At 33.5% G+C, this 56,899-nt stretch overlaps 5 protein-coding genes across 6 annotated transcripts; 3 read left to right on the forward strand and 2 right to left on the reverse strand.

The window, feature by feature from the left end:
• The first annotated feature begins 1,349 nt into the window (after positions 1 to 1,349).
• LOC132037513 (proton pump-interactor 1-like) lies at positions 1,350 to 6,548 on the forward strand. The gene is made up of 8 exons (XM_059428044.1): positions 1,350 to 1,532; positions 2,738 to 3,139; positions 3,322 to 3,516; positions 3,617 to 3,796; positions 3,924 to 4,118; positions 4,892 to 4,990; positions 5,075 to 5,584; positions 5,990 to 6,548. Exons 2-8 carry the CDS (start codon positions 2,774 to 2,776, stop codon positions 6,290 to 6,292), a joined length of 1,848 nt encoding a protein of 615 aa, XP_059284027.1. The 5' UTR covers positions 1,350 to 1,532; positions 2,738 to 2,773; the 3' UTR covers positions 6,293 to 6,548.
• A 15,811-nt stretch (positions 6,549 to 22,359) lies between these two features.
• LOC132037444 (protein GRIM REAPER) lies at positions 22,360 to 23,106 on the reverse strand. The gene has a single exon (XM_059427968.1). The coding sequence runs from the start codon at positions 23,051 to 23,053 to the stop codon at positions 22,577 to 22,579; it is 477 nt and encodes a 158-aa protein (XP_059283951.1). The 5' UTR covers positions 23,054 to 23,106; the 3' UTR covers positions 22,360 to 22,576.
• Positions 23,107 to 27,951: 4,845 nt separating this feature from the next.
• LOC132037036 (dynamin-related protein 5A) lies at positions 27,952 to 33,815 on the forward strand. 2 transcript variants are annotated; one of them, XR_009409737.1, is made up of 9 exons: positions 27,952 to 28,350; positions 29,556 to 29,747; positions 29,827 to 30,033; positions 30,634 to 31,062; positions 31,253 to 31,480; positions 31,554 to 31,749; positions 32,124 to 32,802; positions 33,248 to 33,515; positions 33,617 to 33,815. XR_009409737.1 is itself a non-coding variant. In XM_059427474.1 (8 exons), the coding sequence occupies exons 1-8, from the start codon at positions 28,012 to 28,014 to the stop codon at positions 33,432 to 33,434; spliced, it is 2,457 nt and encodes an 818-aa protein (XP_059283457.1). In that variant the 5' UTR covers positions 27,952 to 28,011; the 3' UTR covers positions 33,435 to 33,585. The 2 variants fall into 2 exon arrangements, 1 of the variants encoding a protein (XP_059283457.1); XM_059427474.1 differs by lacking the exon at positions 33,617 to 33,815 and having other exon boundaries at positions 33,248 to 33,585.
• A 7,497-nt stretch (positions 33,816 to 41,312) lies between these two features.
• LOC132036637 (VQ motif-containing protein 4) lies at positions 41,313 to 42,500 on the forward strand. Its single transcript, XM_059427019.1, has one exon. The coding sequence runs from the start codon at positions 41,427 to 41,429 to the stop codon at positions 42,261 to 42,263; it is 837 nt and encodes a 278-aa protein (XP_059283002.1). The 5' UTR covers positions 41,313 to 41,426; the 3' UTR covers positions 42,264 to 42,500.
• Positions 42,501 to 46,205: 3,705 nt separating this feature from the next.
• Positions 46,206 to 54,531, reverse strand: LOC132036086 (probable bifunctional methylthioribulose-1-phosphate dehydratase/enolase-phosphatase E1 1). Its single transcript, XM_059426319.1, has 12 exons — positions 54,219 to 54,531; positions 53,524 to 53,660; positions 52,949 to 53,044; positions 52,284 to 52,403; positions 49,766 to 49,855; positions 49,029 to 49,175; positions 48,748 to 48,903; positions 47,625 to 47,774; positions 47,418 to 47,519; positions 47,105 to 47,214; positions 46,902 to 47,020; positions 46,206 to 46,517 (listed from the first exon to the last, which is right to left on the reverse strand). The coding sequence occupies exons 1-12, from the start codon at positions 54,442 to 54,444 to the stop codon at positions 46,426 to 46,428; spliced, it is 1,545 nt and encodes a 514-aa protein (XP_059282302.1). The 5' UTR covers positions 54,445 to 54,531; the 3' UTR covers positions 46,206 to 46,425.
• Positions 54,532 to 56,899: the final 2,368 nt, after the last annotated feature.

The following is a 56,899-nucleotide window of genomic DNA, read 5'->3' on the forward strand; positions in this document are numbered from 1 at the left end:
TTTTTGTTTGACCATCTTTTTGTTCCTAATAATCTTGAAGTACCTTTTTAAACATAACTTTTGCTTAGCTCTCTATCCCATTTTCGTTATCCATTCATTTTGATGTAACATACTTTATAGATATAGTTTTTGTAAATACTTTTAAGGATTTTTGTTATTTTAATTGTAAAAATGATAATCAATATCTTCTTACCTGGCATATTAATTATTTATTATCAATTTTAATACTTCTACCTAGACATAATTGTTTATTATAAAATCTAATTTAGTAGCAAAAAGTATTTTTCAGCACTTGAGATTTATTAACTACTTCTAATCAGCTAATTCAAATGGACTCTTAACACGAAATCCTTCGGTCCATTTTAAGTTTCTTTTAGTACATAATAATAAGCACTTCCTCCGGCTCAAATTATCTATCACTTTTTTGTTTTAAACACCATTTAAGAAATATTAACAATATTTGATTACTTTATCTTTATTTTTATCTAAGTTATTATCTCTCTCCAGTAAATGTTTACTCTATTTATGTATCATCTTCATTAATGGCAAAATTCTACTAAGAAAAAATGAGAAAAAAATAATTAATTGAGTCTTAAACTTCTAAAATAATAAATAATTTGACACAACAATTTTTAATAATCACGACAAATAATTTAAGACTAACGGAGCGTGGAATTAAGATAGCATTAATTATTTATAGTAAGTTGCACACGATTTTTATTTTTTATTTTTATTTTTTTATTAAATAGGGGTAGGGGAAGGGGAAATGAGAGGGAATTACAACGTGGGGATTCAAACCCTCACAAATAAGATGAAAGTTTAGGTAGCTAACTAATTGAACTACTAGATCCCTACACGCTACACATGAATTAGAGCCCATTTGAATGGAATTATGGCTTTTGAATTATAAGCCAAAAGTCATAATTTAGGAATTGTAGCTTATAACTTTTGGCTTATTTTTGTTATTTTGGCTTAAAAACAAGTACTTAAAAATACTTTTTTATTTTATCTAAATACTATAAAAGTGCTTAAAAGCTATTTTGGCTTAAAAACACGTAAAATAAGTCAATCCAAACAGGGTCTTAATGTATTTACCGTCTGTAAAAAGAAAAGAATAAGCTAAAAATGGACAAAAATATCACACATCCCTTTCTTTACTGCTTCTTCAAAAACGGCTAATATTTAAAGACTTATCGTAACAGTTAAAGTGACCATAATCTCCTCACTCCCCCACCTATCCCCCACTCTCTCTTTAAAAAAAGAAAAAAAAAATCAATCTTTCTTCTCTCTCCAATTTTTAGCATTTATAGCAAAAATATGTATTGCTAATTTATCTCTCAATACTATTCTCAAGAGAATTAATATAGAGAGAGAGAGAGAGAGAAAAAAAGAGAAGAGATCTGAAGGGGGTCTGACTCTTTTCTCTCAAAAAAAAAAAAAAAAAAAAAACTAAATTTTGTCAAAAAGGGTACAAGGGAGGGATAGCAGTCTTTTTTTTCTCTAAATCTCTGCCTTAGTTTTTCCTATACTCTGTAAGTCTTCACTATTTCTGTGTCATTTTGTCAATTCAGTTGATTCTTTTCTTCATTACTTCTTCTGAGTTTACCTGTTTTTTTTTTTTTCTATTTCTTTCGATCTGTACTGATCTTGATCCTTTTAAGGTAGTTTTTGTTCCATTGTCTTTAATTTTAGTATTTATGATGTGGGGTTTGTTTTTTGAGAGGAGGGTTGCTAAATTTATCAGTTCTTGATGTAAAAAATCTGATCTTTTTTGTGCTCTTGCTATATGTATACTGATTGTTCTCTTTAATCTTTAGTATTAATGAGGTTGTTTAAATTTAGCAGTTCTTGATGCAAAAATCTGATCTTTTTTGTGCTCTTGCTATATGCTACTGATTGATTTTTTTAATTTTTAGTATTAATGATGTGGGTTTTGTTTTCTAAGAGGAATGATACTGAATTTATCAGTTCTTGATGCAAAAAATCTGATCTTTTTTGTGCTCTTGCTATATGTCTACTGATTGATCTTTTAATTTTTAGTATTAATGATGTGGGTTTTGGTTTCTGTGAGTAGGGTTGCTAAATTAGCTGTTCTTCATGCAAAAATCTGATCTTTTTTGTGCTCTTGCTATATGTTTACTGATTGTACTTGGCGATTTCGACTGATTTTTCGTTTTGTTTTTGCTTTGGGTTGCATTAATGCACAGATGATCTTTGATTTCTATCGGATTCAATTTTTTTTTTTTTGTTAAAGATCTAATCTTTACTTTTGATTTCGAACATGGAATAGTTTGTATGCTGTTTTCTCTTTCGCTTTAAGATTTATGGGGTTTTTCTTATTCGATTTCCCTGTTTGATTGCTGTTTATGTATATGAGATTGTCTTTCTTTGTGCGCAGCTTCTGAGAAGATGATGTCTTTTTCTGATTCGATTTCCCTTGTTGATTGCTGTTTATGTATATGAGATTGTCTTTTTCTGTGCCCAGCTTCTGAGATGATGTTGTGTTTAATCAAAGATCTAATTTTTAATGCTTAATAGCTTTTGATCATGGATTATTATGATCCCGTGGGCTGAATCTGCATCAATGGTTTAAAAGTTTAGTCCACCTTGCTCTCAATTTTGCGTAGCAGTAAACAGATGGCTTTTCAATTATTATGGTGTATCGTCGTGATGAATCTTTCTCACTTTGTAGTAGTTTGTACATAAATTTGCTAATGTGTGTTCATGGTTGTTTCAGGATCAGGCACATTTTGATTTGTATTTCATTGAAATAATGGGGATAGATGTGGAAGCTAAGTTAGTTCATGTTCCAGTTGAAGCTGGAAGTGAACAGATCAATCTTCTGAAAGAAAATGGAAAGACGAATCATGGTTCGGGGATTACCGAGCCAATTAAATTTGGCTCTCATGGTACTGAAGAACCTAAGAAGGAGGAAGTAAGCAAAATTCCTGTGAGCAATGTTCCGAAGGATGCAGTTGAGGACTGGCCTGAACCTAAGCAGATTCATTCGTTCTATACTGTTAAATTCCGGAGATTTGAAGACCCGAAACTGAAGGCCAAAATTGAACTGGCTGAAAAAGAGCTACAGAAAAAGAACCAAGCGAGATCTCAGATCATTGAAAAATTAAAGGCCAGAAGGGTAAGTCAAATATGAAAGACCTTGTTATCCCGCACTTTTAACTACTTTTCTCAAATTCAGCAAGCTTTGGTAATTTGATATTGCTAATTGCGTGGTCCATTTTGCTAGTTGCCAAATTTGTCCTATTTCTAGTCTTGCAGGAGTATGCCTGCTGTAACTAAATAGTCTTTGAGTATTTTCAGGCTGAACGATCAAAGGTAATTGAACAAAGGAAAGCCCTTGGTGCTGAGAATAAGGAATTTTGGAGTGCTATTGATGATAAAAAAAAGGAAATGGAACCTCTGCGAGAGGCCCTGGGAAAGCTCGGCGTTTCTAGGAATGCTGGCCGAGAGAGGGGTCCTGTGGTGTGTTCATCTGAGCAGGAGCTGAATAATCTTGTAAGCACTCGTTTATAACTTTATTTCATAGGTTTGTTTTGTCTTCATTTGCATTCATCTACAATTATAATATGACATTTTCATTCTGGCAATTTTGTAGATCAAGAGTCTGCAGTATCGCATTCAGCATGAAAGCATTCCTCTAACCGAAGAGAAGCAAATTCTCCGGGAAATCAAACAACTTGAAGGAACAAGGAAAGATGTTAAAAATGTTGCTGCTACAAGGGCACAGATTCATGAGGCGATGGGTGAAAAAGAATCAATCCAGAACCAGGTCAAAGTAAGGCCTTTAGGTTATGTTTCTCTTATAAAGATGCAAAATAACTAGCGTTCATGCCTGAATCTTATCATGTTATCTGTCTGTAATGTGGCTGAGGTAACTTGCTAACCCTCTTCTGTTGTTGTAGCTTATGAGTGTTGGTTTGGATGGAGTTCGGAAGGGGCAACAGGAGGTTAAGGCCAAGCTTAAGCAAATAGATGATCAGATTGATGGCATAAGCAAACAGATCAGCTTATTGGATGAGGAATTGAAGGAAGTTGTGGAGAAGAGGGACAAAACTTATGAACATATTCTGGAATTGAGGAAACAGCGTGAAGAAGGGGTATGTATGCTGCAGTGATTCCTAGTTGACTGAAAAATCTTAATACTATTTTGCTAAAAAAGGGTTTGCAGTATATGTTATGCTCAGATTCAATCCCATTGTTTGCGTTTGGTGAATGGTCAACAATCAATTACTTATGAGACACTTCGATTACTGTGCTTCTACTTGTGGGCTTAAATGTAATATGTTCCATCTATGGTGTATTTGAGTAATTCTTTTCCATGTTCGATCCCGTGTTTTTGTTTTGTTATCCTGTGTTTACTCCCTATATTCTTGTATTTTCCTTTTAAGGTGTAGGAATTTGATGTCAGAATTTTATCCGTCCTCGACTCTATTTTGTTAGGAAATCATAGCAATTAGAAATATTACATTAATGGTCTAGATACACTCTTCATGGGTGTACTGGTAAGTGACACAACCGTTGCCTGGAATTTTATAGAGATGATGCCTAAAGATTAATCATATATGGGAATTACTAGCGTTATCCATGTTTATTTGACTAACTACCGTCCCCAAAAAAAAAAAGAAAAAAAAGAATAAGGAATGCAACTGGGAGATAAGGTCGCACTTCCTGAAAAGGAACAGAAAAGAGGAGGAAATTTTACATCTCAAGGGAGATGGCAGTTGATTTGTTTATATCAACTATCCGAAATCTTTCGAGGGCGTTTGCTGTCTTTAAAAATTGAAATGTTTTTTGATTACTGCAAGTGTGAAGAGAAATAGGTCTCTAGACTGATGTTACTTTTATCACCAATTGCCTCCCAATTTTTCAGAATTCTTCTTTCTACCAAAACTCCAACGTGTTGCACAAAGTGAAGCAACTCGCAGATCAAAAGGATGTTGGAGCCCTTAAAGAGCTCTCTGTTACAGAGGTATGCTGTATTTTTCACCACTAGTTGCAAAATTTACATGTTTTGCATGTTGCCTTGACAGTCAAACCTTTTTTCTTTCACTAGGTCGACAAATTCATGTCTCTTTGGAGTGGTAGTAAGCCTTTTAGAGATGACTATGAGAGAAGACTCTTGCAGTCGCTCGATATTAGGCAGTTGAGCAGGGACGGGAGGATGAGGAATCCTGATGAAAAGCCTCTTGTGTTACCAGAACCACCTACCGTCTCCCGTGCCGAGGTTCCAGCAAAAACTAATGCAAAACCCGTAAAGGAAGATCCTGCACCTGTTGATGCTGCTCCTGTTCAGAAAGAACAGAAAGAGAAGATTAGCAAGCACAACACAAAAAGCACTGAGAAAAAAGATGTCGTTGATGAAGAGGAAGTCTATGGTTTGGACATACCCAAGGATATTAAGCCCAAGAAAAACGAAGTTGATGAGGCAACACTGAAGGAGATGAAGAAAGAGGAGGAGATAGCAAAAAATAAACAGGCTATGGAAAGGAAGCGAAAGTTGGCCGAGAAAGCCGCTGCAAAAGCTGCAAAGAAAGCTCAGCTAGAAGCTGAAAAGAAACTCAAAGTAATTATCCTTCCTCTGATTCTTATGATCTACCATTTTTTTTTTTTTGGTAGTTTTAAAGCCTGTTTAGCCAAGCTTCCGAGGCCAAAAGTGCTTTTTTCAAAGTTGAGGTGTTTGGCCAAGCTTTTAGGAGAAGTAAAAGTGCTTTTGAGTAGAAGCAGAAGCTATTTTTGAGAAGTGGAAAAAATAGTTTCTTGCTGAAGTACTTTTTTGAAAAGCACTTTTGAGAAAATACACATAGATCTTTTAAAAAGCTTGACATCTGCTTCTCACCAAAAGATACTTTTTTGAAGAGTACTTCAAAAAATTAGCTTATTTTAGAAGTTTGGTCAAACAGGAGGCTATTAGGTTTTTAAACGTTCTGATTAGACGTGGACTTATCTCATTACTTTCAACTTTTTTCAGGAACGTGAGAAGAGAGCGAGGAAGAAGGGCGGATCTTCTGTTCCGGAACCAACCGAGGAACCTACTGAGGTTGCTGAGGAGGAAAACGTGGAGGAAACTGTTGAAACAACCATTGCACCCAAGTTGAAGGCGCGGAAAGAGAATACCGTCAGGCATAGAGCAACACGTGCAAGAGGTTCGGAGCTTCCCAAAACTATACTAAAGCGCAAGAAAGCAACAAACTATTGGCTATGGGCGGCTGCTCCTGCTGCGCTCGCGATTCTGGTACTTCTAGTCTTCGGATACATGTACCTTCAAAAGTAGAAAGAGGTGGGGAGAGTGAAAACAAAAAAAAAAAACAAAAAAACTTTTCGCTTTTAGTGTTTCTACAATACTGCAATAGCAATTTTCTGTTTAGTTATCATAACGTTATTTCTTTTTCTTGCATCCTATAGTTTAGGATGGAAAACCCATAACGTGTTGCTGGTAGATGCGGCCTATCTTGAGATAACTTACTGAGAAGGGTCTACATGTTTTTATTTTGGTTGGTGTAGTTGCAATTATTGACATTTTGCTTAGACACTGTCATGTTGGACTTTTTCCTTTGTAGAAATATGATTTTTGCTTTTTAAATTTCTTGCCTACTTATATTCAAGTTGGTGACATTTTGGTAGGATACTCTTCTGTACCACTTATTACATGCCGGAAAATTGACTCATTTTGGTGTGTGAGATGGGCTAGTGGTAAGTTCTATTTGACAATTTCCTTTGTGGTGAACAGCAAAGTTGGTCCCAATGTTGGCATTGAGTGGGATTTGATAGAAACATTTTCCATTTGATTTGGGACTCATTTTACTTTTGTTGTTTGTGTAATGAAATAGGCCTTGAACTTTTGTTATGTGGTATCTTACTAGCATTTAATTCTTTAATTATTTATTAAAAGTCATCCTAAGCCTTAAGCTGGGATATGTATATATAGATATATATATACTAGTCTCTACGAATGTGCGTTGCACATTATTTTCTATCAATTATCACCAAAAAGAAATGTTAGGTGATATTACTTGTAATTACATTATAGTTGTTTTATGAGGTATAAAAATGTTATTAGATAATAATTTTAATAGTGAGGTAAAAGATGTTATTAGAAAATTAACATTCTCAAATTTATATATTTTTTTGGTAAAAGGATTACCAATTTACATATTTTCTTCATCCAATTAAATATAAATATATATCTTACAATAGAAAGACTATCAAATATTTGATCAGAGGGAATAATAAAGTCTTTTTCCATCTAGTAGCATTTATGGAAATATGCTCTATAGTAAGACGTTTTGGACCTTAATTAGGTATTGTCTATCTTAATTGTAATAGGATTAAGTCTAATAAAAATATTCGTAACGTTCTTATTGGTATTAGATTAAAGAAGTATGTTCAAAATAAGATTAGAACTTATTAAGGATATAAAAGTCGTTCAATATTTTAAGGATATTTTGATCAATTAATATTTATATTCATGCTTTTAAAATAATATTTCTAGCTTCTATGAACGTGCCCTGCACGTTATTCCCTATCAATCATAAATGTTAAGTAATGTTAGTTGAATTATATAATTTATTTTATGAGGTATAAAAATATTATTTTATCATATCTATTTAATACTTTCCAATAAAATGTTGTTTTTGGTATATATAATTTATGTATTTGCCTATGTGAAAAATATGTTAGGATTAAAATAATTCATTATTAGGAATTAAGCTAGTGACCAGATATTGTATTTTTTTTCATTATATACTAAAAATCATTATTATATTACTCAATATTAAATTTCTTATATCAATTCAAATAACTATCTAAATTTGGCGGTAGGTAATGCTTTGCCTTAAAATCCAAAAAAGTTGTTTAAAATTGGGGACATACTGCTTACGTTCGACTGTCTATCCTCTACAACCATTGATCAACTTATTTCGATTAGAAGTTGTCATTAAATCTAATTAATCTCTCACTGCATGCATGAACTTAGAAAATTAAACACATTACAATTATATTTTTCTTTTGCATGCATTGTGTCTAGGACATGTAATAAGTCTCACTACCAAAAACTTGTACGCATGAGTTGATTTTTACCCTACGAAATAATAAAATATCAAAATTCTAAGCTAAAGCACAACAACACGGTTGATTATAAGTTGTAACAGTGATCTCTAAACACAAATAATAAAGTTGAAAATAAAAATTATAATAATGAAAAGAAATAATACCTTTCGAGAAGTTTGCCAAATTTTGTTATCTTCTTTCTGAAGCAATATAAAGTTTAAACTTAATACTTCTTAAAAAGTTTACGATGAAGAATGTGGAACGATGACTTGCTTATATAAAAGTGTTTAGCTTCCATATCAAATTAAGTTGGGAATACAATTCAAGTAAAAAAGAAAAAGGAGATCAATTTACTAAAATCTAAAACGCGAGGTAAGTTCGTAATGGAGTTTTTTTAACCTTTAAAAATATATTTTATATTAGATGAAATCGTTTTTTTTTTTTTTTATTTTTTATAAATATTTTGGATTTCAAAATCAACTAAAATTTTGATTATTATCTTTCCTTATTCGAACTATGTATAGGAAAACCTAATATTTAGTATTATAAAATCAATTATAATTTTACCTTACATAAAATTTTCAATATTGATTTTTTTAAATATTTACGGTTTAAATCAAATAATTTTTATATTAAACACATCTTTTTGGCTTTTACCATTTTTAATTTTACCATCTATGTTCGACGGGAACACTAAGCTACATCTTAATACTTTGTTCATTGTTATTCAAAGTAGCATATTTAATTTTCTCTCCATTTTTTTCTTCTTAGGATAACATTCCTAATCTTCATTGACTAACGCAGTAATAGGACTAATAGCCCATCTCATAAAAGTCGTTCAATATTTAAAGGTTATTTTGGTCAATCAACATTTATATTAATGCTTTTAAAATAATATAGAAGATATTTCTTTTCTATTATATATAAGTGTCCAAGAGGATTAACATAGCAATGAATACTTGTACCAAAAGCTATATAACTTGTACACTTTAACCAACTACTTTTTAATCCCACGCGGACATATGTCATAGTACTGAATATTTATTCTCTTCTCATGTATACACCTATGCACTTCAATTGTAATTATCCGACACATTTATTTCCTCTGTGCACTTTTACTTGTTCACTTTTGACTTTTCAAGTTCTTTAAGAATTAATAAATGAAGTTCTCCCTCCGTCTCATATTACTGCCACATTACTAAACTACTTTTTTTATCCCATGCGGATGTTGACACCCAATTTTGTCCCTCCTTTATTCTAATTTATTTCCTGGAACTGCTAAATTTATTAATGAGCTAAATATTTTATTTTCGCCACTATTTTTATTTTTTACTACTATTTACTTTCATTACTTGATCACAATTTTAAATGGTTCGTCATCATTTCATTTTAGAATTTGTACTCGTTAAATTAATTTTTACTTTATTAAATCTTTTACATACTAATTATTATTTGTCTTCGCGTAATATATATTGTATTAGTTACTAGTCATTAAATTAGAAGCCCGGGGTAATTAAAACGAGAGAGGAAGAGATTCATGATTTGCAACCCAATTCGTCGAAATTGAGCCCAAACGGACCAGCCCACATTTTCGGACCAACACAGACCAGCCCATTTAATCACCCGACCCGGCCCAATCCTTATCCTAAAAAAAACCTAATGAACAATAATCTCTCTCTCTTTCTCCTCTCAGCCGTCTCTCCCTCTCGTTCTTTCTCTGTCCCCTGCTCTCCCTTTCTGTCGTCTCCCTCAGTTCCCCTCTCCATTTCCAGCAAAGAAACAAATCCCTTTCCACCATCACAGACTTTTGCTTACCCCATTTTCGTGCAATATCCCCCTCGTTCTCTTCAACGATGTGGTCAACATAAAGGACCAAAAATACTTCTGAAATTTCTGAAAAGAAGATCAACTTTAAAGATTTGATTCGGGTTTTCAAACGGTTATTTTCACTTCAAATCCCGCTCAAAATTTCAGATCCAAAACCCTAATTTTGACATCTATATATACAGCCCTAAACACTCAGCCGAAGGCAGAGAGTTTTACTTTAGGTTGGATACCATTCGATAATTTTTTATCTGTCCCAAAACATTCCTCACACGAAAATTTTCGATCTGTTTCGATCTGGAGTTTAAATCTATTCGGGTGAGATTCGAGACCCTCGACGCCCCGTTCACTGTACCGCAAAAGGTAATTTCTTCTTCGTCTTAGTTTATTTTCACTTTAGTAGTTTAGTTTGTTCATGAGTTTTGTGTAAATTGATTTAGCAGTAATTTCATTAATTTAGGCAGTATACAAAGCTAGTGTAATTGAAGGGGTTTCGCGGGTAGTTAAGTAGTGATTATGCATGTTCTTTATGTCATTTGGTCGGACAAGTCGACTAGGGTAATGTTCATAATAAGATTTGAATGTTGTTAGCATCTATGAATTTGTACGAGTGCTCTGCTAAAGTCTTATAAAAGTGTTTGAAGTTTTGTTGATGAAATCTGTAAGTTGTGTGCCGCATTACCTTGTATATGATTCCGTATGCTTGCCTTCGTTAAGTGTATGTTTGTCTGCTTCTGCTCGTGCCTGTTATGTTAGTTGGTGTGTCCTGACTGGTATAAGTTTTTCTTTAGACTAAAATGACTTCTGAAGCCTATTGACACTTGATTTTGCTCAGTGTTGGCCTTTGCTCAGTTTTAGTTGGCTTTGATCATCTATGACTTGATTAAAGTGAAGTTATTGATTCCTTACTAGTCTTCTATTAGGCTTAGAATAATGGAAATTATCGATCCCTTATCAGCCCATAAAGTTATTAGTCTGTCGATTGATAAATTTACTTGAAGCACAAGAATGTTTTCTCGCATAAGGTCAAGTTTGTTTTGTTTGCTTGGAGATTCAGTTGGTTATAAATTAATAGGGATTACTCGATGCTTTCAGTTTGTTTGCTTTGTCATGTCTACCTGCTGGTTCTGTTTTAGCTTGTGTTAGGTCGAGAAGTAGCTGGTCGATTTCATGGGTAGTTTAATTCTACCTTGGTTATTGTAAGAGTTTAGCGTATAAATCAATCTTGTGTTTCATTAGTTCGGTGTTTTCGCGAGCGGTTGTTACTTAAATCCTAGGTGTCGAATAACCTTGACATGCAGTTATTGAAGTTCAAGTCTGTTAGGCGTGATCCTGCGATTGATCCTTGTCACTGTTTTGGATAGCTGTTTACTGCTCCGTCATGTGCTCAGATTCCTAAATTTGCCATGCCAAGTGTGTGTTTTAATTGTCGATACAAAGTTTGCAATCCATCTTTTCCTTTTCTCTCAAATTTTGATCCATGATTCAATGCCTTTCCCTTTTTTATATATTTTCAGTTTCTGTTTTAATGTGGTCTTCAGCGTTTTCATTTTCGGTTGTGGTTCTAGCGCTATTTCATACTTTCGGTCAGTTTCTTAGCTCAGTTTTATATATATTTAAGTTCGAGCACAAATTAGCTAATCAAATTTAGGAGTGCTTTAGTCTGCTGGGCTGTTATGTCGGTTGTTAGGAAACGTGGTCATGCTCGTAGGATTCCCTATGCTGTTGCTTTAATGCCCATTGTCATGTCTGCCTTTACGAATTGTCGGTTGCTATACTTAGCCGTTGGCTGTGGCACTTTTATGTTGCACCTTGTGGTGAGTTGTTGTATTACTTGCAAGCTGCTCACTTTTGCTAATATTATCACTGCATTGTAAGCCTATGGCTGCTCACATTTGAGTTGAAGTGCTGTGGCATTTTAAAGTAAATGGCTGTCACATTTGTTTTCTTTTTCTTGGAGTGTTGCTGAATTAAAAAAGACAGGTGCTGAATTTGGTAAGCTTGCTGCATCTGTATCTGAAACTGTCGCTAGGGACTGTTGATTTTTTTTTTTTTTTGAGTAAACTGCTATGAACATTGAGATGCCATCTGGGCTGTATCTGGGACTTCAAAACTGCTGTTATGTTTGATCTGCCACTGGATGTTCGGCTGCATTTTTAAGCCTTATGACTGCCATATAGGGTTCTTAGAAGGGCTGCACCTTGGTTGTTGTATTATCCGATATTTGTTGTAGTTTTGAGCCCAATTTAGGTAGCTTTGAAGCTCTTTAGCTGCTGCCGTTTGAGGTTGCCTGAACGTTGTATTTTGTTGGTTTATATCACGTTATTTGAGCTATTTTCGGTCCACTTTTGAACTGAAAAACATGCTGTTTGAAATCATTGTTATGCTCGTAAGGATCTCCTATGCTTGCTGCTTTCTTCTTTTGCTTTTCCTTTTTTTCTAAATTCTTTCTTTCATTCCACTGCTTTTGTGTTCTGTGACCTGGATATAAAGCCTAATGTTGACACTTCCCCTTTCTGCCTAATTGCTAAATGTTGACACTGTTTAGATAACGAATCTATTTGAATATACATGGTACACGCCCAGTTCACTGGTCTATTTTTTACATTATATACATTTAGTCTTATTATCGATTATATACTAATCCTTTTCCTTTTATTTTATGCATGATCTCCGCATACGAGTCCGAGGGACTCGCTTTTCCCATATTCGGTGTTGGGCTAAAAGCCCAACGCAATCTGTCTTCTCGAATCAATCCTGCCCGCAGCCAAATAGAAGAGAAAAATCTGGGCTAAGCCCAATAGGCAGCAGCTGCAGTCCCAAATGGGCCAAGCCCATTTACATTATATCTATCCCTCTACTTTTATTTTTATGTGTATTAACATATATTGTGTGACTAATATTTTTGCTTGTTAATTTGGATGAACTTTAGCAAATTAGTGGGATTTAGTTTAATAATGGGTAGTTAACTTAAGGAAACTAATAATTAATTCCATAAATCTCATCTTTCTTCTTTTATGTCAAGTTATTTATAATACTCACAATATTTATCTATGTTAGAATAATGGATTTTCAAAGTAGCATGATTACCTATTTGGAACCAAATTATCTTAAAAACTTTCAAGACGTCACTAACATATAAATACTAATCCGAGTATACTTTATATTATTTTAAGATTTATTCCACTATGCATACTTTTAGTCTAATATAATCAAATAAAGTCAACAAAAGGGAAACTCATGTCCTTTGAATCATATTTAAATTAAAACTGGATTTTGGTTGGCGTTGTCATAGTAATATAATTTTATCTAAAGTTTCAAATTCGCTAAACTTATTGCCTACATGAAAACCATTACATCTTCAAGTTCACCTTCAATAATACTTGAAGTCTTTTTCATACAAATTATTATATTGTGCGAGTCTTATTTTTTTTTATAACATTATTACATCACTATATTTTACTTTAAAACTTTAGCAATATTTATAAGTTATTTTCCAAACACTTAGAATACTATATTTACACTTAGCCTAATTAAATTTGAGTCCGGTCGGATTAACCATTATTAATGGAACTTAGAGGGTGCCTAATACCTTCCCTCTAGGTTAGTTGAACCCTTACTCAGATCTTTTGGTTTCGTAGACTTTAAAATAAAATCAACTTTAGATAATTATTTTAATTATCTTAGGTGCCCTAATTCACCATAAATAATTAGGTGGCGACTCTTAACTTTAAATAACCCCGAAATTACTCGGATGTTGTAAACTATTTTGACCCCGGTTAAAATAGGGTATGACAGCGGACATGTGTCATAGTACTGAATATTTATTTATAGTACTGAATATTTATTTTTTCTCATGTATACACGTATGCACTTCACTTTTAATTCTCCGACGCATATTTATTTCCTCTGTGCACTTTTACTTATTTACTTTTGACTTTTCATGTTCTTTAAAAATTAATAAATGAAGTACTCCCTCCATCCCATATTATTTGGCCACATTACTAAAAATATGTGTCCAAATTACTTGTTCATTTACGAAACCAAAATAAAATTAATTAAATCTTTCCCATCTTACCCTCTCTGTCCCATATTACTTGACCACATTACTAAAAATATATGTCCAAATTACTTGTTCATTTACAAAATTAAGATAAAATTAATTAAATATTTCCTATCTTACCCTTAGTAATAAATGTTCTTAAAAATAGTCAATTTTGATTAGAATGTATTTATTGGAAAGAGATAGGGGTAAGATAGTAAAATATATCTTTTAGTTATGATTTCTTAAGGGACTTGCAAAGGGAAAGTGACAAGTAATATGGGACGGAGGGAGTATATATTTTACCATAATGTTCATATTTATTGGTGTAAGTCTCAATAGCCTTGAAAAATGATTTGAAAATGAGTAATTAATGTGAGGGTAAAATTAATAATAAGAACAAAAATTAAATTAATAATAAGAACAAAAATTTCTTTCTCTCGAGATGTTAACATGGACAAGTAAAAGTGAACGGAGGGAGTGACTTTTACCCCCGTTTTCCTTCTTTGTCAATACTTTAAACGTGAAGAGATGACGAACAATAGCAATGCAAATTTATACCAAAAGTTATATACATTGTACACTTTAACCAACTACTTTTTTATCCCACTTGGACATATGTCATAGTACTGAGTATTTATTCTTTTCTCATTTATACACATATACACTTCAATTTTAATTCTCCTACACATATTTATTCCCTCCGTGCACTTTTACTTGTCTACTTTTGACTTTTCACGTTCTTTAAGAATTAATAAATGAAGTATATATTTTATCATAATATCCATATTTATTGGTGTATAGTCTCAATAGCCTTAGAAAATGATTTGAAAATGAGTAATTAATGTGAAGGGTAAAATTAGAAGAAGAAAAATTTCTTTCTCCTGATTTGTCAACATGGACAAGTAAAAGTGAAGGAAGAGAGTGACTTTTATCCCCGTTTTCCTTCTTTGTCAATACTTTGCTTATTTTACTCTCCTTTGCATTCTCTGATTATTGTTTCTTTACATTTATAAAATGTATTACTTTATATTTTCATTTCGGAATTAAAATTTGGTGATTTACGATATAACATATATCTTTCAAATTTTGATTTCTTTGTAACAATTCTTTTTATCTATAATTGTTAATATTAAAAATTATAATATGTTTTTTAATTAATTTAATAAAAATATTTTATTAAATTTGCTTTAAAAAAATCCAATATATACAACAATGGTTCTTATGTTTGGATCTGAACAATTAGTTAATTGAGACGGATATCAACCTGTCGGTATACGTATAAGATATTAAAGAATTTAAAAGAAAAAATCTAAAATCTAAATATTAATTTTCCCTCATATTCTTACTAATTTTCTTTTTTACATCGATGAACAACTTTCATTGCCATGACAATGAGAAAAAAGTCGGACTCTTTGCATCTCAAAGACTTAATTCCGTTGTATGGTTTTAATTTTTAAACTCCATTTTCTATAACTAAAGTGATGGTACATAAAATATATTTTGTATATGTTGCTATATGTAATAACAATTAGAATATTTTTTTAAAAGTTATTTTCAAAATACAAACCATAAAGACTGGCTAATTAAAATGAATAAACATGCTCGGCCCGTGCATCGCACAGGCATATATTGCTAGTATTATATATAAGTGTCCAAGAGGGACTAACACAACAATGAATGCTTGTACCAAAAGCTATATAAATTGTACACTTTAACCAACTACTTTTTTATCCCACGTGGACATAAATATTTATTCTCTTCTCATGTATATATACGCATATGCACTTCAATTTTAATTCTCCAACACATTTATTTCCTCTGTGCACTTTTACTTGTTCATTTTTGGTTTGTTCTTGCTGAATACTTTTCTTTTCTAATATCCAAGAGTGACGAACACAAAGAATAACAAATTGTACAAAAAGTTGTCTGAGTTGTACACTAAATTTGGACTTATATCAATTGTACTTGGTTTCTTTCCTCTTTTTTTTTTTCCAGTTGTGGGTCCACTTCATTTAACAAGTACTACTACTCCCTCCGTCCCAAAAAGATTGTCTTCCTTTCCTTTGCAATCTGTCCCAAAATGATTGGCACCTTTCTATATTTAGAAACAATTTAACTTTATGAGATGATTTACAGTCACACAAATATCTAAGGCTTGTTTTCGATCACACATTTCAAAAGTCATCCTTTATTTCTTAAACTCTGTGCCAAGTCAAGTTAATAAAATCTTTTTGGGATGGAGGGGTACTTGGTTTGCCACCTATTCTCTGTACACGCGTATTCCACTTTTACGTTATCATATTTCTTTACTTTTACACTTCATTTTATTACTCTATTATAGAAAGCATATGAAATTGTACTCTAAGCAGGAACTAACATGTGTACATTTCAGAAGTTTAACATTAATTCTACCTCTTGTGTGTTTACCTTTTAAGTTCCCAACTGTCCGCGGTATCTCAATTGTTCTTTCATTTCCTTCATTTGGCATATAGTCCCTTTGTCTCAATTTAAGTGTCTGAGTTTAACTAGACACGGAGTTTAAGAAATAAAGGTAGACTTTTGAATCTTGTGGTCCTAAATTAAAAATGTGTATAATATAATAAAATATTCTTTGAATCTTGTGATTATAAACTTGACATGTAGGATATTTGAATTGTCAACTTATTAAATATAAAAAGAGGCGGACATAACCAAAATAAGATAAATTTTAACAACAATTGAGAAATTAAGGGGAAAAATAAGAGGAAAAGAAACAAAATATGGAGATTCACTAAGGAGAATCGCAGTATCCTTTGCAAAATATACAAATTATAAAGACTAACTAAAGTGAGGAATGCCTTTCTTCTTCTCTATTCCGGTGGTCTCTCAGCCTTTATTCTACGTCTCCGGTCTTCACTCGCTCGATCTGATTTTTCTTCGGGCTGCTTGGTGGTTCATATAGTTGGTACTCTGAATTTGAGATTTTCTTTTAATTTTTTCTGTTTAAGTTAGAGTTTTATTATTAATTTTGGTGAGTTTATTCTGCAAATTTCTTTGTTAATTAGATCTAACGCAGTATCTCAATTGTCCTTTCGTTTCCTTCATTTGGCATATACTCCCTCTGTCTCAATTTAAGTGTCTAAGTTTGACTAGACACGAAATTTTAAGAAATAAAGATAGACTTTGAATCTTATGGTTCTAAATTAAAAGTGTGTATAATATAATAAAATATCCTTTGGATCTTGTGATTATAAACTTGACATGTAGGATATTTGAATTGTCAACTTACTAAATATAAAAAGAGGCGGACATAACTAAAATAAGATAAACTTTAACAACAATTGAGAAATTAAGGGGGAAAATAAGAGGAAAAGAAACAAAATATGGAGACTCACTAAGGAAAATTGCGGCATACTTTGCAAAATATACAAACAATAAAGACTAACTAAAGTGAGCAACCAAATTAATCATGTTGGTCCCCCGTGCATCGCACGGGCATAGTTTGCTAGTATATATACACACACACACACACACTAGTGTCAATTGGCCCGGGCTGACGTTAAAATTTTAATTTGTAGATATCTTTTAAATTTTTTTCTCCTTTTGCTACTTTGTTTTTGTAACATCAATCTGATACTTTAAAAGACTTCTAAAATATTAAAGTACAAAAATGTACCTGAAAAATAAAGGGAAGTATTTTTCTTAGTTTATATATTAGATTTAAAGGAAAAAATCAAACATTTGAAAGCACTTCTAATTTTCAATTTACTTAAACTTTTTGAGATCAACGTCTTTGGTGATCCAAATTGAGTTTGCATATGTTAAATTAATTTCATTTGTTTCTTTGAATTGAATTCATATTGGCTAACTTATTTTTTTATCAAAGATATTACAGTAGCATGATGAAATCAATAAAGTTAACTTACAAATAAATATAAATAATTAAAAGCCTTGATATTCTTTCAAATTAAATCACAAAAAAATACTGACAAGTCAATAGAATTAATTGTTCTGACTTTAAGCTTTCTTTTACCTTCCAAAAGATGCATATTAAAAAATGACATTTTTTTTTACCTTTTCTTAATTTAATAAACCATTTTATGAAATGTACATTGTAATAACTTTTTCATGTTAAACGTAACTATTTTATCCTGAACTATATAAAATATTGATTATCCGATATTTTGTAAAATATTTTAATATTTAAGAAAAAAGTAAAAAATATAATTTTTGCAATTGTCTAGTATTATTACTGTTTGAAAACCAATTGTATTTTATTTGACTACATTATTTTTACAAACATTTTCAAAATATATAAAAATAATATTTTTATAGTTACTCTTTTAATATAGTAAATAAATTTTATATAAATAGTGTGCACAATTTTATGTAAATAGTGTGCGCACGTAAAATTTATTAATTAACTACCGTACTTCAGAATTCAATTTTAGGATTGAGACGGAGGGATTGTAATTTACATTTTTGAAGTATTTAACAATGATATAAGTTATTTATATTTATTTTCTTAATTTAAAACTTAATCCAAACTTAAGTAAAATCCTTATAAATTACTTATGTTCGTCAGCGTGTACGGCATAAGATTGTAGGAGAAAATTAAAAAGAAATTACTAAATGGATGAATAAAAAATTAAAATAGCAAATGATAAATAACATTAATAAATATAGTAATAAATAGTATTATAAGAATAATATTTTAATTCAATAATTAAGCCTATATTAAGATAGAATTGAAGACATGAAAACTCTTTATGTGTCTATAATAACTCTTAAGGAAAAACATAATTTGAAACAAGTTTAATAATATTTTTACATAAAAGATTTAATATGTATGAGTATGCTTTGTGGGGCCTCTATAACCTTTTTCATAATATCGTCATTTTTAGGAGGCATGAAAAAAGTCCTTAAAGTTCTAAAAATTTACCAAAATGTGTGAAGATTCACAAAAGCCATTAAAATTTTAATTAGGGGTAAAAAGAGTCAAATTTTTTTACGTGAAGACTACAGAAAATGGGTATTCTCCCTTATATATAGTAGTAAAGTAATGAAAAGTAGACAATAAAATTAAAAATTAAATTTGACTTTAAAAATTAAATTGGGGACCTAAGTAATTATTTGAAAAGTTTGACATTAAGTCGGAAACTTTTATGAGGACTACAAATACCCCTTGTTGTCCCTTATGTATAGTATATATATATATATATATATATATATATATATATATATATATATATATATATATATATATATATATATTCTTGAATTCCTTTAAATAGTGGAGAAAAAAAAGAAGAATGAAAATGACTATGAAAGGACAAAGGAAAAAAGTATGATGTATATGATTGCTGTAAGTTCGCTTCCTTCTCTTCTCTACTATAAAGGGAAACTTCTGATAGTGATCTCCTAATAAAAAAAGTTTCTTGACACTTTGAATTTGCTGATTAGGTTATTGTTTCTCCTCAAAAGTTCTTTTTAAAAGGAGAAAATCAAATATTCTTAAAGATGTTTAAATACTTCCATCTCAGCCGTAAAATATGTAAAATTCCATGAAAGATATGCAACGCAGCTTAGCATTTAGTGAAGCCTATAGGTATAAGGTTGGTTATCTCTACACTTTAACACTAATAAGAGGGATAACTTGCTGGCTTAATCAAAATTTAAGAGCTATCGTTATAAGTAATTCTTTATTTTCTAAGTATTCTTTTTGGTGGATCGGTTGTTTGGACTTTTCGGGAATTTGTTTCGGTTGTAATGTAAGTGTTCAGGTCAATTTAACCGCACTTTATCAACTCTTTAAACTTCTTATGAATAAATTTAAGTTATATGCACCTTCGGGTGTGGCTGAGTTGGTTTGAGAGGAGGCTTCCCTAAGGGAGGTCGCGGGTTCGAACCCCCCCCCCCCCCCCCCCCCCCCCCCCCAATGCCTTCTCGGGCCGAGCTCGCATCGCATGCTTGGCACCTTTAAGTGCGGTTTACATTCCCCGTGGGATTTGTGTGCTATTCCACACGGGGGTTTACCCGCAGCGCACCCAACGGGTAGCGGCTGCGGGTTTTCCTGGAGTTTCCAAAAAAAAAAAAAAAATTTAAGTTATATACACCTTCAATATAACATATTTTTTACGCTCTCAAGTTATTCAAAGGATAATTACAAGTAAGCTTCCTTAAAATATGAATCTGTAATCTTGAAAATAAGTTAAGTTACCAATTGTAACTCTTAAAGGTAACTTCATGATGTAATAATTTCTTAAACTTAGGATATATATTAATTATTAACTTAAACTGTTAATGAATAGTGCCGTATTGTTCCAGGAGCTTGATACCAAAGCAAAAAGTAGATTGTGTGAATCGAAAATTGAGAATAAACGTCGAGTGATTAGATAATTGAAAAGGAAGGCATTTGCTGAAGCTTGATTTTATTTATATAAAATTGAATAGATCTAAAACGGTGCCAATAATAGGAAGACCGCCTTGGCTTAAATGTGTAATCAATTGTTTGGCAAATTTCCGGGAACTCACAAAGAAAGAAAAGGATAATGCAAAGAAACACGAAAGCTATTCAATCACTAGCATATGACGGCATATTGACAATATACTCCCTCCGTTCACTTTTACTTGTCCAAAGATTCCAAAAATAGATTTTTCACTTTTACTTGTCACTTTTAAAGATACCAAGACAAGATAATTTATTTTTTCTTATTTTACTCATAGTATTAAATACTCACTGCAAATCATTTTTCAAATCCAATAAAAATATGCACCCAATTAATATGGATACATTGATAAATTAGACACTTCGTTTATTATTTCTTAAGGGATGTGAACGGAGGGAGTAAAATACTTGGGAAAAAAGCAAGGCATAAAAGGAAGAAATAAAAAGGTGGTCGCTGTAGAGGATAACAAATATTGTACTACTATATTTTTTCTATTCAAATTGTAATGATTATGTTCATACAAGGAAAAAAGAGCAAGCATAGAAGGAAGAAAAAAAGAGGTGTTCGCTATAGAGGATAACAAAATACTCTATATTTTTCTCTATTCATATTGTAGATAATTATGTTTATCCATTTTCACTCTGTGCTGTGTTACGTTTTGAATTACTATGTGAAATTGGAATTAAAGTAGGCTATCGAGTATCGAGAACCATACTTTTGTCATGATGATGGAGTTTCCAAATTGATTTCTTATAAGTTACACGATGGAATTCTTTGATAATTCGTTAAGACCTGCACAATAGCCTAACTTATTCTCCTTAATTGATAAGTTGTGACGATCATTCCCCATATATGTAAGTGTAGCTAATATCATTTGAAACATAATCCTTGTGTATCTAAAACTATATAGTAAAACATCAAAGATCCTACATTTTGAAATATAATACTTGCTTGTCTAAAACTGTATAGTAGTCAAATATCAAAGATCCTACATACCTTGAAGCAGATATCAAAGAGCTTGTGAAATTAGAAATAACAAAAAAGAGTAGATCATGAGGTAAGAGTAAAATAATTTTTTCTTGATTTTTATTCCTATTTAGAAGATCTATGTTTTACGATTCATTTAGTCATTAAGTTATTGAGATGTCAATGAAAGTTTAACTAATTATCTATAATATATATATGCACTAGCTAATTGTTTATTAGTACTTATTTATTTAATATAACATATTTGACCACTGCGTTCCTTAATTCTGTATCCTGACTGTACTGTTGCATGTATTCTGAATCCTCGAGGAAAATCCGTCTTTTGCACGTTCTAAAATATGTAGGCTTGGTTAAGAGAATGATTTCATACCTAATAACTGACCCACCAGTCCGATTAATGATACTTTATAGAAATTAAGAATAGTGATTAAAGCTTAATTAGTACTAACTGCGTTCTTAACAAGCATGCATTTGCCTTCTCTCGGTCGACACAAGTTATCCTAGTCATTTTATTTTAGCATTTTATTTTAGCAATGCAGCCGGAGATCTAACTCATAAGATGTTTTTATTAAGCTGGTGTGGGTGCAATTGAAATAATTATTTTCTGCGTGAAGCATGCATATAATAAAATCATATTCATTCTAAAACTAATGTTAACTCTGAATCATGGATTAACCTTTGGACCAGACTTGGTATTTCAGCGTTAATGAGTAATGACACATTACTTTGTCGGGTTTATTGACTGTCAAGTAATAATAGTGCGGCCTTGTAATTGAAATATAGTCACTGTCATGGAGTGTGAAACAATTTTACAAGTAAAAGTCCTTGATAATGTCCTCGAGTTTCATACGTGAAATTTGAAATTCCATAACAATGACCATTTATCTATTACAATACGTTGAAAAGTGGCTATTGTGAATTTTATCCGACTGCCATTGATTATATTGTTGCACCAAAAGATTGCTACTTCTTAATAATAGACAAACAAAATACCAAGAACAAGATCACATAGTTTTATTAATGACAACAGTATTCTCCCCCTACATATCTCTGTATCAAATGGAGCTTAGTTGAATGTTACGTACAAAAACTTGTCCTCCTCCTATATGCAAAAAAAGCAACAAAAACAGGACAACAAAAAACAAAAACCTCAATAGTAATGATATATAGTACTATATGAACCCAACCCGTGATACTTATTTTGAATAATATATAGTATTCCTAATTAAGCATAACCGCAATATCCAAAATCACATTTAACCCCAGGCAAGCAAGCTTTGTTACATTTTCCGCAATGCAGAGGATTATAGACCACATCAGTACAAACACCACCACAACAACGTTGTCCGAACTTACATTTCTTCTGACATTGTCCACAATTATTCATGTCACCAAGTATATTTCGACAATGCTTCTTGCAGCAATAAAGCATGCTCGTCCCATTATTCGCCGACACCCCATCGCAAATATTGTTGCTTTTCGCGTCACAGCTCGCTCCCTTCCTGATTTTGGTTATGGGGTACTTGGTCCTCAAATTAGAAAACGGAGTGTCAAGAGTGTAATATTCATCGTCATTGATGTCTTCAGATTCATCGTCGTAGAGAAAAGCAGAGTTTTGATCAGCTTTCGACGTTGATGATATAAGGAGAAAGGGGAAAATGAAACAGAGAATGGCAGTGAATTTGAGGAAAATGGATGCCATTTTTCTGAGTCAAGTTGAAGTATGGGATCGATGTCTTCAATACGATTTTAAAAGTGAAGGCTAAGAGAGGGAAATAAAGGGGTCATATATCATTTTAAGTTGATGGTTATGTGATAAAATATTCCTTAGTTTAAGGGAGGGATTTTTCTCTGCTTGTGCCAGAATTAATTAGATGCAAATTGTTAGTATTTGTTTAGTGCAAAGCTCTAGATCCTATTGACACATAGCTATAAATCTCATGCGAACTCCAAGGAGCAAGCTTGACCTTTATAACTAGCTAGTGGAATAATTAAATGTAACATTGTTTGAAAAGGTCTAAATCGACTATCTTATATTTATACATATAGTAATTCATGCACGAAGGACGTTATGCCCATGAACAAGAGCCTTTTGTACCTAGAACTATTTTTCCTGAAAAACTTTTTAAATTTGAAGAGATCCAAACAATCGGGCTAGAGATTTCAGAGTCACGGGGATAAAATCATCTTTCATAGAGATCATTTTACCCCACATTAAAATTTTCCGGCGCGGATCCAGATTACTGAGCCTCAGAGCCAATACCGAAAATCATAAAGAGTGATGCAAATGGTTAACATTGTGCCTTACATAAAATTAGAACTCAAAATTAATTAAAGAGCTTACATATATTTATAGTATGTGGAATCATTTGCTCCAAAATAAAGCAAACAATCTACTATAAGATGTTAAATTAATATGATACCATAATTTTTTCTACATTCAATGTGTATATATATTTAGATCCTATTTAAAATCGTTTGGATACTATTATAGTAACACCTCATTACTAAATTTTAATGGTCATTAAGTGGGAATAAGTCAATTTGACAGAGATCGCTTTATCTCCACGGTAAAAAAATCGGTGTGAACTCAAATTAATCGTGCTTCAAAACGAGTATCGAAAACCGAATGAAAAATCCAAAAAGAAAAAACGAAGAACCCATATACTGTCCAATAGGTGGATCTGGCCATGCCGCTAAGAGTGATGAAAACAATCAACATCGTGCCTTACATAATTTGACACAAAATTTAATTAAAATAGTTCACATGTGTGGAATCAGTTACTCAAAAAATAGAACAAACAACCTACTATAACAATGTTAAATTACACCAATAGAATTTTCTTAGTCATTAAAGTAGTTTTGGATACTATTATATGTTAACACGTTATTACTAAGTCTTAATGGTCATTAAGATGAAAATGCCAAAAGGGAGTGGTAGAGTGAAGAGTAATTTAGGTGCCGTAGTGAGGAGACATAAGAGATTAATTTTTGCTTGATGCATAAGGCTAATATAACAAAACTCACGTTAAAAGATCTGATTTTCAGGCGGACAAACAGGGAGATATAATGCACTTATAATTGGGTTGCTCACGGCCTCTCATGTTAGATCCTGCCGACGTCGGTTTAGTCAATGTGGCAGTGCACGATAGGTACATTCTATTATCAAATCACATGGTTGACTTCTTTTACCTCAATTTATTCCACATGCCCTCTGCCACCCTCGTTTTATTGATATTGTACCTTAATCGCCCAAAAAAAATTAATTAACATTTTGTGTTTACACTAAATTATACTTCCTTCATACCAAAAGTAGTTGCTATGATTCTTTCGTGAGAATCAATTTGAGTAATCTTCAGAGCTAGATTAGCTTAGCTTAATATTTTTAAATTAAAATTTAGATATTCAAAAGCTATATGAGAAGTATTATAAGTTGCATTATTTCTTCGGAAAAGACTCAAATATGCCATCGAATTATCGAAAATGGCTCATTTATGCCACTCGTCAATAGTTTGGCTCATTTATACATCTAATTACTGGAAATGACTCATTTAAGCCACTCATCAATAGTTTGACTTATTTATGCCATCGTCGTTATCAAAATGGCTCATCCATGCCAATTTTCATCAACGCCGGTTTTATAATACCATATATGACACATGGCCTCCAACTAGATTGTGGTTGTGGGTGGGTTGGGTGTATGGCTCAGATTTTTTATTAATTTGGAATTTAAAATTGGGTTGGTTTAATATTGGAGGTCTACGTCGTTTAATTAAACCAGCCCAATTTTAAATCCAAATTAATAAAAAATCTGGGCCATACACCCGACCCACCCACAACCATAATCTAGTTGGAGGCCACTTGTCATATATGATATTATAAAACCGGCGTTGATGAAAAATTGGCATGAATGAGTTATTTTGGTAACGACGATGACATAAATGAGCCAAACTATTGATGAGTGGCATAAATAAGTCATTTCCAATAGTTCGATGGCATAAATGAGCCAAAGTATTGACGAGTGGCATAAATGAGCCATTTCCGATAGTTCGATAGCATATTTTTAGTTCGATAGCATATTTGAGCCTTTTCCGTTCTTTCTTTTTTATAATGATGAAAAAATGCATCTTAAAATGTTGGTCAAAGTTCATGCAATTTGACTCTCAAGAAGCGTAACGTGATAAATACTTTGGGTCGGAGAGTGTTCATTATAATTTTAAAAAGTCATTAACTTTCACTACATTCCACTAAAGTCATTAAACTATTAAGAAGAAGCCTCTTTTGTCAATCCAGGACAAGCGAGTGGCATAAGCTATTTTTTTTGAAAATATTCGAGAAGAAATTGGAGGATTACCAATTGATTGACCCTGGAAGTAGAGAATGATGGTTCAACAATCTCTTTTTCAGCCCCCGACGGACCTGTACACTCGTCTTGTTGGGTATAAAGGATATTGGTAGTTGCGTTACGTATCTCCAAGGACTTTTGAACTGAGTGATGGTATACTGAACGTTCCATACTTTACCTATCATTCGTTCAACTTTATTTAAATACTATGAAAATCACTAACCTATTTTTTTAACCAAGAAAATCAGGCAACTTTGCTTAAGTATCTATAAAAATGAGATGAGATTGCACATTAATTAATTATGATTCCAGTTTATATAAAGAGTTAAAGACATTATGTAATTGTTGAACTGGTGTAGACACAAGTTGTGTAAATTGTTTTTCTTTACTCACTTTCTGCCTATTTTCATTTTCATTTTTTAATTATATTTATCTTTTCCATTGTTTTTTTTTTCCAATAAGAAATGATTTCGGAAGAGTTCAAAACCTATTAGTAGTTCGTAGTCTGGTTTGCGTGTTGACTAATTATTTGTTTACTGCTACGGGCAAATCTAGTGGACTATATATTTTTTCTAGTCTCAATACACGATTCAAATCCAGCTAGTCAATTTACTATTAGTTTAAATCAAGTAGAATACACCAAAAAAAGCAAGTGAATTAGGGAAAAGAGGATCCCGGATTCTAAAATTGTTTAGGGAAAGATAAAACCATGGTAACTCAAGTAATTAGAATAATGAAGTTTAACGTGTGATCTCCCATTGGATTGACTAATGGAAGAAAAACCACTATCTTAAATCACTTTAATTTTACGAGCTTGGGAACGTCTTAAATTCAAAGGAACAAGTTTAATTTTTATTTCATGCTGAATTTGCAAATACTCCCTCTTCTAGATTTTTATGCTCTTTTTCTTTTTTAATGTTTTATAAATCATAAGTTTTACTGACCAATACGAAAGGCTAAAACTATAGGGATAACATTTATATATCCTCGATGATGAGTGGTGCAACTCCTCTTACAGGATAATTACCGACGTGATTGGTGAGGTTGTTGGACGATTGTTCTATTATGACTTTACTTTATATTGTTCACGATTAATGTAAATATCTTGTGTTGATTTTTTTTATTTTTTTTTGCTACGTTGAAAAATATGAAATAAATTCTTAGAATCTTTCATAATTACGTGGACGGAATCTACTAGAAGAGGAAAAGAAACTTCATATCCTTCAGAGCAGCTTCACAATTTATCAAATCTTATGCATACTTGTCACTTCATTTGCTAGGTAACAACACCGTTGTTTGCCTCCCTCCAAATATGGGAAGTAAAGCATCGGCGGATTCTTACAAAATTTATATTCTTTTATAATAGCACAAAAATGATGAGAATGTATGTCCTCCTCTTTAATAAACCTGACTGTAAGTAAACAATCTGTTTGCAGTTGTAGTTCTGTATATCCCATTTCTTTTACTAATTTTAACCCTTATATTACTCTATACCTTTATAATGAGGCTTGAAGTAGACTCCATCTTGCGTTGAACATGTGAAAAGGACTGGTGGGATTCCTTGGAAAAACAAAAGCCAAAAAAACAATGGGCAATTTGCATGATTGCCCTTATTTGGGGGTGATTTTTAATTTTGCCCCTCAAATTGTTAGTATTTAATTTTTTCTCTTCGCCTAAAATTCATGGGTTTCGGGTTCAAACCCCCGCTCAATCAAAATTAAAAAAAAAAAAAAATTGCAAGGTGGAGTTTAGATTCGCAAGGCAGAATTTACCTGCAAAACTCTCCCTTAAGGCAGAGTTTCCTACTTTATAACGCAGTTTCGCAGAGTTTGCCTTAAGGTAGCAAACTCTACGTTATAAGGCAGAGTTTGCTACCTTAAGGCATAAGGTAGAGTTTGCATCCAAAACTCAACCTTGCGATTTTTTTTTTAAAATTTTAGATTGAGTCGGGAAGTAGGAACCTATGAGTTTTTAGGGGAAGGGCAAAAATTAAAGACCAGTTCCTTTGAAGGAAATCCGCTCAAAAAATACGAAAAACAATAGCAAGAAATGGGCCTCAAATATCAGATCATTAATGTTGGGCTCTCAGTTTGATGAAGACGATCCAATCTTCTTTATCCCCTACTTTGGGCTGTTAAGGGCATGACAAGTTCATTTTCACTGGGCCCTCATTTTTGCACCAAAATCAAAAGTCCAGCCCAATAATCTCAACGGCTTCCCCCACCCCCTAAATTCAAATTCAAAAATTGATGAAATTGAATCCCATATTTGGCTCGTAGGCTCCTACTTTCCTCCATTGTTACGCTCCATTAACAATGGCTACGCCAACCAAAACCCCAACTAGTACTTCCATTTCCAAAAAACACCACCACAACAAGCACCATTCATCCGATCCAAACAGATCGAGTTCCGAATTCAAGGACCGATTCGAAGCCTACAATCGCCTTCAAGCAGCCGCCGTGGCGTTCGGTGAGAAACTTCCGATTCCTGAAATAGTTGCCATTGGCGGACAATCTGATGGGAAAAGTTCACTCCTTGAAGCCTTATTGGGTTTCCGGTTCAATGTTCGAGAAGTTGAAATGGGTACCCGAAGACCTCTTATAATGCAAATGGTTCATGACCCGACCGCTTTAGAGCCTCGTTGCCGCTTTCAGGTATGCTCCTTAATCTCCCTCTGTCCCAATTTAAGTGTCTTAGTAGGCGTTTGGCCATGAAAACCAAATATTTTTCACTTTATTTGAAATTTTGAAGTTGGAGTTGTGTTTGGTTATAGTTTTTGCAAAAAGTATTTGGTCGTTTGAATGTAGTGAAAGTGAAAAAAGTGAAAACAGGGTATTAGGGAAGTAGTATTTGGAATTTTCATGGCCAACGCTAATTTTCAAATAAAGTGAAAAAAAAATCTGGAAAAAGTGAAAAATTCTCATGGCCAAACGGGTTAAGTTGACTGAGCACAAAGTTTAAGGAATAAAAATAGGTTTTTGTTTCTTGTGCTCCTAAATTAAGGATGTGTGTAATGTACCAAAATGTCTTTGGAATCTTGTGATTATAAACTTGTCATGTAAGATGTTTGAATTGTCAACTTGTTTAAATATAGAAAGAGTCACTCTTTTTGGGACAGACTAAAAAGTAAAGTAAGACACTTAAATTGGGACGAAGGGAGTAGGTTTTAATTGCGTACTCCCTCTGTTCCAAAGTATGTGATACTTTTCGCTTCTTGAGATTCAAACTATGTAGACTTTGAGCAACAATTTGAAATGCATTTTTTCTATCATATCAACATGAGAGAAATTGAAATTTATGGTAGTACTTCTCGTATAGAATTTGAAAATGTAATTTTTAATTTTAAAATTTTTTGCTGTTCTAATCTAATTTAGCCTCAAAGTTTGGTCAAATTTTATCTCGAGAAATGAGAAGTGCCACGTAAATTGGGATTGAGGGAGTATAAATAAGGAGGGTTGCAATAAGATAACGTACTGCTATGCATTATCAATAGAGAAAAATGGGTGTAAAGAATTCACATAGCTGACCTCAATTGACTACGTATCAGTTCCAAACTAGTTGGGATTGGTGGTTATATGAATATTGTATCTGTTCAGAAAATTATCATAATTAGTCTATTTTTATGTTGGCTGTCAACCTACTGGAACATCCTTTTTGTTCGAGCTTTAGGCTAGTTAATAGGTTATCCTTTGCATATCTCTGTTTGCTCCAAGATAAATTGAATATAGGGCTTCGAGCTTTGGTTTTAGCAATTGAGGAACAGTGTGATGTTGGAGATTATCTAGAGAGAGTTGATTGTTGTGTGCTGAATTTAAAATGGAGGAAATGCTGATATTTTGGAACATGACTTTTGATACAGGAGGAGGATTCAGAAGAATATGGAAGTCCTATTGTCTTGGCCTCTGCAATTGCGGATACCATAAAGTCTCGGACTGAATCACTTTTGAAAAGGACTAGAGCCGCAGTCTCTTCACAGCCCATTGTGATGAGAGCAGAATATGCCCATTGTCCTAATCTTACAATCATTGATACACCTGGCTTTGTTCTAAAAGTAAGTTACTCCATCTGACATTGCAACTAACCAAATAGGACACATGTTTTTGGAGTGACTGATTATATTCGTCTGGCAGGCGAAGAAAGGTGAACCAGAGAGAACACCTGATGAGATTTTATCCATGGTGAAGTCACTAGCCAGTCCGCCCCATCGAATTATTCTGTTCCTTCAGCAAAGCAGTGTGGAATGGTGCTCATCTTTATGGCTGGACACTATTAGAGAGATTGATCCAACCTTTAGGAGGACAGTGATTGTTGTCTCCAAATTCGATAACCGGCTCAAGGTATAACGCCGAATTTTCTTGGCTCGCACTTGCAAATGTCAAATGTTTTTTAAAGTATTGATGATAAGAATTTTTTATCTTTGCTCTAATGTTTCTGTGGGTGTTAACTTTAATAGATAACTAACTAAATTATGTGATGAGAGCAGAGATTTCTAAAATGCAAATGCAAATGCAAATTCATTGCATTTTTTATAGAAAAAAAAAAAGAAGAAGCTGGAGAAAGTTATCTCCTAGATTAATGGGGAAGTATGCCTGTATAATGAGTCCATCAGCGATATTTCTTTGATGATAAGTTTCATTTGATACATAATTGCCTTCTTGAGGAGCCTTCACACTATGGTAAAAGTTGTTGCCATGTGATCAGGAGATCACGGGTTCAAGCCGTGGAAATAGACTCTTCTAGATATGTAAGATAAGGCTGCGTACACCAGACCTAATGTGGTCTAGCCCTTCCCTAGACCTCATGTATAGCGGGAGCTTAGTGCACTAGGCTGCCTTTAAAAACAAAAACATTTTTGCCTTCTTCTCTTCCTAATCAATGAATTGTTTGGGATTGCTTTCCTGTGTACTAGATATAATTGTGACATAATCCATGTTCAGGAGTTCACTGACCGCTGGGAAGTAGATCGGTATTTGAGTGCAAGTGGTTATCTTGGGGAGAATACTCGTCCCTTTTTTGTCGCCTTGCCTAAGGATCGAGGCACAATTTCCAATGATGAGTTTCGCCGTCAAATATCTCAAGTGGACGCAGAGATGTTACACTATTTGCGTGATAGTGTTAAAGGTGGGTTTGATGAAGACAAATACAGGTCCTATATTGGGTTTGGTTGTCTAAGAGATTTTTTGGAGGCTGAGCTCCAGAGAAGATACAAAGAAGCTGCACCAGCAACACTTGCTCTGCTTGAACAGCGATGTGGCGAAGTCACTGCTGAAATAGCTAGAATGGAGTGCAAGATAAATGCAACATCTGATGTTGCACATCTTCGGAAATCTGCCATGTTGCATGCTGCCACTTTATGCAATCATGTGGTCAGTACTGGTTTTAAAATATACGTAATATATGAACTCTTCATTAGTGTTATGAATTATATGCTGGGTGTTACTTCCGGAGTATTTGCAATGGAATGAACTTGGTACCATCATTTTGAAGTATCAAGTATTATGTATCTTTTAGTGATGAAATCTTTTTCTGAATTGGTTTTCTTTTTATTGGATGAAGGAGGCACTTATTGATGGTGCAGCAGATCCAGCCCCTGAGCAATGGGGGAAAACAACCGAGGAGGAACGGTCAGAGAGCGGTATCGGCAGTTGGCCTAGTGTTATAGCTGAGATTAAACCTCCAAATGCGACCCTTCGCCTTTATGGTGGTGCTGCCTTTGAGAGGGTGATGCATGAATTCCGATGCGCAACATATTCAATTAAATGTCCCCCTGTGTCAAGGGAGAAGGTATTTTCCTTACAAGTTAAAAAAGCTTTCATACTAGAAATTGGGAAATTCAATGTAACAGAATTGGTGACAGGTGGCTAACATTTTGCTTGCTCATACTGGCCGTGGTGGGGGTAGAGGAATTACTGAGGCAGCGGCAGAGATTGCACGAGCTGCAGCTCGATCTTGGCTTGCTCCTCTTCTTGACACAGCTTGTGATCGTTTGGCCTTTGTTTTGGGCAACCTCTTCGAGATTTCTATTGAGAAAAATCATGGACATGACTCCAACCGTAAGAATTTAAATATTTTTGTTCCGAGTCTGAGCCGCTTGCTGCTTCATAAGACTACTTAATTTATTAGCTGATATTCTGTTTCATGAAATGGATAAGCTGACCTTTAGGAGAATCTAGGCATCCTGTATTTAGTATTATAGCAATCAATCCACTTTTTTTTTCTTTTTTTTCTGGCATCTCTTTCATTAGATTGTGTCATGCAGCGATCAATCATAAGTAACTAATAGTTTTGAAAAAAAGGTTGTGATGTTTATTGAAGCAGAATCAGTGGATGGAATTAGTTACATAGCATTGTAATGGTGGAATAGCACATGCAATCCAATTTTACATTGCAGTGGTTGATTCATTGATTGTCATTTTTTACAATGCAGATGGACATAGATCAGTGGATATGGAAGGATACATTGGTTTTCATGCCGCTCTAAGGCAATCCTACAACCATTTCATGAAAGATCTATCCAAAGAGTGCAAACAACTACTCCGTCATCATCTTGATTCAGTTACAAGCCCATATTCTCATGTCTGCTACGAGAACAACTTCATAATCGGGAGTTTCTCCTCTGGCTCAATGTACCAATTAAATCAAGCCTCAGCTGGTCCATTATGTCTCGAGCTATCTGATGGGGGGCCTGCATTGCGCAAAGAAGCTATGAAAGGCCAAGAAAACTTGCCCCCTGAAAAAAATACTCAGGAAATCACACCTGGAAAAGTTACAGAAAACAGGGAGGCCCTACGAGAATGCCAAATGACTGTGCCCGAAACCCCATCTCCTGACCAACCTTCCGATGGAAATTATGGTATCAAAAGAGAACTTGGAAATTGTGTCGAGGTTGGAGCAAGAAAACGCCACCCTAGGATTACAGGCAATGCTAGAAATATTGGCCAAAATGGTGAGAGCCTATTGTTTGGGAATGGGGACAACATATCAAGACCGGTCTCTACTTATGCAGAGATATGCTCATCAGCTGCCCAGCATTTTGCTCGCATACGTGAAGTTCTGGTAGAGCGCAGCGTGGCATCAACATTGAATTCTGGATTTTTAACTCCATGGTACGTTGTCAAGTTTCTCTGACTCCTATTAGTTTTTTATGAGAATTCCTATATTCTGTGTATAATCACCGTATATGCATGCTAACCGTGAACTAGCATGTAGCTCACAAGATAATTTCTCAACCTCTAGCCGATGCGTCTTTATAGAGATGGCCGTATGTTAGATAAAAAACAGGAGGAGATCCTAGAGAAGTCTTCTATTAAGAAAATAATACAGACTCAAAGCAAAACACAGGTGTGATAACTTTTATATGAACATGTCGTGCTGGAAATGAACATCTTCAGCTTCACTTCTAGTGATTAGTATAAATCTTATCATTAGTTTATTACAAGACTGTCATTATACACACATCTTTGTAGAACATTTTGTAATTTCTGTACTTTATTAAGGTTGTGCAGTAATTACAAAACTGACGGACGAATATTATTTCCTATCTGTCAACAGTCGAGAACGGCTTTTTGTAGCACTTGGGTTGGACTTGTTTGCTGTAAATGATGAAAAATTCATGGACATGTTTGTCGCACCTGGAGCTATAGATTCTCTAGAAAATGAGCGGCAATCACTTCAGAAGCGACAGAAAATCCTGCATTCTTGCTTGAATGAGTTCAAAAGTGTGGCTAGAGCACTTTGACAGATAACCAATTTTCAGTTATTTGTCATTGTTGGCTGACAGCTTATTTGGCTTCACATCTGGTGAATCCAACTATGCTCAGTAAGTGACTCTGCAATATTTTCATCTAGAGATATCTTGTCTGCATTTTATTCTCTTTTTACCCTCAGATTCTTCAATGTTGTATTAAGGTCATGGATTAGGTCCTTTGATGATTGAAGCAAAGTGCAAATGTATTGGAAAAGCTTTCATGTTTCAACATTGTATAACTTCCTTGAAATGATGGTGATCATAACGTCTAAAGAAAATTTCAGCTTTAATCCCTCCTTTATACTCTATATGTACTGTTTATCTTGTAATTGTTGGATCTTGCACATTTTAGTTCCAATTTGTCAAAGTGTGTAGACTTGGTCCAATGATAAATGGAGCTAGCTAGTACTACTATTCCAGTGCCCTAAGGAAATTTACTTATTTCTAGAAAAGTGAGACAGCATACCTTTTTAAAAAAAGGCACATGTGAACACGAGTCGTGGCTTAACATAGTTGTTAAATAGGATTAACTAATTTTGTTTGTTTTGATCAGGATATGCAAAGTCCAATAGACAGAAGTTAGTTAACTATGTAAGGTTAAATATAACGGACCAAAGTGCAAATAGTATATGAAAGAGGAACTAAAATTGCATTTAAGTATCTCTTTTGATTATGGTGAAGCACCTATTGCATTGGGTTAGCATCCTATTTGACTATTTGTGACCAATCCTGCTAAGTTCAAATCTTATCAAAATGTTAGTGACTCAATGAGCTGATTTGAGAGAGAGAGAAGTTCAGAGCAGTTCCATGGGTTGAGTTAAGAGAAAATCTAGAGCGATTAAACACGAGAGGAAACAATTGTATGGACTAATTCATCGAAGTTTGACTCTAATACCATAGGAAAGAATTTTGAGTATCTAACCAAAGCTTTAAGGCGATGAGTGGAATGACTCACGACGTTATAAATCCATTTACAAACCCCTATCCAACCAATGAGGAACAAGTGTATTATGTATTAGTGAGTTTACTGCACCTAGTGGGACAATATGTTGATATCTATGATTTAAAATGAGCATTGAAATCATTTCTAGTGAACATCATCATATTAATTATTAATAATATTGACCCTGTCAAAAGCCTGTCTCTTCCAAAATATCATTGCGTTAACTAGCCGCTAGACTGGTGTTTCCATGAAGTTTACTATTCCAGCAGCAGAAAGCACTAAAAAAGAGTAATGAACTACACTAAGAAGAAAAGAAAAATATTGTGTTGAGAGTACGAAACTTCCTGAAATGACAGTAAATTCCTAGTTAGATACTTGTGGGCATTGCTTTCGAGAATGTAAAGAAGACCAGAAAACATAAACAAAATTGTGACAGCTAGATATGAGTCCTCTTGTGGATTTGTCTACAGTATTCGTGAACCTTATAATAAATTAAAAGAGAGATAGAGGTCCCCCTTTATCCCATCTATTGGTAATGCCCCTTAAACTATGGACTTAGACTTTTAGTATTTGTAAAATTTTTCTTCAATTAATATCAAGGCCTACTCATAGATTACACATTCTAATACGGCCTTTCACCTGTTCCTTTTATGTGTCTTTAACTCATTTTTCCGTTGACATTTAATTCGAAGGTGAATTCAAGAATTTAAATCAATAGGTATATTGCCACAATATTCAGTATCATTGTGTGACAATTTAAAGTATATACATACGGTTTCTTAAAACTAAGATTTTATCGTTTCTTTTTCTTCTATTTACCAAGATTTAGACCGATAAATTGTTAAAAAAAATTCTCGGTTAGGATGTGAACTTTGATTTTTCCTAATTTTCATTCAATTTTATTGACCGCTAAGTCAAATTCTTGCGTGCCTGACAGGAAAACTAACAAATAATTTGAGCTTTTTGACATCAAAGTTATTGAGCCCCCCAATAATTCTAGAGCTACTAGTAATTAATAAGATGATGGAAATATTCTTAGTGAGTTCTATGGGACGACAAATTCGGCGAAGGACTCTCTCTAAAGTCACTTAGCCAGCTAATTTGAATAATGACGTATTTACGATTTCAATGACTTTCAAGAATAAGAGAAGTTTCTTAATTTAATAAAACTCGTACTATACTATTAATCTTAATTTACATGAAAATACCTAATGATTAAGTATAGTCAATGCACACGTAGTATAAGAAATGTATTATTTTGCATTTATTTATGTACTTGTTTATTTTGAAGTGTACAGGGTCCAAAGCAATTAGTACGACCTTTTTAATAATGTACCTTTAACACCACCTTACACAATTTAGCTTCATAGTTTCAATCTCAAATCAAAAGTCACAAAAGATTCTCTCCTCCTACATTTTCTTTCTCCCACTATTCACGGCCTAGGAAGCTCACAAAATAATTTAAAAAGAAAAAGCATCACTAATTTTTTAATAATAACCACTAATGTAATTAGGTTCAGTAAAGACTGCCTTAAACCATCTAAAGGACTCCTCTAAAAACCAAGCATTAAGGGTGTTATGACGATATAACAGCGGAATATGAAAAAAATCGTGATTAGTATGGAGAGTAATAACTGTTTGGTACTTATTTTTTTAAAAAATCTTATTTTTTCAATAAGTGCTTATTTTAAAAAGTGAGGTGTTTGGCGAAACTTTTAGGAGAAAATAAGTCTTTGGGAAGTAGCACAGTTTTTCAAGCTTAAAAAAATAACTTTGACCAAAAACACTTTTTTAAAATCTTTTGAGAAAAATACACTTAGAAATCTTTTTAAAACGCCAAACACTAATTCTTCTTTCAAAAGACTTTTTTAAATTAATTGGCCAAATACAAACGGCTTTTAGCTAAAGTAAAAATACTTGCAAGAATCAAAAAAAATTTTCAAAATAATTTATTTTTATAAAAATTTTTAAAAATGGCTATAAGAGTTCTTTCTTTTTTAAAATAAAGGAAGCAGATCAGACTTTCGTAGGACAGAGAAGATCAGTCATATGCAAGACGGGTTGAGAGTAATAATAGTAGAAGCGATAAGCCCTTCAATCTACTCCAAAGACGTTTAGACGATTTTAACTTGACCATTGAATTATCATGAATATTGGAGGACATGTTCCTACATCCGTCCTTTTTTTTTTTACTACACATCTTGTCTTGTGCAAAAAAATGATTTGCCCCCTCAAAGATAATCTTCAAGAAAATAACAGTACTATAAAGTGCTCCTTGTTAACGCAGTTGTGAAACCAACCAAGAAACTCAACTCACATTTGTATTTTAGTCTCTGCAAGTCCGACAGTGCTGTTTGCCAAACAAGACAAGGCACATTGATTCCCTTTAGATTTTCTCGAAGAGCAAAGATCTAAAGTTGAGTTCCCACTTTATAAATTTGACAACTTCGATGAAAGGTTTTTACAGCATTTAAACAAATAGTACTCATTTTAATATCTCCATATATTCTCACCGGGTGTTCGGAACCTATTTTAGGACCTGGACTAATTTAGCGTAAGATCATTAAAGGGAAGAAGCTTTTTCTATCAGAATATTTTTCATTTCTAAACTTGAATACGAGACTTCTGATCCACAACTTTTGATGGTGATACGGATACCCTAATATATCCTCCTTAAAGATTAAGTAGTCACTCTAGTCCTACTTTACTCATCACACTTACTAAACATTGTTACGTAAAAATAATTGTCGAATTAAAAAATCAAGAGAAAATTAATTCCTTCTTTTTCCGGTGTTATCCTAGTATGATAAATATTCTAGAAAGAAGTAGAAAGATTGAAGATCGAAGAAAAAAAATAAAAACAATTTAATCAAATAACTTTATTATTAATAAATGGGAAAAAACTAACGTTATAAATAAGTAGAATCAAAGAAAATTTTAGTGATCGAGAGATCGCTTATCTTAATTATTAAGACTTTCCTACTTTCCGAGAAAGAAAAAAAGATATACGTACGGAATTACATATTAGCAAAAGTGTCAATTAAAAATCTCGTTGCCAATTTTCTATCATTTTCATCACTTGACATATGTTCTCTTTTTTTCTCAACCATTTCAAGTCCAATATTCTCAACAAACAAGCAATGACTCCACACCTTACTGGTTTACTTCAATCTTTTGTCATTTCCCCTCAATTTAAATTATGTTATCCGCATAGAATATTTGTGAAAGTAACTTCTAATCTTACTAACAAGCTCAACAATTCAAAGAGTTAAAAGAATTATCTTCTTGGGCTATCAATTCTCAAATAAACTAAACCTAGTCACTTAACAGTCGGCTGCTTTACGATCAAAATACTGAGTAACAATAGACTTAAATAAGGAAGCCGGAAGAAATGACTCTTTTTTCTTTCTCCCTTCAGTTAAATTTGAACCCGTCCCAACAACAAATATCTGCTTCATTGAAAAAAAAAGTCAAATATTGTACAATTTTCTAATTTGACAGCTTCCAAGGGTTGGACATATTCATAGAGCTCACATGTGACTTAGTCCCTTAAATTTCCGACCTACTAAGATGCTAGTTAATTATAATAATCATAATTTGAAAAGATAAATTTAAATTATGTGACTTAGAGATTAAACCAATGAAAAAATCAGACCCTACTAGGAGTAGCTAGGCCAGCAATTATCAGAGTAGGATTCACTTAATCTTGTCACTATTCAATCCAAACATAAAAAGCACACAAACAATGGTAGTTATTATTATAATAATAATTACAGCCCACCTAATGTGAAAACATTGCCTAACAATTTAAGTCAAGCCGGCCAAAGTTAAACATTATACAATCAAAGATCATATAATAAATTAATCAATTCCAAACTTAGTCAGCATCGGAGTTAAACCAATAAGACTAAGCACGTTGATTAGTCTTTTAACTTTAGTAAATGAAAATTTATAGAGGTTTTGGAAACTCCATTTATTCAAAAAAAATAATGATGTTGAATAATTGAATGGAGAATTAGTTCAAAGAAAGGAGTGTCTGCTTTTGAATATAATAGCAGTACTTAATTAGTGCTATTTAATTTAGTGCTCCACCTCTTTTATGCCCCTTAATTATCATTAGTTCCAATTCCATTTGGATGGGAATTTGATCATACCTTTTTCAAGTGCTTAAAAATGCTCAATTTCCCATTACTTTAAATAAGTGTTTATAGGAAAGGATCTGTTTAACTTTTGATACCCACTAATCATAAGTAATTATTAAGTAAATATCTCTCATTTTGACCTTGAATAGAAAGATTTGATGTGGAACCAGTAAATATACTTTCACAGAGAAAATTAATCATCAATTTTGCAAGTGCTTTGTGTGTATATACATTTGTTCTTTGTGTTTTCCTTTTCATATTCTAACATATCCTATACGTTAAGTGGTTGACTGAACCTGTTTGGCAACATTAATTGTTAAAACAAATTTGGGACCAATGTCTTTTGCTAGTATTCAACTTCCATACATTTGGTAGGCCAAGTAGTTTTAAAATTGGTAGCAGCTGTAATCTTTTGCTACTATTCAACTTCCACACATTTGCCCCCAACAAAATAAAATCAGTTGGTAATTTGGTATGCCTTAAAACGTGGTGGCAAATAGCAACTTAAAATTTCCAATTGATCAACTATACTTCAATCTCAAAGTAATCAAGTCCATAATATCGATCATCTATATCCATTCCATGCTAGAAGGTTTTAGGGGATGAGCTAGAAGGTTACCGTCAGTAGTGAGCCAGGATCTCCATTAACCGGGTTCAAAATTTGAAAAAGTAAACACATGAAGAAGTCAAAGAAGGATTCGAAAGATCTACTATATATACGTATAAAATAATTTTAATCGATACAAGCAGTGTAATTTTTCAAGAAGGGTTTGGACCCTCGGTAAAACTTGGCTTCTGCTTGGTTAGTTCTTGACGGGTTTAGCCGAATTCAGTAACTTTATTCCAAATCTTATATTTGTATCAAGAAATCATTAAATATTTATAAAAATTAAATTTGTAACTTAATACCTGATATCATTCTCCTAGAAAGATGAATTTATAAAGTTCAAATTATGATTTCGCTTCATACTGAAAAACCATCTTATTCCATTAATTGTTAGTCTAACTCAAATTACCTTTATTTAATTCAAGTTTAGGACTAATTATGTAATGAGTTTAATACAATATTTTACATTTACAAAAATCAAAATATAGAACAAAACAAGTGGAAAAAAAAAAATGGAAGGGCCAATCACTAATAAGAGTTGAAGACGTCTTCTCAATGATTTGAAGGAAGAAAAACAACGGAAGCGTTCTATAAGTGCCGAAGTCACGGACGGTGTTTCTCACAACTTTTTATCTCTTTTCTCTATACATTAATAACACTTGGACCTTTCAACTGTGGAATTTAATACTTTTATACTGAAGCTATAAATATGTGTGGAAATAGATATAAATATAATTAAACATACATGATATATATAATGTTTAGATTTTGCATCCGTAAAAGATCGTATTTTAGCTCATTTGTTCTAGCTTATGTGATACTATTTGTTTGTTAATCTGTTTAAAAAAGGATTACATATTTTTATATTTAGAAATAATTAATTTTATACTTTTAATTTTTACTCTTTATGAGTCTTTTTTATAGTTAGATAAATTGTTATAGTCACACAAATGCTATAGCCGAGGCAGAATTTGAGGGACGAAAAAGGTTCATCCGAAACCTCTTCATTAGAAAGTTACATTGTACACAAAGTCAAAATTATTAATTGAATTCTGGACTTCTTCACGTATTTGTTTCTTTGTATTTGAATCTTAGTAGTATTCTTAACTCCGCGCTACTAGCTATAACATATTTAAAATAGTATTCCCTCAGTTTGAATTTATATGACACTATTTTCTTTTTAAGTCAGTTTAAAATAGAATGACATCTTTCTATATTTAGCAACAATTTAACTCATAATTTCCATTTTGTCATCTATGATATGATTTCTAACCACAATTTTTTTTGACTTATTTTAGACCGCAAGGTTTTCCGTGCTCAGTGAAAAACCCTTGTATTAATAGGGATGGAGAGAATAATTTTTTTCTTAGTATTTCATATCAATTCAAATTAAGGGAAAAATATTTCCTCTGAAAAACTGGCAAATGTACAGATGACATGTTAACATCTTCACTCCCAATCAGAACAGCAGTGTGTAGTGTTGTGTGTGTGTGCAAGTGACTAGTTCCATAGCACAACAAGAGGGACCAGAGGTCAGGGCTCTGAAGTCAATGTACAGCTCAATTGCCTTTGAAATTGAAATTCCCACTCTTTGGCCACTTTTGATGCTGACGCCCTATATTCCACCAATACATCCCCAATTTTTTTTTTTTCTTATCTAAAATTGACCATTGTGGGTTGCATTTTCTATATGCCCAATCAACCAACCCTTCTTCACCCCACCACCCCTTTTCCCCTCCCACACTACCCCCACTCCCAATTTCTTAAGTTTATAATAATCCGGTGTCCGACTGTGACAAATTTAGGATTTGAAGTCTATGTATTTTTATAATTTCCTCAAGTTAATATATAATAATTGCTGCGTTCATATATAAATATGTATAAATACTTAGTAGATTTCTTGTTGTACATACAAGATATGAGATAAAGCTTTTGAACTCTCATGCTATAGGTTGTACTCTAAATCCACCACTAGTGTTTGGTATCTGCTTTAGGGTTCTGAGTAATTCTAATTAATGTCTTGTAAGACCCATTAAAAGAAAAGACACGTTATACCAAAAAAAAAAATATATATATATATTTTTAAGGTTCGACCCGAGATATTTAATTAAAAGTGAAAGAAGTTTCATTCATTCCACCACAACTGTCTCGGGGATTACCCACTCTAACCATAAAGCAAACACAATATAACAAGAGAGAGAGAGAAAGTGTCTTTTATTGTTGAGGAAAGAAAATTAGTCTAAAGAGAAAAAAGGAAGACTTGAAGGCACAAACAGGTGCACTTTCAACAAATGCTAGTACGTACAAAGTCACAAAAACAAAAGCAAATTACTAGTAATCCTTTTCATTCTTTCCACCATAGCCTTGTTTTTCACTCCAACAACTTTGCTTTCTCCAAAAATTCTTCTTCAATGGAAATGACTTCAAGAATTCAAGATAGAGAGAACCACCAATTACCCATAAACTCACCAAGAAGCAATAATGGAGCAAGTCCAACAAGCAACAACAGCAATGGATCAGTTATCCAAAATCCAACACCACCATTAACTCCCAAAACAATTTCAACTAGATCTGAAACAACTAACCCATATCCAACAACCTTTGTTCAAGCTGACACTAACTCCTTCAAACAAGTTGTTCAAATGTTAACCGGATCCTCAGAAACAGCAAAACAAGCATCCGTGCCAGATCTATCCTCATCTTCAAACTCAAATTCAACAAAAAGTTCAATTCCACCTATCCGAACAGCCCCAAAAAAACCAGGTTTTAAACTGTATGAAAGAAGAAACAGTTTAAAAAATGGGCTCATGATTAGTCCATTAATACCTGGAATTCATGCTCATAATTCAAGTTCTAGTTTTTCTCCAAGAAACAAGCCAGAGATTTTGTCACCAAGCATTCTTGATTTTCCGTCACTTGCTTTAAGTCCAGTTACGCCGTTAAATGAAGACACGTTTAGTAAGTCTTCTTCGCCTTTAACGACGAATAATGTTAGTGAAGAAGATAAAGCTATTGCTGAGAAGAAGTTTTATTTGCATCCTTCACCAAGGAGAACACCAAGAGATAATGAGCCACAGCTATTGCCTTTGTTTCCTGTGAGTTCACCGAGAGTTTCTGGATCGAATTGAGAATTATCATTATTCTTATGGGGTTGAATTGGTGAAGGTGAATTGTTATGGTTATAATGGAATTGATGTTATGTTGATTTGTGCTGTGTTGGAGGAGGAGATTTTTCAGGTAATTTGAAGAGAGAAAAAAAGGTAAGGTAGAGATCTTTGTTTCAATTGTATAATTTGATCTCCCTTCATCCATTGTTTCAAGAAAAGAGATTAAAAAAAAAAAGTACAATAAACAACTTTGTTTCATTCTCCTTCTTCATTCAGTTTCTGAATTTCATGCTTTTGCTAGTTTACTTTTACTTTTTTCCTTTTTGACTATCGTGCCCCAAAGAGTTTACTTTCAAAGATTCCTCTAGTAGTAACGACAAGCAAATCGGGAATAACCCAGCCTTAGAATCAGGCAATTTTGTCGTCCGAATTATAGTTCAGAAAGCGTCCGTAGCGACAAGGAAGGACGGAGGAGCTAGGGTACTTTAAGAGGGTTGGTCGAAAAATTACACTTTATAAATAAGGTTAGAATTAACTTTTGCCTACATGTAATAGGTGCCTGAATTCTCTTGGCTTCTTCCTTTGTTTACTTCTTTTTATTTTAGATCTTTTTGATAAAAATTCTGGTTCCGCTACTGCTTAGCTGCATACCGAATAGTCCCACCTCACCTGGGTCACAGTCGGAGCGCCTAGGCGCAAAGGGTCAAGAAGCCCAAACATGCTAAGGGTAGAGCCATGGCATTACGAGAGTTGAATTTCAACCATCACTTATCGTGACGTTCATTGCCGTGGACTCACATTTAGGCCACCTGCGCGCCCATGACTGGCGGTTAAACTCAAAGAGATTCGTTCTGCAGCGTGGTTTAGGCAAATGGAAAAGTTAGGGTCATAAAGCGGATTCAAAAATTAGATTGTTGGAATTTCTTTTGGGTTAAGTTCAAGGGGACAAAACGATCCTAAAAGATCAAACCGAAACCATACTTTAGCAGTTGAGCTTAGGGCTAATATAAGCTATGCTGCTCGGACTCATAAAAAATATTGTTTAAAAGTAGTGAATTTTTGATGGATCCGACACGGATTCATTATTTGGAAAGTCCGAGCAACACAAATTGCAAGTGAGTTTTTGTTCCTTTTTCTTTTAACATTTTTTAGTGTTGCATGAAATAAGATTCAATTTCTTTGTGGGAGAAAATGGAATGAAAGAAGTGGACTTTTTACGACTTTTAGTCTTTTACAGTGGAAGAAGAACAATTGCAAAGGGTGCCATCATTTAAGAATATAGCAGAATAGAATTTAGAATTACGCATGTACTGTAATCGGAATAATAACAACTAGTGTCTCTCTCAAAGTAAATATATGCTAGTACTGGTGGGGGGATCAAATTCATATTCTTTTGCCAATATAAATACAAACAGTGAGAATAAGTGATAAGTGATTACTATATAAAAAGCCCATAATGGCAGGATCAAATTCACATTCTGCATTATCTTATCAGCATATATTCACACAACACACTGAGGAAAAAAAAGCGTTAATGAGTCAATTTTAATGGATTTAAGATACTTGGATTCACTGATCAAAGTCATCATGCACCATATCTTTTAAGAATGTGGGATTTTGGGGAGTTGAGAGGGTAAGAGAACATGAGAATGAGAAGTCAAGAAAAGGGTTTTTTCAGCATAAACTGATATAGCCAAAGAGTGAAAATGAGAAGCAAAGCACCACGATGGGTGTCATGCTCTCAACTTTATCCATATTAAAGTAATAAAACTTTCTTCACTATAACAATCAAGTAATAATTTTTTTTTGGTTACATTAAACTAATTAAATAGTAAAGTCGCCTTAACAAATAGGTTTTGCCGCTATATTGGGTAAAATTCAGTGAGTTTACTATTATAGTAAGTAAAATTCAATTACTTTAATCGGACAAAAAGTAGTTCTATGATTATACTATTATAGTAGGTAAAATTTACTTTAATGTGATAAAAAATAGTTCTCTGACTTTACTGTTGTAGTCAGTAAATTCAACAACTTTAATGTGACAAAAACCAGTTATTTAACTTCATTGTTTTAGTGAATAAAGTTCACATATTGATTGGAGCTTTGCAAATGGAGAAACTTGTGATAATCTCTACGCAATACAGATTCGAATTAGTCGAGTTAGTGAGTTTTGAATATCAGAGACATAAAAGAAAAAAGAAAAAAAGCAAGTCAAGATTAGTTGCATTCACTGCCTAAGGAAATTGCATTACTAATGGCTTGTGCTTCTCTAAAAAGAAACAAAGAAAAGGACACAGTCGTTTTTTTGATGGGATGAGATCAGACCCCTCAATTTGTGGAGTGTTTCAGTAAGGTCCGCAGAGTTATTCCTAAGATGGACTAATCAAATCAATAAGATATTAGGAGAATCTTTTTGCTGAGATGATTGGTTTCTTGATTCACATTCAGCCATTAAGTATCAATTATGGACATAATGGCCCCCACTTGGCTTTGGATATTTTCATTTTTAGTGTTCCAAAAGATTTTCACCATGTCATTTTCTTGGGATCCTTAGCCCTTTTCCTTCTATTGGCAAAAATTTCTGACTTGAAAATAAGCCCACACCCTTCTCAAATAGTGTTCCTAGGACTAGTGGCTTTCTAGATCCTAGATATACTAAGATTGAATAAGTTCTATGCTTATATTGGAGAATGAATTTTAAAAGGAAAATAAGAGGTACTATTTCTTTACTAAAGCTAATTCTTTAATGTGATATGTTGATGGTTCCGAGATCCATCAGCAATGGACAGAAATGAAATACTAACTTTATCTCAATAACAAAGTTTAAGAAAAAAGAAAGATTTTTTATTTTTGTGGTCTAAACAAGTTAATATTAAATGGCTATATTTTCATTAAGAGTAAAATAAGAATTTTAAAACTAAATTATTTTTAAATATAAAACGATGACATTCCTTTTATGACAGATTAAAAATAAAAATACATCATATAAATTGAGACAAAAGATAAGTAATTAGTTTGTGCACTTCGGGAATAATGAAGAAACCCATTAAGCGACGGGATGTATAAGCATACATACTTATTAGTTATGAGTAAATCTCTTCCTAAGCATCATTTGATAATCTGATAGCTAACAAACCTGTGATAAATTCAGTGATAGTGTAAATTAATTTTATACTATATGTATATAGCTTAAATTATTTTCTTTTTGCCACATAAAAATAAAATTTTCATTGATAAGGTGCTGTCTGTTGACTTGTAAATTACCAGCTGTTAGAGAATGGCGACACACAACTAGAGGGGAAATGGAGAAAAATAAGTGGAGCTGATTATGATGAAAAACTAGACAAAATGAAAGGATAATAATCTTAGAAAAAGACTGTTATTTTGTCCACTTTTTGTACCACACAAGATGTTGCAATTTCTTTTCACCTTTTTTGTTTTTTTTCCAATCTCTCTCCCCGGTTGTTATTTATATACTTAGGATTCCTTTGCCTTCTATTTTCTTTTTCTCACTTTTCATCATCAGCAAAGATCCTAAAACAAGATTATAAATTGCTTTACCTCAAAGTCTCCTCCATTTAAATAAAATTCATATCTTATCAAAATTACGTGCATTATTTTTTCCAGAACAAACCATGAAGAGTTCTTATCTCGAAAAACACTTTTTTTATCCAGAAAGGAACAACAATTGACCTCTGACACTAAGGTAAAAAGGGTTGAGCTACAAAAAAAAAAAAGTAAGATCACTTGGTGTGCTCTCCTCTCTTGGCCTGAAACATATAAAAATCATGAATTCTTTAGAGTGGACTGACGAGCTGGGTGTACAGGGACTGTCCAGAAATCGATTTACACCCTATTGTAGATTGAATGATGGAAAAACATGCAAGCTACCTCATTGAGAAAAGAAACGGGAGAGGTCCCATTCCATCCATACTTTTGAAAATGGAACTCAAAACATCAATCTCCTGTAATTGTTCTCATAAGATGACTTAGTACGATCTCAACAACCGGAAAAAGAAGACTAGTTGACACTAATCCTAAGTCGCAACACACAGAAAGAAGATAATAGCTGCAATATGACTTAATCAACTCGACTTTTTTTCACTAGAGAAGCAATGGACCTATGCCCAACTTTTCTTTTATTACGTTAATGTTACACCATACAGAATGACACATTACATCTTTAGATCTCCGAAAATGATCTGACTGTCCTGAAACCGTGATTATCTGGAAGCGGTCCATTTCCTGGTCTGATAGAGATTATCACTTCCAAACCTGAAGGGAGGAAAAAGGGCAGCAATGTCACAGAAGCATATGCACAATTTTTTTATTTTGTGAAGTATAACTTTTGGTGCAAGTGACATTTCACAGGCTCCGGCCATACAAATCTGTCTAGATGAACTCCCAGTTTTTGGGATTGAAAGAAGTAATCGGACCAGCAAACAATGTACTAACAGTCTAACACCCTAAATTGGAAAAAACAATTGTTGGCCAGGCTACTAAATCTTCCAAGGTCATTGGACATTTCAAAAGTTGGGGGATAATGAGCACGCCACTCTACCCAGCTACTTTTTCAGCTATATTTGGTTCATGGAAGAGTGCAAAAGCTAGCAATTTCAAATATAGAGTTGTTTTCATGCAAAATGAGCAGGACATTACCTGCTGCCTTTGCAGCCGTCGCTTCTTGATAGACATCTGTCAAAAACAGAATCTCTGATGGATTATCTACCCCCAACGACGCTGTGATTTCTGCATAACTTTTTGTTTCTCTTTTGTTGCTACACAGAAGAGGAGAAAGATGAATGAGTTCAAATGACAAAAATGACGAAAATATGAAAACACACTGAAAGGTAGAAATTTACCCCACTGTTGTATCGAAAAATCCATAGAGATATTTTCTCAGGTCACCATGTTTTGTGTGACCAAACAAAAGCCTCTGTGCCAATCTGCTGCCGCTTGAGTATATGTACACCTGAGTGAAAAAAACTAGTTAATCTGACTATTAGATGGGGCTTATAGACTTCGCCATTACTTCATTATGATAATGAAGAAGAAGAAGAAATAGAGCTATTGTTTTGATGATCATAATTGTTTTCGTTTGCAATAAAATTTGGATACAACTAGAGCTTACTAAAATGAGGAATGCAGTGTATGGAAACAAGGGAGAGATGAAACCTTGATGCCTAAAGCAGTCCATTTCTCAAGAGCAGCAGGCACATCATCAAAAACAAGTCCCTGTAACTCATTGTTCTGGAACCCAGTTTGCCATATATGTCCCTGAGTGTTAGAATTGGAAGTAAAGTACGGATTAGATGAAACCATATAGTAACATTATATCCTATTTGAGGGGCCTAGGTGAAATTTCATCCCCACTGTTCTCACCTGTAACTCTTTCAAGGCAGTAATCTTGCGGTCAGCTTTAATCATTGCCTCAACATTAGCGACCAAAGCTGCAATTACCTCTGTTTTCCCAGCATCATCAGATGGGATACACACAGCACCTGCAACACCATTTTCCAGATCTTGTTGCACCTGAAAGAAAGTCACAGAGGAGGTAAGATTTAAAAAAAAAAAAAAAAAGAGCAGAAAGTATCTGTACTGTTTTATACTTTTTAAATCTTAAAGCAGATAGTTTCAGACAGTGAGAAACACTGAGTCATGTCCTAGTAAGGAGGGGAAAGTAGAGCATGTTGCATCTTAATGGACACAAACAAAATGACCCCTATCTGATATATTTGTTTTTCTTATTGTCCTTTCAAGCATTCACTTAACACTGGTTTCAGAGAAAGGGAAAGCATTGTGAACATAGACAAATGACAAAAATCCGAATAGAAGTGTGAGTGATCGTGTGTGCAAAGGTCAAGACATAATATGCTAAATTGTTTATAAAAGAATTTCTATCTTGCTATTAGAAAATTCAAATAAGTGGTACTGATATAAATTGTAGAGGGTGTATAATAATATCTAACATGAAATTCATGAGACCGCATGACCAACCGACCCCAATAAGAAAAGAGAAGTGGATATAAAAGTAGGCAAATGAGGTAACTGAAGCAGAAAATATTCCTTAAAGATCAGTATTGCCGGGAAGAATTGTAGTTGATAGTCTTTTTACTTTAACACATATGATGCTTAAATGCCAAAGGTGGACACTTTTAGTTAGTGCATTAACATGCCAAGGGAAACAAGACAAAAATGACTAGATTATGGATAACGCTCTTGGGAGCCATTTGGTAGGACTTATTCAGCTCCAAGGAGCTTGAATGTTATTCCTAAACTGGCACAACCTTAGTCAATCCAGATTTATTTGGATTTCTCATCAACTTTTCAGGTTTGTTACAGTTACACCCAAAAATTCTGTTAAACCTTCCTATTGTTCTCCAAAACAGACATGTAAACCACCATTACGACATAATAACATCTCACCACAAATTTTTCCAAGAAAAAGGCTCAACTCTTTTGAAGACCTTTTTCAAAAAGCTACTTTCTTAGTATGTTTACTTACTTGAGCGCGTAATAACTTAATATCCTGTTGAGTTTCTGCTGAGTCATATGTTGCATCCAAATGTCTCCCAACGTTATTACGCGCATAAGGGAACAGAACATCAGTAACAAATGATATTGGGGTAGTGGTTCCTTCAATATCCAAAACGACGCACCGCTGCAAGAAGGTATAAATATCATAATGCAGACAACAGCAAGAACTCCATGGAAAACTAAGGCTCATAAATGTAAATCTTTAGATTTCAAGAAAGTTAGAGAATGTTTTAAATTTCAAGTGCTTACCCTTGACGGCTCAATAGTTCCATTTGGAGCACCTGCTTTTGCAGATATTTTGGCATTCTGAATAGGACCATGAGCTGGTGTTGTCCAGTCCATTCCTAAGTGATGAAGTTTAATTGCAGCATCAAAGAGGTAGTGGTAGCACTCAGACTGGAAAATAGCATGTCAATTAGAAGAGTGCCAAATGAAACATAAATCTCAGATACATCAAACTTATTGATCTGAGGACTGTTTCCATATGTACATTCTTAAATAGATTATAAGATGTACATTGAAACTCCTTCAGAAGTCATCCTTAACTTACTAACACAAGTTAAATCTTATTAGAACTAATCTTCTACCTAACCACATCAAACCCTTCTTCTCAAACAAAACAAAGGGTAGTGTGTACTCAGTCAATGAATGTTGCAAAGTATGGCATAGCTACACTAGAAGCAACATAACTATTACTTCCTCCATCCCAATTTATGTGGCACTGTGTGACTGGGCACAAAGTTTAAGAAGAAAAGAAGACTTTTGAAACTTGTGGTAAAAAACAAGCCTTAGACATTTGTGTGACTATAAATAATCTCATTAAGGGTAAACTGGGAATTTTAAAGTTGAATTATTTCTACATATAGATAGGTGACATCCCTTCCGGGACAGACTAAAAAGGGAAGTAATGCCACATAATTAGGACAAAAGTAGTATTTACTAAGCACAATTAGAAGTACTGGACTGATATAATTCATGACACAAACCTGCGTTTTAGCGCTGATCCAAGAATCTCCCCATACGTATATACCATGGTTGCGGACCAGCACAGCTGTTGTTTTCGGGTAAGCTTTGATCTGTTCAACATGCAAACAAGTTCAATACTTTCATAGAGATGTGTCACCCAACAGAGATAGCCATCAGTAGATAAAGACTGAAAATCTCTAGTAAAGTCTTCTTCCAAAGGTGACTAATCGCACCAGGCATCTATCAAATTTGTAATGGAAAAAATCTTACATGCTAGTCAGACCAAAAACAGATGCATCCAAATATGCATGAACCAAATAAAGACCTTCTTTTGCAGATATATCAAGATATCATCCTAACCATAAGGCAGCATTATAAGAAGTGTTCAAATTTAGGAGACAGTCAGTGGATATTATTGGATGCCTAACCATGTTAGTCTTCAAAATATGTAGAAGTGTCCTACTGTGCGTGCACTTCTTATAGTCTTCAGGATATTATAAGAAGTGTTCCTATTTTGCGCACCTCGACTATTCCATCCGGTAGCTTCTACCTCCCACCAGCACAGGTACCGGGTACCTCGAGTTTTTTCCATGCTTCCATCCCAAAGGTCTGGACCCCTGATTCCCTTCCAACAATTAAGCTAATATAAACAATACCATAATGAACTACGGGTCAATTCAAACTAGTTGGAGGCGGCTATCTATATTCAGTCAGACGATTCATCATAGTTTGACTATTTTTAAGCTAACTGTCAACCTGCCGGCAAGAATTCTCTATCCTACTCCCCGCTTAAAATACAACCTAAAAAGTTTACTCTAAAACCCTGGGCTAGTCAAATTTGACTACACAACAGAGTGAGTAATCATAGAACTGTTTAGGGACAAACTAATACTAGCTTTTATCATTTTAAGAAAAACCATATATACAGAGCTAAACGTATTTTCATTTTCTATACTAGTTATGATCGAGAACTCCTGCATAACCTCCCACTCATCCATGGGATACAGAGAGAGTGGGTGGGGGTTGACTTGCATCTCTCCTCCAGTTTATTTAATCCGCGTAAAAGCAGTTCTTTATTTTTCTTGGTCCCAGCTTCACACGTGTCTAGTGTATTTTTGTATGTGATATAGGCTAATTGTTTACTTCTAGACTGCTGTAGTGGACCCTGGACAATTTTGTGATAGTTAAGGAAGCTGAGTAGCATACATTTTGAACTATGTTTCGAATTTCAAAAGTAGGATTACATGGGCGTGGATTAATTCTTTTTACTACAAATGATAACACTTCAATTCTCAAAATAATTGTTACTAAAGCCTTTTCTTGTTGGTTAGTAATTGAACCTGTATGGCTATGATGTGAAAGCATAATGCCAGATAAATGTCTAAGGCAGAAAATGGTTGACTTATAGATACGCATTAGACTTAAGCTAATAAAGAGAAAATTTTGAATTTCCATTGAAAACCAGGAATGTGAAACTAGATCAAGGTTGCTCCTACTAACCCAAAGTGGTGGGTAGCACCTCAAGGGAAGAGCCAATAAGTCTGAGCTCTGCGTGTAAGGTAAACATCTCTTTACCCATGTAATTACTTAAGTTTATATTTTCTAACCAAAACAAGAGATTTACACTTCAGTTACCAGTCAGGCAGTCATACAGATCAAGAGCAGATAAAAGACTAATCTAGTGTTAAGTACAAGCATCATCCGCTTGCAAAGATGAAGGGAAGAAAAAGGAACCTATGACTTTGTCCTATCTTTTAGGGTAGAGTATATTCTGCAGTCAATCTTAATAGCTTGACATAACTTGCTAAAAATTAAAATATCCGCCAGCCACTTCCCTTAATGGCCTACCCATTTTTGGAAAGTGATCCCAAACAAAAAATGTACTAGACAATTTTCTTCCATGTGTTGTTAGAACAGCTCTTTAAATGAGAAGAACTATTCTATGATTTTTCCTCTTCCAATAAGGACAGGGTATCTAGTGCAATAAATGCTTTAAGAAGATTTTATTAAACAAACCGGTCTACTTTCTTCCATGTATTGTTACAACTACTGAAGAAATTCAGCAGTGAAGAGGAATTGCAGACAGCGATCAGATCTAAAAGTGGTGGACGGGCCAGCTTGGGCGCATCTCGACTAATTCCAGGGGATACCTGCTACCTTCCACCAACAACAGTTACCAGGTAACTCTATCCACCAAGGCATAGACAAATGGAAAGAAATCAGCTAGTGTTTTTGTCTCCCCAGGAATTTGAACCTGAGACCTCATGGTTATCCTCCCACTTCATTGACCACTAGGCCACACCCTTGGGAACCAGACAGCAACCAGATTTTGTGATGATAATATTCGGCAAGTGAGAAACTGTAAGCCATGATGTTTGATGATCATAGCCAAACAAAAACAGGAATGAAGTTGACATACTTATAGAAGTTCCAGTAAAAACCATCTAAAAACTAATGACTTAAAGCAGAACTAAAAACCTAAAGAAGTGCCGATACACAGAGGAAAAGTGTTGACTTTTAGAAGAGGGAGAGGCATACAGCTTCAGTAAGAGATTCTGTGAGTTCATTCTCATATGCAGTGTTCTCTATGATAGGAACCACAAGTTCGTCATAGTAACCATGCCCTTGAATTCCTTTTATCATTTCCATATGAGTTATCTGTCAATCAAAGCAACAATGAATAATGAATGAGATGAAAAATAACAATAGGTTTCAGTAATTTACAATGCGGAATTAGATGTCTTTTAAAATTTATCAATTGGGCTAGAAAAATTAGGTAGAGGAGATACAGACAATAGCAACTTTATACATTGGTAAAAAAGAAAGTTTCAAATGCAAATTCTATCAAGAGATCAATCAACTAAGCCTCTATCCCAAACTAGTTGGGCTGGCTACATTAAGTAACTACATAAATAAATATTTAGAAAAAGTCTGGTCTATACAGTTACAGGCAAAAGGAAGAAGCATTAGGATTACACCTCATATAATGTTAGGAAAAGAACAAGTATCCTTATTTCAAAGAAAATTCATCCAAACAAAAAGCCAAAATATCATTAGTCAGCATTATACAGACTGTATTGAATGTTTGGAACTCCAGCATTACCGAGTTCCCTTTTCTTTTTTTTTCTTGATGAATCAAAAGGATACATCAAGAATCACACCAAGATGGTGTTAAGTTCCACAAAAGTTTGCAACATATTTACCCGAAATTCTTTTGCTAGTGGATTGAGCATTGTTACAAGACAGGATTCCATTCCATGACTGTGGATAACGGCACCAGCATTACGCATATGATATGCCTGAGGAAAAGGAAAAATGAAGAAACTTACAATCCAGCGAAGTAGAATTATTCAATCAAAAAAAACAAAGAGAATTCAAGTATAGATCAGCTAATATGATATCACAATCGCCATCCCAGAGGAAATGGAGTAGAACAATCCTGGCCATTAATGGGGTGAACCCGAAAGAAATAAAATATGCTAAGTTCTTTGTGCTGACCGAGAAAAACAAATGACTAGAGACAACAATGCAATCAATTCCAGTATTTTAAATAGGCATGACTGCAAAACAATTATGCCATGATAAAAATAACAACTTTTTTCCTCTTTAATGCTGAAAATAAGCGCCAACTTCAATTGCTCTTCAGTCTTCAGAAGTTTAATCAAAATCAACAATTCAACTTTCAACTATACCTTTAGTTCCAACTTTTCAAATTGGTAAAAGTTCAATTCACATTACAGTAACTAGGATTTCATAAAGATTATAGAAACCTTTATACCTGCATAAAAAGAGGAGCACAATCAGAACACTTGGGAGGTTTATGAGGGGTAGGTTTAGCCAACGGCGCGGATAAAATAGACCCATCTGATGCCATAATATACATGTCCTCTTCCACCATCCTCTCCTTTTGCACCCCTAATAAAAATCCCATAAAAAAAACTCAAACAAACGAAAAAAGAAAGAGTTATTGTCAAAAACACACCTGAACTATCACTTTTTCACGAGTTTCACCCTCAAATTATCAGTTTGTTCCTTTTTCCTACCTGAACTATCACCATCTATGTATTGAAACATACCTAGTTGAGTAGATGAGTAGAAAAATTATACTTTTTATATATATAATTTTTTTGAAATATATATAGTAAATGTTGAATATATATATCGTGTATTTACTTCTTCATATTTTTAGCCCCCTTAACAAAAATCATAGCTCCGCCACTGGTTTCACACCTCAACTATCACCGATCTATGCATTAAAACACACCTTCTTGACTAGGCCAACTATCAGCTTTCCCTTTTCCTACCTAAACTGTCACCATCTACTCAACTAGGTAGATGGTAATAATTCAGGTAATAATTCAGGTAGAAAAAAGGAAGAATGGATAATTAAATGATACTTCAGGTGTGTTTTTTATAATTAAAAAAAAAAACGAAAGATAAAGAGTTGGGTTAGATCGTTAAATGGGTAATTACCGGAAGGGGACATGACGATAAGTTGTTGAGATTTGGGAACAGAATCATCATGAACTTTAATGGTGATGCTGCCACCGGTGCCGGAAACCCAACCCTGGTTATAGAAATGACGGCAAAGCTCGGCGATTAAGGATTTGGTTTCTTTGACTTTGTCACCTTCTAAGTATGCTTGAGAATTAGTCGCCATTTTTAGAGCTCCGTTTACACTCAATTGTGCTGCAGCCATCTTAGTTTATGACTATATGTATATGTGAAGAGAGAGAGAGAGAGAGGGAAAAGATTCTTGTTTTGATTTTGAGAATTCCACAAGAAAATCTAAATTATTGAATGCTAATCTGTCTATTTCAATTTATGTAAAAGGGTTTGAATTCAATGAGTGGAGTCTCGAGTAGAGTCAAAAAAAAAAAAATCCTTATTCGGTGGAGGTCTTTAATTTTTGTCACTCGAATTTGGGTCATCATGATACAGTAGATACGATTATCACATTGAAATCGAAATTTTTTATACAGTAATTTTGATATTATGATATTTGGTATAGTATTTGGTATGTATTTTTAAAAAGTTTGTTATTTGATACGGTATTCGCTATTCATATAGAAAATATTGAAATACTGAATACTATACCGAAGTATATAATTACATATATAATTCATATATCTTAAGTATTATAATACTAACAAATATATAGACCAATATTATTAGAAAACTAATCATTTAAACTTTAGAACTTTGACTACACTATTTTAATTTAAATGTTTTTTTTGTGTAATTGATTTACGAAGGAGATTGCTTGTATTTTCTTTTGAATATTTTTACACGCGTAAGGTGTTTAGTATATAGTAATTGAAACGTTTCTTAAGTAGCGGAAATCATAATTCTCCACGATATATATGTAAGTCGACACACACACGGTAATGGTATAGTATTTTTAAAATCAAAAACCAAAAGTTTCAAATACCGATGTGGGATGGTCTCTAATTTTTGGCGGCTAAAATTTCTTGGTTTCGAGAACCCACTGCTCAATATTGTAAATAGAGTTTAAGTGAAAATTAGGCAAAGTTAAGGCCTAACTTTCTATGAAACCTACTACGATTTTTTTTTTTATTGGCCCGTCGTAGTATAGGCGAAGGATAAAAATTAAAGACTACCAATTTGAGAGGTAAAAATTAACGACCAGTGCATTTGAAGGGCAATCCGCACAACAACAAAAATAATTACCAGAAAAGATGTGGTGGAGCGGATTGGCTACTCTTCCTCAATCGGTTTCAAGCGCTGAGTATGAAAAAAGCTTTGGCATGAAGCGCTTTTCCGAATGGACTTATACAGCGCGAATCCGAATATAGTCGGTAGAAATAAAAAAAATTAATTTTAATTATAAATATGGGCATAATGTTTTAAATTTTTTAAAATAAAATTTATATATTTAAAAGTTATACGAAAATATTACAAGTCAGATAACTGATGATTTAAAGTATTTAAGAAATTTGAAAGTATTTTAATCAAAGAAAAACTAATTGATTTTGTAAAGAGTAACACGTTCACTTAAAATGAGATGGAGGCTATCTTTTTATTCATGTAAATTATTGAAGAGATAAATAAAAATTTAATAAGCTGAATGATTGGAGGGACACAATTAACTTGCAGTTGATCGAAAAATCAAAATTTGGGATTTAGGAGTACTTTTTTTCTTATTGATTTGACAAAATAATACTAGAAAAATGAAGTTTACACGATAGTCTATGCTTCAGATGTGGAAATATTTCATTGATTATAAAATAATTGGAGTACCGTATACTAGTGGACGTTTTAATTACAAAAACTCGAATAAGATCTGTGGTAGGTGGTTACTGGTTAGGTATATAAAAGGAATCTACTTTTAAAGGGGCACATTATACGTGCGTCTATCGCATCACCTCATCTCAAATTGCGTGCATTTCCCACAAACGTTTGGTGACCGTTTGTCATTCCAAACTCGTGATAACCGTTGGTTTCATAAAATAGTTGGTTTCATAAAATAATCGAAGTTAGGAGTGGAATTAGGGTGTGGGCTACGGGTTTTAACCGAATCTACAATAGCTTTGATTTAAAATTTATATTTGTATACGATAAAAATCTGTGTAAAATGTTGTGACCTTCCGACGAGAAGTCGGAGTAAAATAGGAACGTTGACTTCAAGATGTGGCGTTGGTTTGAGTTCGGTGATTCGGATGAAATGAAGTCCGAGATCATTAATTCAGTAAGCCGAAGAGACGCCAGTTAGCACAAACGTGAGAAATCCGTTACACATCGGATTTCGCGCCGTCCATTACGCCGACCGTTACGCGACCAGCTGTTAAGGCCCCGATAATAGTAGTAATTAGTATCAAATTATCAGATTTTAAGAAGCATCAGGACTCTAACTCTTGCACCATAAAAGGAGGTAAACCCTCTCATTAGAAGGGATCAGATTCCAATCTCATGCACTTACTCTGTAAAAATTCATAAAGTTCAAGTTCTTTAGCAATTTGGCTCGGGCAATCAGCTTTAACGCTCTGCACCGGACCAGTTTTTAATTACAAGTAATAAACGATTCGGGCTATTTTTATCTTTGTTCGTTTCATACAACTGATTGTTATTTCATATTTCATTACGTTAACGACTGATTAAATCACGTATCCTTTAAACCGCGTACAAATTCAATT

Source organism: Lycium ferocissimum, chromosome 11 (genome assembly GCF_029784015.1).
Source record: "Lycium ferocissimum isolate CSIRO_LF1 chromosome 11, AGI_CSIRO_Lferr_CH_V1, whole genome shotgun sequence".
Classification (NCBI taxonomy): Eukaryota; Viridiplantae; Streptophyta; class Magnoliopsida; order Solanales; family Solanaceae; genus Lycium; species Lycium ferocissimum.

Excerpts from the sequence above, each read along its gene's own strand:
- LOC132037513 (XM_059428044.1), top strand. The coding sequence starts at position 2,774 with ATGGGGATAGATGTGGAAGCTAAGTTAGTTCATGTTCCAGTTGAAGCT. Across the intron at positions 3,517-3,616 it reads AGCAGGAGCTGAATAATCTT|ATCAAGAGTCTGCAGTATCG; the intron begins GTAAGCACTCGT and ends GCAATTTTGTAG. Across the intron at positions 4,991-5,074 it reads AAGAGCTCTCTGTTACAGAG|GTCGACAAATTCATGTCTCT; the intron begins GTATGCTGTATT and ends TTCTTTCACTAG.
- LOC132037444 (XM_059427968.1), bottom strand. The coding sequence starts at position 23,053 with ATGGCATCCATTTTCCTCAAATTCACTGCCATTCTCTGTTTCATTTTC.
- LOC132037036 (XM_059427474.1), top strand. The coding sequence starts at position 28,012 with ATGGCTACGCCAACCAAAACCCCAACTAGTACTTCCATTTCCAAAAAA. Across the intron at positions 29,748-29,826 it reads CACCTGGCTTTGTTCTAAAA|GCGAAGAAAGGTGAACCAGA; the intron begins GTAAGTTACTCC and ends TTCGTCTGGCAG. Across the intron at positions 32,803-33,247 it reads TCTGGATTTTTAACTCCATG|TCGAGAACGGCTTTTTGTAG; the intron begins GTACGTTGTCAA and ends ATCTGTCAACAG.
- LOC132036637 (XM_059427019.1), top strand. The coding sequence starts at position 41,427 with ATGCTAGTACGTACAAAGTCACAAAAACAAAAGCAAATTACTAGTAAT.
- LOC132036086 (XM_059426319.1), bottom strand. The coding sequence starts at position 54,444 with ATGGCTGCAGCACAATTGAGTGTAAACGGAGCTCTAAAAATGGCGACT. Across the intron at positions 53,661-54,218 it reads TATCGTCATGTCCCCTTCCG|GGGTGCAAAAGGAGAGGATG; the intron begins GTAATTACCCAT and ends GATTTTTATTAG. Across the intron at positions 48,904-49,028 it reads GAACTATTGAGCCGTCAAGG|CGGTGCGTCGTTTTGGATAT; the intron begins GTAAGCACTTGA and ends ACCTTCTTGCAG.